The following is a 72,089-nucleotide window of genomic DNA, read 5'->3' as shown; positions in this document are numbered from 1 at the left end:
CCTGCCAGAGCTCGTTGTGAGATTTATCGGCAGTCATATCACTACTGCTATGTGCTGGAAAAAAAACTGGAAAGAAGTGAAGAAATGTTATTAAAATTGAAATTAATCAAAAAGCTAAGACAGAATTGAAAATCAACCAGATGCCGAAGCTGCTTCTCAGCTGGAAATGAATTAGTGAAAGGCCAGACTCCTGTGGGTGCGATGTCCTTGATGCCCTTGTGGCCAGCAAGCCAAAGCTTTGTGGAGTGTCTGCCTGGGACTGGCTGTCTCCCAGCAGGGTGAGAGGAAGTTCTGTGCACTTCAATTGCTGCAATGACTTGATCCTGCCAGAAACCCAGGGAGACATCCCAAGCCAGCGCTGCCTGATGCTGGCTGTGTGCTTTGCCGAGTCTCCTCACCCACTGCAATCTCTACTACTTTATCTCTAAAATGTCAGCAAGAGTTTGCCCTTTAGCTGAGTGCGTGCTGCGTGCAAGGCTGAACCACGTGCGAGTTAAGACAGCATCCATCCCCATAGGAGAAGATACAGCACGGTGCGTAAGTATCTCACGCAAGATGACTCTGACTTCAACTCATATATGGCATTTATTAATTCATGAATATTGATTGTACACTTAAGTCATATCATTTTTACAAAGCTGATATAGTTTTATTGACAAGGCATCAGTTCCAGTCAAACTTCTAATGTGCCTTTGACATCGTTGGCTTTCTAAAAGTTAATTTTGAGTTTTGGTATGGATCTATATAGGCTGAGTGCATCCCTCCTTGCCCATCAAATCCCTCCCCCTTTTCCCACCTCCCCCTCCTGTTTATTCCTTGTTCCCTTAGACAATTTTATTTCTACTTTCATTTAATATGTATATTCATGATTTTATGTGACCATTTAAATCCAGGAATCACAAATGAGAGAAAATATGGTATGAATGGCTTAATTTGCTTAACATGATTAACTACAGTCATACCCATTTTCCTAAAGATGACATGACTTCATTCTTTATGGTTATTATATATATATGAATAAATATATTATATATATGAATGAGATATATATACATATCTCACAGTTTCTTTATTCCTCTGTTGTTGGAGATCTTCTTTCCTCCTCTGCTTCTAGAACCATCTTCTCTGTCTTCCCAAAGAAAGGCTCTGCCCGTCCTCTCTTATAATCTACCTCCAAGAAAGCTCAAGAGAGATACAACTTCACATTTCTCTAACCAGGGCCTACCTGCCAAAGAAAAGACCTTGATTAACAGCCAGGGTTAGAAGATAAAAACCCCTAACTTTGGCTGAAGGCGATGTCTTTAAAAATTAATTAAGCTTAAACTGAAACCACAAACTAAATTTCTTTGCATTGGAATTCAATGGGAACTTGGGATAGAGGCAAGCAGAGGAGAGAGTGGGAGCGGGCAGGGAGATCAGAGAGAAAAGAAAGGTGGCAAGCCTCAAGGTAGAGCGGCTGACAAGCACAGAACAGGGGAGCACTTTAGAGTGTGAAGGAACTCGTCCTGACTGACCCACTGGGGTTGGAGCAGCTTCTGAGTGGAAACTGAGGGGCAAAGGTACGCTTCACACCAGTCATGGTGAGGCAAAACAAAAGGCATCTGTGGGATGAAGAGGAAGGCAGAGAGAGACACTGAAGGAATTTAGTGGCAGCAGGAAGAGCCACCGCTAAGCACAAACGGGCTCCTTAGCAATGGAGGATGCCTTGCGTGGTGTGTTTCACAGGACGTAGAGTAAGTGAGCCCATCTGTTATTGAGGCAGGGTTCTTTGAGCACTGTGTGGGACATACACTGAGCTGGACCAATTTTCTAATAGCCCTGGCAAAGCTGAAGACATTCCAAAGTGACACTTGTATCTTTCGATTGGCTACCAGACTACTAAAATATGATTCTCTGGAAATTGGAATTTCCCAAGAATCTCATGGTGTCAGCCAGAAGAGCTTGTCTACCAGAAAGAGATTTTACACACGGCTCTGCCAACCTGTCAGGCCTCTTCACAGAAGGGACTCCAGTCCTCCATTGTAGACAGACAGCTATGATGAAAGAGACCTACCACACCTTGACCAGGACTATTTAGTTACGCATGTCTCAGACCTTCTATTTAAACTAAACCATGTCAGGACATGGAGGATGGACTTGGGAATGTAGGGGACATCTTGGTACCTCTGCCGGACAGGGCCACAGTGACTGTTTTCTCTTCCTCATCATTACTTTTTACAACTTTAATTTAAATTGTCCCACTGAGACCTGGTGGCCAGGCCTAGCTTATTAGGGTTAGCAGGGTCCAGGCTCTGCTCTAAACAACTCCGGTAACATTTGACCTACCTACTTAAGGGTGGTCTCTGCTGCATATTGGCCCTTCAGTGATGAGTCTGCTCCACTCCTCCCTGCAGCTCGGCTCCCCAGTTTTGAGTTTCTATACTGGAAGGAAGAGGTCTGTGACCTCTCTGCTCTCCTGTCTTCATAAGGCTTTGTTGTGCTGAGATAATATTGATTTCTCCCTTCTAGCAATACAGAAAGAGCCTCAGAAACCTCTACTGAAGGTCCCCCAAGGTGGCACCAGTTGTCACCTTCACCTGTTTAGTTCACGCTCACCATCCATGTCCCTAAATTGGAGGGGCCCTCTTGTTAACTCCAGCATCCTCTCTCAACATGACCATGATCCTCATGATCCAGAAACCAGCTGGCCAGGAGCCTATGGATTTAAGGATGTTCACAACTCTCCTGCCAAGGATGCTGTCCTCTGACCCCTGTGTACCCAAACAACTGATTCCTGACTGGAATCCCTGCTTCCTTCAGACATTCCTGTGTGCTGGCAGAAGTCTCCATGCTGGTTGCAGGAACCCTTGGCTGTTGTCCTTAAGGCAACTTCTGACCTTTCTCTACAAGTAACTTCCCTGGGGGATTATTAAATAGAGAATCGCCAGGACTCCCCCAGGCTTGGAGGCTCTCAAAGCTCCAGCAGCTCTCCTGGTGGCCAGACTTCCTGTCAGAGTCCTGTAGGATTTCTGACACGGGGTCTCTGTTGACTTTGTCCCTCTATTCTTCCTTGGCTCATTCCTCTTCCTGTTGCTTTTCTCACCAGGGCCCTTTTGGCTCAGTGTTAATTTGAGCCATTGCTGGCCCTCTGCAAAGATGAGGGCAAGCATGAAGAAAACCTGAGGTCTTAGCTCCTCTCCTCTGTTTACTCTCTTCATGCCCAGCAGCTGGACATTGGAAAATACCATGCCAAGAACCTGACATGACTTCTAACACATCTCTTAGCTTCCTAAGAAACCCTCCTTGCCTATTGGCTTTGAGATGGCCGAATTCTTTCCCAGTTCTCCAAACACCTCACTTTTAGTGCTGATTAAATCTACTGAGCATGCTACATGCTGGCCACTGTACTTAGTACTTTGATTTCTCCTTAAGTGACTATCACTGTCCCGTAAGCTGAAAACTCTGTGTTTCCTGCATTTTACACAAGAGGAAACTAAGACACTGAGATATTAGAAAGTGACTGAATCATATTGACACAGCTTAGTCAACAGCTTAGGTGCTCTGGCATCTTTGGGTATCTTACATCTGTAAGTTGTTTCCTATACCGGAGAGGACTCCCTTAATCCCACCCACATGTGAGTAGATGGGACAGGCGGCTCCCCATCCCTAGCTTAGCACATGTGCTCTTTCTATAGTAGCATTGGAAGGCAGAGGCGTAGGTGGATGGATAGGAGGGTGGATGACAGGATAATGGGCAGAAAGGTAGATAGGTGAATGTACGGGAAGAGAGATAGGTAGATAATGAATGGATGAATGGTGGGGGGCAGGCAAAAGTATAGGAGAGAGGCAGGCAAGTGGAAGAAAGGGGTGGACTTCCTGTGATCAAGGGATGTTTGTGCAGACAAACATTTTGGACTTTCTCTAGGTCCTCACCCACAGAGGTAGCAGCAGCTGCAGTCCCTTCTGCAGTTACTTCCGCCTGGCTTTCTTTTTCCAGATGCTTCATGCTAACTCTGGAATTCAAAGTAACTTTGCCCAGGAAGCCTTCGTTTTCTTTAGGGGTGACCGTCATCTGATCTCTGTGGGGCCCTGTGTCCCGAACCTGACTCAACAGTGTCTGTCTGTCTGCAGGATGTGCTGTTTATGTCTGGAAGCCTGAGACACTCTGCTCCACAAAAGCAAGGAATTCTGCACCTCCCAATGCACTGGAGTAGAGTCAAGGCGAGGACTATTCGACCTGGCTTTTTAACCCAGGACAAGCTCATGAAAAAGGTGAGCTTGCAAGACAGGGACCAGCTTACCCATCATTCCTTAACTGCCTCTGTCTCCAAATCCTGCCTGTCATCCTTCAATCCACACAATGGTCTTCTCTCTCTCTCCTTCTCTCTCTCTCTCTTTCTCTCTCTCTCCCTCCCTCCCTCTCTCCTCTCTTCTCTGTCTCTTTGCCTCTCTGTTTGTTTCTCTTCCTCCCTCCCTCTCTCCCTCCTTCCCTCCCTCCCTCTCTCTCTCTTTTCCTGGATCCAGATGGCAAACTCCGACTTGCTGAATCATTCACGAATGCTTTCCATGACCATTAGAAAGAGTTCCTCCATCAAAGCAATGACAAGATCAGAGGCTAAGTCACCCAAAGAGCTCCATGCCAGTGACCCTTCCTGTGCTTGCCGTCTGGCAAGTGCACTCTGGGCTCCGTTTTCTTATACTAGTTTTATGTATTCACTGGTTAAGGTGATTTCAGAATCAAGCAAGGCAGAGAACAAGCCAAAGCCAAGCTCCTTTCCCATTGACTCTCAGATCTCCAAAAAAAAGTTCTTTCTGTTACCCTCAGACTCGGGGTTTGGGACACAAACATGGCAACTCTCTCACCAACCTTAGGTTCCTTAGCTCATGTCTTACTGCAGGGGCTGCAACTTGTCATAAGTGGCCTGATCCTGCACCTTACCTAGGTTTTTCTGTCCCTTTGCTATGGGCCAAGAGGCCCTGGCCATGAAAACAGGATTGAAGCATGACTTTTGGCTAACCCCCCTGTTTTTATTAACAAGTGCCTATTATTAACAAGAAGGTGAAGTTATCACAGGGAACTTTTCAAGATGGTGCCCAAAATCTTCATTTGACACAGGCATATAACAGAGGAAAGGAAGCACACCATTTAGCCTCCTTTGGTTTCTGAGCTTTTCAGTAAACTCAACATGCCCGGCACTAATCTTTCTTGTCTGGCTATGAGCTAGAATAACAGGTAAACACATTCCTAGCCAATGTGAAAATACATTAAGCTTCCATGCTCCGTGAACCATGAACACACCTGCAGATGACAGGTATGCCCCTGTTCCTGGCAAGCCCATGCTGGGCTCCAAGCTGGGCCCCAAGCTCCTTTGTTTTTTAAAGAAGAAAAGGATTATGTGGGAGAGGGAGGGCAGGTTCTCTTGGCAGGTTGAACCTTCTGTGGGCACCTTTGTGAAGACTGGAGAAATTTATACAGTCTTCCAAGCGGTCACAGTGACCCCCAGGCACATGGCTTGGCCAGTAGAGTATAGAAAGATGCTATCTCTATGTGTGGGTGAGAGTGAGGCATCCCTGGCCCTGGGGCCACACACCTTTGCCTGCCCCAGAGATAGATCAAGTTGTCTTGACTTTAGGAGTGGCTGCTGTCGTTTTGCTGGCCGTAGACTTTAAGAACAACAATCTTGTTGATGACTAGGCAGTGAAAGTGACTGGACTTAGCAGACTGGCCATTACTGGGCACTCCTTACCTGCTGGTTCAGAGGCATCTGTCATCATTACCCACTCAGCAAAAAGGAAGTGAATCTGGACCAACACAAACCGCAAACTTCTCTGAAATCTTCCCATTAGAGCAACCCTTGGATATGCAGATCATTCTTGATAAAAATGGAGGTAGAAACGTCCTGGAGAGGCCACTCCACGACTATAGGCAAAACTGCTTTGAGCTTATCCTAAAATATTCTTGATAGCAGAAAAGAGACTATTGGTTTGAAATTCCCTTTAGTAAACATGTTAAATGGCTTCTGAATGCTTCCTGAATCCTTACCTATTTCTGTCTTAATTATACTATAGATGAAAGGGAAATTTTCTGACAAGTCAAGCATCAAGGACCTCCCCCACCCTTCTGCTGGGTTTTCGGGGACACCACCCTGAAAAGGAGATTCACGGGCAGGAAGATATTTGAGCCAAACAGAGCATCACCTAAGAACAAGTAAAAGAAGCAAGACTCAGAGAGGTGGGAACCACAGCACCATTGTCATGGGAACCACAATGTGACAACTCCAGAACAAAGTATTCTTTCCTCCAGCATCAAAGCATAAGTCTTAGGTAAGTATTTATTGGTGCAGAGTGCCTGACCTTTAATCTAACTACCAAGACCAGGTCAAGAGTAATTGTGACTAGCCACAAATTAGATGACCCCACCTACCAATAAAAACAGTTATTGGAGCCAGCAGTATGGCTCAATGGCTACAAACACTTGCCACCAAGCCTGGACCTGAGTTCAATCCCTGGAATCCACATGGTGAGAAGAAAGAACCAACTCCCTTAAATTGTCCTCTGACTTTTAGACAGACTCTATGGTATGCACATACCTGCTCCCCAACACTAATTAAATAAATGCAAAAGAAATTAGAAACTTATTGGCTGGACCAAATCAGCAGATAACCATAAAGTTCTAACGCTGCTCTTAAAACTTTAATGAAATCCGAAAGGCTTAGCGAAAGTAGACGGGCTAGGAGGAAGTACCCAGAGAGCAGTTGTGCTTGCTTCCCCTGTAGGCACAAGAACAAATACAGCTTAAGGTCTTGGGGCAAGCAGGTACTGATACCCATCAGCACTGGCTCAAACCCCAGCCCTGAATGTGACCTGTGTCTGAACCCTTCTGGAGAATGAAGACTGTTCAGCAAACATATTCTTCCAGCGTGTCTAATGCGCTCGCCTCCCTGAGCTTCCTGAGCCAGCTGAGCCTGGGTCATCAGGACTATGCTTTCAAGAGCAGAAAGTATTTCTCAAGAAAGTCAGTTTTGTCCTAACTAGAACAGTGTGTTTGGAGGATGCAGGGGAAATCTTTGAGAATCGGGACTGTCTAGTAGCTGAGAACGGTTCATGTGTATCTTTCCCTCCTCAAAACAGAGCATGTCTTTGACACCTAAAGAATGAAGGGACAGAGAGTTCTGGGTCTTTGGCAGCAAGCCCGTCCATTCATACCCTTACTTCAGCTCTACACTGTTGTGGCCAGCTGGATGTGCCAAGACTCTCCAAACCCAAGATCGCTCACTCGCTTCTTCATCTGTAACATGTCTGCCCCCTCTTGGTGAGAACACACTCTTCCTCACTCCCATAAATCACCCTCAGAATCCAGTCCCCTTCCCAAGGCCAACTTCAAAACCCTCACTACACCAGCAATCTTCTTGAGACCTTTAATCTCCTCATGGAACAAATGTCGTGTTAATCCAATGATAAGTTTCACAACCTTTTTAAAGACATCATATCTAGAAGCTATCACGTATCGGGTACAGGAGGTAGAGACATGTGAAATAAAATTAACCAAGCCAGCTTGGTTACTATGGTCAATAGCTTAGATAGCATGTATTTCTCCATAACAGTTCCTCAGTCTTTAGCATTCATTTGCTTGTTTTAGCTTATGCCTCAGACAATTCCATTACCATCACCGGACTTTGGGCTACATGATCACCAAAGATCCATTCTCATTCAGTAGTCTTAGATGTTATAATTGCCTTGTTAGCGTTCAGTGATCACTTTTGTTCTTGATAATTGTCATCCAGAGATCCCGGGATGTCTCTCTAAGCTTCAGAGAATCGTGGGCAGAGGTTCGGAATTGGTGCACAATAGCATCCCTGCATCTGCTGACTACGGTGGTCAGTGTGATACCCAAGTCCTCTTACTCTTCTCTCCCCATCTGAGAAGCAGGGAGGCTGTTCCAGTGTTCACAAAGGCGCCTTCCAGAGCTCACGTCGTAGCTGACCCACAGTGACTCACTCACACACTCTCACAGGAACACACTGTGTTCTACAAGGACACGGCTGCCAAACCACCTGGCAGAGGAAAACAAACACTCAGCCACTCCCAGCCTCACCCCAGGGGGACATGCTGAGAGCCCCCGAAGGCTTGAGAGTCAGTTGCTGGCCATGATTTTCAGCATAAACACAAGAACCAGTTGAACAAATAACTGTAGAAGTGGGTAGCAGCCAGCCCTGCTTGATTGAAAATCACTCGCCTCCCTCCCTCTCTGGGAGGCTTTGTTCCCTAACTCCCCATTTCCTAGTCATGGCCACTATTGGGCAGATTGAATGAAGCACTATGCTGAGTCTTCTTCAGACTTGGCATACGTGTTAGGCAGGTACTCATTGCTGGAAGAAATCAATGGAAGACAATTCAGTCAAATGACTTAGGTTGCTTCAAGCAGCTATTAGATGAGCTATTTAGATCACCATCTTCACAGTCGAATATACACATCATGATTTCTGTCTCGGTTCATGCTTTATCCTAGTTTTAAATGTCAACTTGACACTGCCTAGGGTCTCAGTTGAGGGACTTTCCAGATCAGATTGGCCTGTGAGCTTGTCTGTGAGGAATGTCATTGATTGGTAACTTATTTAACAGGGCTCAGTCTCCTGTGGTCAACACCAAACCCAAGAAGGTAGCCCTGGACTAAGCTTGCTAACCACAAGCCTGCAAGCAAGCCAATCATAGCATTTCTCCGTGGTTTCTGATTTAGGTTTCTGCTTGAGTTCCTGTCTTGACTTCCCTCAATGGTGGACTATGACCTGGAAGTATATAAGCCAAATAAACTCTTCCTTTCTACAAAATTGCTTTTGGTCAGTATTTTATTACAGCAACCAAAATGAAACCAGGACAATGCTGCCATAGCAGATACTTTAGACTGGGAATTTACAAAGAACGTGAGTTGACTTTATACAGTCCTACAGACTAGAAGTCCAAGATCAAGAAACAGAAGATTTGGTGTTTGATATAGGCTCTTCTCGGCATCCTAGATGATGCCTTGTTCCCAAGTCCTCACATTGGAGAAAAATCAAATGGAAGTAGATCCTCTCTCTCTCTCTCTCCCTCTCTCTCTCTCTCTCTCTCTCTCTCTCTCTCTCTCTCTCTCACACACACACACACACACACACACACACACACACACACACACACAAATTCCTTTTACAATCTGAATCGATCCATGAGGTCGATTGCTCGTAAGGATGCCATCTCCTAACACCATTGTCTTGGGAGTTAAGCTCCAACACGTGAATTTTCAAGGCCAGCCCTCTCTCTATTCTTGTGACAGTGTGTCCACCAGTTCCTCTCAAGTACAAGGCTGCACCATGTGCTCATGGCAGCTAAGCAGCATGCTTCTCAAGACTCGGTTGCACTTGTCCTCAGGTCTGATGGTGACATAGTCCTTGTGGTCATGACAGGGTAACTTACTTAACCATTATAAGAATTAAGTGCAACGGTGTAAAGTTGAAAAGCAAACCAAGGGGTGAGAATACTCAATTCCTAGATGCCTTTACAACCAATGTTGATATGTAAGTGGTGTTGCTGGATGAAAAATACGGGAAGATAAATTGGCCTATACTGTCTAGGACCCTTGCTCTCTCTTTGAAGAAGCTAAAGTTAAATTACAGAGGAGAAATTTGGCTATAGCTTACATAAAGCAATGCAAATGTCAGCCAGAAAGATTCATACTAAAAGAGAGACCTGAACCCACAAAAAAACATCAGTTTATACTGTAGATTTTAAGTCAGAGTTCTGTATGTATGTTAGCTACTTGAAAAATAATAAATCTAAAAATATACCAAGTGGATATAGTGAAATGTATTCTATAGTCCAGGATTCACCTATTTTCTATTTTTTTCAGTCCATATTCAGATTTTAGCATTGCCTCCACAATCATTATTGTTGTTGTTGGTGGTGGTGTTGATATTAAGCATTATAAATGAACATAAAAGTAGAAGACAGAGAGGGAGCTGCTGTATCCTGTCTACATTTTGCCAGCCATAAACACATACTCTCTCTTCCTATATACCTATCTCTCTGTCTGTCTGTCCATCTGTCCATCCATCATCCATCCATCCATCCATCCATCCATCGTCCATCCATTTATCTGTCTGTCTATCTATCTATCTATCTATCTATCTATCTATCTCTATCTATCCATCCATCCATCCATCCATCCATCCATCCATCTATCTACCTATCTATCTTTCTCTGTGCGATACATTTTGAAGCAAATTCCAGACACTGTTATTTACCTCAATAGATGCTCTGGCAGCATGTCTATGTTTGCCCATAAGACAATGCTCTAATCATGGCTGCCATAATTAGCAACAACTCTTTAGTGTCATCTAACACCTTTGCAGATTGCCCCCCCAGATGTTTTTTCTACTGTTTTGTTCAAACTGTGGTACAAATAAACTATATACATTATGTACATTATATGCATTGCATTTGGTTGTTACGTCTCATACTGTTTGATATTTAGGATATGGTCTCATTTATTTATTTAAGACTTTATTTTTAATTACATACTTGTGTGGGGGTATGTTAGCGTGAGTGCAGGAACCAGAGGCTTAGGATGCCCCTGGGATTGGAGTTGCAGGCTGTTGTAGTTTACCCAGCATGGATACTTAGCGTTGAACTCAGGTCCTTTTCAAAAACAAGAAATGTTCTTAACTGTTGGTCCATCTCTCCAACCCATCCTTCACATTTTTATTTATGCTATCCATTTATTGAAACCCTCTTTTGTAAATAGAGATGTGGAGAGGTCTTGTTTTGGTTTGTTTTAGTTATACATATCTGGATGTGTGTCTGTGTGGGTGTGCATGCTGCGTGTATGCAGGTACTCAAGGAAGCCAGGAGAGGTGCTGGATCTCCTGGAGCTGGAGTTACAGGTGAATGGAACCTGCCTAGCATGGAAAGTAGGAGCAGACTTTCAGTCTCTGGAAGACGAGAAAGCCCTCAGAATTTTAAAACCATCAGAGACTTTAAAAAAAGAACAAAGATTTTATTTATTTTATGTATATGAGTATACTGTAGATTGTGAGCCACCATGTGGTTGCTAAGAATTGAACTCAGGACCTCAGGAAGAAGAGTCAGTGCTCTTACCTGCTGAGCTATCTCTCCAGCCCCCTGTCAGAGACTTTTAAAGAAGAGCAATTGACAAAATTTAGTGGTGTTAAACCCCCAAACATATCAAAGCACACACAAATCCTCCCACCTCCTCAGGAGTGCTCAGGGAGCTGGTGTGATCATGGCCCAGGAGACAACTCAGTTTTCCTTTGTGTACAGTGACATGAAGAGCAAAGAAAGAGAAAGATGGCGGGCTTGGATATCAGGACCATCGGCTCAAGCCACCAGAAAAATCAAACAATGAGATGCAGATACCATTCACACTTGGAGATTAAAATCAGAGGAAGATTGTGAAATGGCAGTGAGTCCGTGAAGACATCGGAACCCTGATGCATGACTATTGGGGTGCACTATGGCAATAAGCAAGATAGCCCCTCAAAATATTCAATAAGTGATCGCATAATTCAGGAACTCTACTTTTGGTTATATACAGGAGATGAGTGAAAATCATCTATTCTCATAAAAGCTTGTGTATTGGGGGGGGGTGCTGGAGAGATGTCTCAGTGGCTAAGAGCACTGACTGCTCTTCCAAAGGTCCTGAGTTCAAATCCCAGCAACCACATGGTGGCTCACAACCATATCTAATGAGATCTGACACCCTCCTCTGGCGAGTCTGAAGATAACTACAGTGTATTTACATATATCAATAGATAAATCTTTAAAAGAAAAAAAATTCTTAAAAAAAAAAACCTTGTGTATGAATGTCTGTAGTGAACATGGCCCGGATGTACGTGAGGAATTAGTCAATCAATAAGGTGCACACATAACAGAATATTTTGCCACTGTGGAAAAACGTGAGTATGTGCCGAAACATAAATTGAAAATATTATGTTAGGTGAAGGAAGCCAGTTAAAAAAGCAGGTATTGGCAGGGCATGGTGGCACATGCCTTTAATTCCAGCACTCCAGAGGCAGAGGGAGGTGGATCTCTGAGTTCAAGGCCTAAGCTAGACAAGGCTATATGTGACAACCTGTTTAACTAAAAAAAACCCAAAAAACAAAAACAAAAACAAAACCATATTATATTGTTCCATTTATATAAAATATTCGTTATTTATAAATAGATTAGTGATTTCTTAAGGAGAATTGGGGAAATTTAGGGGAAGACTGGGTAAGGAGTGTGGGAGGGATTTCTTTTGGGGTGTGCTGAAAATATTCAATTAGTGGTAGTAGTTAGACAGCTCTGTGACTATATTGTCATTGTGTTGATTTGAATCAGGTGAACTGTATGGGATATGAATTGTGTCTTAATAAAGGAAACTAAGTTAAATTTCATGTGGTCAAAAATGTCCAGTTGAGAAGTATTAATAAGAACGGACAACCTCAGCTCTCACAAAATGCGTGTGTAGGCACATACCCCCATACCCATGTCTCTACCTCCAAGCACACAGAGAGACATTCGAGGGTCTCTTATTAGCCTTTCGTCAGAGCATTCAGAGCACTCAGAATGGTCTTACCTGGAAGCATCTAGCTCCCCAGAGGGTGGGAAGGAGCCTCCTTTGCTACTGTTAGAAAACATGATTCAGATCAGTGCAGATGACCAAGACAGAGCACACGCCATCTTCCTGGTGATTCCCGAAGTTTTCTGGAATGGGTTAGTCCTGGGATGGGCTAAGAACTTGATGATCTCTTGACCCTGATTTTGCTATTGCTACAAAAGGGAACATGAAGGAGAATTCGCTTTCATTTGTGCCTATCCCCGAGTCCCCTCCAGGCCACTCACTTCCTCCCTGCCTTGTCCTTCCTGCCTCTGTCGAAGACAGTGAGACACCGAACCAGTTTCTTAACCTTCTGGGGAGTGGGAAGAGGAAGGGGAGGCTGCGACTGAGCAGAGCTGTGGTGTCAGACTCCGTGTCTCTGTAAGTAGGGGAAAACCAACCAGGAACCTGAAAACTGACTCTCTCGAGTCATCTGTGGAGATGGGACTATATCTCCAGAGGTTTCAGAATGGAGCTCTGCCATGCCTGGTGGATGTGGGTGGATGGCGAGCCGCATGCAGCCTGTGGTCAGAGTTGAGGAACAATATGATCTGGCCTTCCTTGCCTATTTTAGAAATCTTCAGGCTGTTCTGTTTGCTGCTCCTGTCAGAAGTGGGCATCTGCCCGAGCTGTGCATTTCCAATTACTCTCTGGCCGCAGGATCCTGTGGCCATCTTTCTCAGAAGCCTGTGGCCTCGTTGAAATAGCAGGTCTAGATGAAGTCTCATGTCAACACCAAAACCTTGTTTATGAGGGACAGAGAAGAGTGAGCACAGTTCCCATGGATGCTCCCTACCCTCAAGAGAGCATCCAAGTCTCTTCCAGCTCCTTAACCCACTCAGAGGGCAACTGTTCTCCCTGCCAGCTCCAAGGAAACAGATAAATAGAAAAGCAAGTATCATCAAGAAAAAGGGTGCTTCGGAGCACAGGCTTCTGGGAGAAGAATCCAGAGAAAACACTAAATGGTCATCTGGAGAGACTGCTCTAATCTCTGGCTGCTGCCATTGCCTGGGACATAGCCTTTAACTTGCTCTTTTTGGTTTCTAGTCCCGAGACACCACAAGCCAGCATCTTTCCTTAGCATGTCTGAGCCAGCCTTTCTGGCCTCTCCACCATCAGCATGTCTCTTCCATCTCCTCTGTCTGCCTTTTCCTTCCCACCAACATCCAAGCATTCAGCTGGGAAGATAGGAGACTGCATCCCTACTGTGTGGTATGGGCAAGCCTCTGGATGCCTCCGTTGCTTGATAGGTTGTTTCCTAGGAGTGACAGGCAGACTCACCATGAGGGTTATGGTGAAGCCTAATTAAGATGCACATATTATAGTCCAAAGCAATTCCATGCCAGTTTCCTCCCTTTTCTTCCTCCTCTCCCTTCATCCTTTCCACCATCTTTCCCTCTGGGACCAGCTCCATGTATAACCTGGTACTTGCTCTATGCTCATTTCAAGGTGCTGTGCACCATGTTTCTGAGCCCAGGGAATGGAGAGTCACAGCCAGGTTCCCCACCCTGCCCACCTCTGCAGCACTGTCTGTCACCACCTTATCCATCAAGAGTGGAAGCTCAGTCACACGGGCAGGGACGTGCGCTGAAGCAAAGACATAACTGTTGTCTATTGAGGGCTTCACCTTCCTGTTTCTGGGGAGAGGCCACTTTAGTCTCCCCTCTTTTCAACTTCTTTGACTTCCTGGTATAAGCAAGTGCGTGTCTGGTGACTGCTGCAAGGGCCCATTTGAATTTTCCCTAAAGATCCCAAGGAGGCAGGCATGAGAGGAGACAGGCGGCTTCAGTAAGCTTTAAAACTTCATGAGTAAGAACCCAGTGCCTCCCTCTGGTGCCCACACATCACAGCCCAACTCCAGACGTGTCATTCTGTTCTTGTGGGGAAGTGGAGTCCTCAAGAGACATGATTTCCACCTCCAAGTACCTAGGAGCTTCTCCGGAGGCCCTGCCCCTGCCAGAGAGCACTCGCCAGCTCTGAGCCAAGACATCTGCTGCTCATCACCAGAGCTCTCACTACATGGCAATCCTTGCCAACCGGTGCCAGTCAGCCCACCCTGCCCTAGCCCCTCTCCTGCAGCATGGGTCTCTGTAGTCAATGGAAGTCTCCGTTTCTGAACTTTTCTCTACATATAGGATCATTCTTTCGCAGGTAAAGGCTTCATACCGCTTTTCTTGTGCCATGTGACATCTTTAGAAATGCACAGAAGTGGGGAGCAGGAAGAGAGAGAGCAGGGAGGGAAGGAAAGAAGGGGAGGGGAGGGGAAGGGAGGGGAAGGGAGGAGAGAGAAGAAAAAGAAAAAGAGAGATTACACTTAGAAAACACTGTAACAAATCGCCGCCGCCCCCCACCCCCACCCCAGCTCCCAACTGGACATCCTGGAAGTTTTACAGTGTGCGAGCTACTAGCAAAGTATGAGGTCCAACCATTGCAGCAAACTTTCAATGTCACTAGAGCAGGACCTTCCAGAATAAAGGAACACCACTGAGAAAATTCTGCTCTAAGGGGTGCTGAAACCAGGCTGGGGGAGTTTACAATACTCTCCCCACACCAGCTTCCAGGAGGTGTGGATATAAATATACTAAATATACCCCCTAGACCGACCTGCACCCTGAGCTCATGGCTCTGGAAACCACTGTTCCAACCACTGGGCACAGGCAGCTAAAGGACAAGTCAGCTGCTGCTGCAGCCCCACATGGTACTGCCCGTGGTACTGCCCATCTGCCTAGGTTGTCAGGGGAAGGAGGCTGCCCTGGAATAAGGCACTCTCCTTCCCTTGCCTGAATCCTCACTCGAGTGATTTAGCAGTGTCAGGACCACCTTTTCTTGGAGTTAGTTTCCATTTTCTTTCTGAGGCAATCCAAGGATGGATTTTGCTTCTCAGATTGTTGTTGTTGGTGGTGGTGGTGGTGGTGTTCTGGCTCCTGGGAATCAGCTTAAGAGGGAAGAGGCTAAGGGGACAGGAGTACATTACATGTTTAAGACATATGAGAGCTGATAAGTCCCAGGCCTTCCTGGCCCTTCAGGTCTTGCTGGGTTCAACAAGCTCCTTTGTTTGTCCTTGTCTCACACTGCCTTGTCTGTAGCTCAGCTCTGCCTTTTCTCCCTGGTTCTCCTGAGTTGCCTTCCTTGTCTTAATGCCCATTTTCAAAATGGGTTCTTTGGAAGTCAGTTGTGCTGGATGGTGTCTTGCTAAGGCAAGCATGTGAAGGAACATTTCACTGAATCGGACACAGGTAAAAGACTAAGGCGGACTAGTGAAGGAACGTTATGCTGCAGCAGACACAGGTGAAAGGGCATTCTGCTTCTGAAAGGACACGTGATGAAGAATTCTTTGATAACAACACTCATGTATTGGTCCACCTTACAGTACATAGTTGAGCTCCATTTATCAGAACTCCACAGAGAGAAATGCACTAAAACACTTCTGGTAGGCTTGCTTATAGAGCTAGCTGTGCAACACTCGTTGGTCTTGAGTCTTTGCTGATCTTTGCTTCACTGATAGAGGCACAGCTGAGAACTTTTCCTGGTGTTCCTATTGGCCCGGGTCCCTCCTAATGACTTGTGCTGAGGCTGAGGTCTGGCTGTCTCTGCTAGGTAGAGCCACCACTGCTGATCCTTGTTTGCTATCCCGACTCTACCGAACAGGACTGCTGGTGTATCCATAAAGTGTTTGCGAGTGCACCAAGCTGGTGCTACTGAGCTGTGAACTGAACTGCCGATTTCCAGACAACACAGATGGGAGTTGCTCCAAAGAAACTTTCTAAACAGGTCCATTTCCCCATATCCTTTCTTTCCCACTACATCTGGTGGGTCAGGTGGGCTACAAGGGAAGTTAAAGCATTTAAGAACCATCATTTTTAAAAAGGTTTTGAAAAAAAATTAAAATTACAAGTTATTTCTCCAAAACTTAGCCCAGAAACCACTTTCTTCTGGAAATCTTCTCAAATCTCATGTCAAGCCAAGATCCACTCCTCCCTGCTCACGATACACCAGAGCAAATTCCGTGTGTACGTGCTTGGGTGTGTGTGTATGGTGTGTAATGTTACATTTCAGAACATTTTGCTAATAATTTGTGCCATTTCACCACTTAAAATTTTTTTTTGTAATTGTATGTGTATATGTCTGTGTGTATGTGCACATTAATGCAATTTCCCTTTGAGGCCAGAAGAAGGTGTAAGATGTCCTGGAACTGAAGTTATAGAGCTTTGTGGACCTCCATGTGGTTGCTGGGAACTGAACTCAGGTCTTAACTGCTGAGCCTTCCCTCCAACACCAGGCTTGCGGCTTTACCTATCCTGCAGCGGTTCTGGCTTTGTAAGTCTGTAGGCTTCAGAATCCCATGAACAGCTTGTTTTGCCTTCTGTGTTTTGTAATGGGCTGATGGGGGAGATTCAGGGGTGACTTTCAGTGAGTCCTGGGGTAGAATAAACAGGTGCCTTTGCAGACATCAGTGTGGCAGCAATTCTAAGGCTTCAAGACTTAAAGCCAACATGTCCAGGCTCTCTTAGAGGATCCCAGTCCAGAATTCCAGCTAAACAGTTGCTCAAGACCACAGCTGATCTAGAAGTATGAATGAATCAGTGTTTACCTTTTCCACCTTCAGACTAAAGAGAAGGAGGTAGGGAGCAAATCTGGTAGCTTCTATTGCCACCTAGCAACAGTAGCGCTCTGTGACTGATGGCATTGACAGCCCTGAACTTCCTGCCTCCATCTCCCTTTCAGCTTTCCTCCATTAGTCATATCTACAGACTAGTCCCAGGCTGTCTGTCAATCTTAACGTTACACAACGGCAGCTATTGTGGTTTTACACACCACACAAAAACACCAAGCCAAAGGCACACTTGTGAATCTTTTTCAAAAAGGAAGTTGTCCTTCTCAAAACTCTACAGAAGACTCTTCTTTAGCCTGAATGTTCAGGTCCACTTCTAGGCTTCAGGCTTAATGATCACCGACAAGCTGCTCTCCCAGAGTGGAATCCTCAGGGCCGAGTACTCCAGTGTGCCAGCCGCTATCATGCGCTTCCTCAGGCTTCCCACCAAGGCCTCTGGGTGTGTTGGCACATCAGACATCACTACCAGGCCAGCTGGCCTCGATTTCTAGTTGGGGACAGGTGAGCCCAACACACCTGTGAGAGAGTGAAAAACTGCCAGATAAATTTTTCACATTGTTATTTAATTGTTTAAATGTGAGAGGATGTGTTTGCTTTACTGAGTCACACTGCTGCCAATGGCTGGAGAAGTACTTAGAGAGGTCTGGACTTGTCACACCCTTCTCTCCCCTCCCCACACCTGTCTGCCTTGTGACTCAGCTTCTAAGGAGCTACCTGCCCCATGCTCTTGATAGTCACTCACAACTCCCACTTTAGCCAGATCTTGACTCTGGTGTCACCTGGAGTAGAATTGTCAGTCTTCAGGGAAACATATCAAGGGTAGGCTTTTCGAATCTTTAAGTACACAGCAGTAAATTTCGAAAAACAAAGTTTACCTCAAGAGAGGAGTGATAACTCCAGATGGGAGGCTAGTCCTGTTACAACAAAGCTATATTTTCTCTGTCAAGGGCCATTGGATGAGCTCAAAATGTCAACAAAACGTTCTCCATATAAAATTTAATATCACTGAGTTTCTTTGAGCCATAAGGGTTCCACCTGTCTCTCTATTGATCCACAAGGGCTCCACCTCTAGTGAATAAGATTAAGATTCCTCTAAAAGAGGCTTTATGACGCCTTGGGCTCACTTGCCCCGCCACTTCTGTCTTCTAAAGACTGGGCATCCTTTCTCTCTGGATGACACAACAGTGAGACGCCATCTTGGAAATGGAGAGCAGTCGTCACCAGACAACAAAATCTGTCAATGCCATGACCAAGACATGCCTCCATAGCTGTGAAGAAACACGTCTCTATTCTTTATTAATTGTGGGGTTACAGGTTTTCTGGTACAGCAGCGCAGCCTATGACATCATGTTCACAAAAGGAAGACCATCTATGCAAGGGAGAAAGTGCTTAGAACTAAACTCTCAAGTGCTTAGAACCCCAGGCGACTTTCTTTTCTTACCTATACGTTGACAATTTCTATCCCAATGTTTTTGATTTTAATTACTTAATTAATTTACTTTATATCCTGACTGGTTTCCCCCCTCAGCTTCTCCCAGTTCTCCCCGCCCATCCACCTCTTCCACTTCTCTTCCCTTTCTGTTCAGAAAAGGAGAGGCCTCCCATGGATATCAGTCAGCCTTGGTATATCAAATTGAAGTAAGACTAGCTGCATCCTCTCCTATTGCAGCTAGATGAGGCAATCCAGTAGGTTAGAAGGGTCCCAAAGGCAGGCAACAGGGTCAAAAAACAGCTTCTGCTCCCACTATTAGGAGTCCCATGAGAAGACCAAGCTACATAACTGTTACATGTGTGTGGAGAATCTAGGTCAGTCCCATGCATGCTCTCTGGTTGGCAATTCAGTCGCTGTGAGCTCCTATGGGCCTAGACGAGTTGATTCTGTAGGTTTCCTTGTCGTGTCCTTGATCCCCCTTTCCCCTTTCCTATAATCTTTCCTCCCCCTCTTCCACAGAATTCCCCAAGCTCTGCCTAATGTTTGGCTGTGAGTCTCTGCATCCATTTCCATCAGTTGCTGGATGAAGCCTCTATGATGACAGTTATGCAAAGCTCCTGTCGGCAAGTGAAGCAAAATAGCATTAACAGTACCAGGGGTGGACTTCCTCTCATGGCATGGGTCTCAAGCTGAACCAGTCATTAGTTGTCCATTCCCTCAATTTCTGCTCTATTTTTACCCCTGGACATCTTGTAAGCAGGATAAATTGTGGGTCTAAGGTTATGTTACTGGATTGGTATCCCAGTCCCTCCATTGGAAGTCTTGTCTGGTTACAGAAGATGGCTGATTCAGTCTCCATGTCCCCCACAGCCAGGAGTATTAGCTAGGGTCAGCCTCACAGATTCCTGGGAGTTTCCATTGCCCAAGGTTTCTAGCTCATTCCAGAGATGTACCCCCCCCCCATACCAACTTCAGTTGTCTCTCCCAGTATACCACAAGGACACTTGCTCAACTATGTTCATAGCAGCTTTATTCATAATAGCCAGAAACTGGAAACAACCTAGATGTCCCTCAACCAAAGAGTGAATAATGTGGTCATTTACATAATGGAATATTACTCAGCTATTAAAAACAATGACATCATAGAATTTTCAGGCAAACTGATGAAACTAGAAAAGATCACCCTGAGTGAGGTAACCCAGACCCAGAAAGACAAACTTGGTATATACTCACTTATAAGTAGATATTAGCTTTAAAAGTACAGAATAACCATGCTACAACCTATAATCCCAAAGTAGCTAAGTTAGCAGGATGCATGAATCTCACTGAGAAAGAGAAATAGAATAAGCATCATGGGTGAAATTGGGGGAGGAGACCAGTGGGGGGGGGGTAAGGATGAGAACAGGAGGGATCAGGTGAGGGGATGTCTTAAGGGTTCATTGCTATGGAAAGACAACATGACCATGGCAACTCTTATGAATAAAAACCTTTACTTTGGGGCTGGATTTCAGTTTCAGAGGTTTAGTCAGTTATCACGGTGGGAAGCATGGTAGTGTGCAGGCAGGCATGGTGCTGGAGGAGCCTAGAGTTCTTCATCTTGAACCACAAGCAGCAGAAGATGACTATGGGCCACACTGGGTGTAGCTTGAGCATAGGAGACTTCAAAGCCCACCCCACAGTGGCATACTTCCTACTACAAGGCCACACCTACTACAACAAGGCCACAAATTTCTAATAGTACCAATCTCTATGGGCCAAGCATTCAAACACATGAGTCTTTCCTGTAGGGGGAGGTGATGTTTCCCTGATAGGTTCTTGATTTGGTCAATAAAGAAGGTGGAAGCCAATTGCTGGGTGAAGGGTAAAAGATGGGACTTCCGGGTCCAAGAAGGGAGGAGGGAGGGGCTTTTGACCAGACTTTGGAATGAGAAACTTGAACAACCATATAAGATCTTGAGATAGCTAGAACTGGCAGCCTCTACCAGTGGTGGAGTCTGACTGATATAGACCATAAATTTAGGGCAGGACATTATGTGCCCAACAATTGTGTTATCTGACTAATTTTAAAATAATAAAGCTGTCTAGTGTTTTTCTGCTGAGGAACTAAGGTGGGCAGGAGAAAGAGAGAAGACAGAGTAGTTGATGGTGACTTGGCAAAGCCAGCCAGGAGGAAGAGGTAGCTGGTGGAGCACAGGTAGCAGCTCCTGGCTTTACCAGATTGGGGGTGCTTGCAAGTGATTTGGAGCTAAGCTAGGAGCACAGGCTGGTCAATGGAGAAAGAGTGTTTTTAAATATACACACAACACTTTCCTACTCAAACCAGCACAAGGGAAGATGGAGGGTGAAAGTATTTCAATGCTTACAAGTTACTATAAGTAATATATATTAAAATCCAAAGAATCAATCTCAAACTGTCTTGTATTATTCATATCCTGGGCTTGACTCACTTATACATTGCTTCCTGCTTCAGGAACTAGAGAAAGATTGTTCTACATCTGGGTACCTGGTGACAAGTGGCTCCCATTGTTGGGTCCAGTGACTCCTGAGGTTTGAAAGGTCTGCCCAGCAGGGCATTGGTGAATATAAGGCTGAGAAGCTAGCTCCTGGTGGAACAAAAGGATGAAGAATGGAGTGGTCATCCTGGTGGATAAGAAGGAACAGAGACGGGACAAGAGAGAAACCACAGGAAAGGGGGAAGAAAGTGTTTAAAATGCTGCCTGTGGCTCTGAAATGTTTGCTGCCTCCTGAGGGAATACTAACCCACAGATACCCTTTTAGCAACACTCTAATGTCTGAGAATAATTCTGAGCAAGTCTCTGTGTCTTACAGTGGAAACAACTGAACTATCAGTTCTTTTAACATTGTTTTCCCAGGTGTATTATTAACATCAAACACATGAAGCTCAAATCCAGACACATCTTAACGATCCATTTAACTGGTTTCTTCAGTCTAAACTATTGAGTGTATGTTTGGGGTGTGCCAAGTATACTTCTTAAGCACTGGAGTGTGATTTAACAATAAACAAAAGAGGCTAAAAAAACTCTGCTTTTTATTCATAATATCTAAGTTATAGAAGCAGCTGGTTGCCTATAATATGTTGAACTAAATCATACTTGGACTCTAAGTAGCCAGATCCTATTAACATGAAGAAATTGGGCCATATCCCCTTCAGCTATCTCTCTGTGAGAGAGAGTTAAGAAGACATGCTGTGTTGTGGCTCCAAAGAGGTTAATTCCTGATCTACCTACTACCTGGCTCCTCCGTGTTCTCTGAAACACATGATAAGCTATGTTGAACTGAATCATGTGCTGTGGGCCTCCCTTCTACCCTCTGAAAGGATACAAAAGTTAGATATCTTTCTTTGTCCTGAGGACTTTTCTGAAGATTCTCCTTGGGGGATCCCCACTTACACCCTTCCCCACATCACCCTGACTATGGCAACTATCACTTTTTTCCTTTAAGCTATCCCTCTTAACAAAGTTCCCTCCATGTTTTACTTTGAAATATTTTTTCTGTGTATGTATGTGAGAAAGAGTGTATGCATGTGCACGGTGTGCATTCAGGAGCCTGAAGAGGTCAAAAGAGGCATCGGGACTTGAGTTTTAACTCCATATGGGTGCTGGTAACTAAACCAAGGTTCTTTGATAGATAAGCAGCATTAATCTATTTTTATCCTCTACACTAATCTGGCAACCTCCCAGCCAATCTACACACACACACACACACACACACACACACTATGAAAGAGTTTATTTAGAGCTTACGGTTTCAGAGAATTCAAGTCTATGTCCATCATGGGGAAGAACATGGCAGCAGACAGGCAGAAGTGGCACTAGAGCAGTAGCCAAGAGCTCACACCTTAAGACACAAAGCAAGAGAGGGAGTGTATGAACTAGGAATTGTGTAGGATTTTGAAACCTCAAAGAGCACCTTCATCACTTCCCAGACAGTTCCACCAAGTGGGGACCAAGCATTCAAATGTGTGAGCCTATGAAGGCCATTCTCATTCAAACCACATAGGATTAATCCACTGGTAATGTCAAAGCTGCAGGGATTCAATCACTTTTCAAAGACCAACAGCTGCAACACAGCCTTTAACAGAGAGTCATTAGGAGACATTTCTTACTCAAACAATACCCCTCGTCTTCTAAAGGTGCTGAGTGAATGAAGTAAGAGGATCCCGTCCAAGGGCCTAGGGTAGTGTTGGCACTTAAGCACTCTATTTGCATGTCTGTAGGCATAAAGTTATTGTGCACTGTACAAAGATTATCCTTGTATTACTCAAATGCTGATTTCTCTGCCCCCGTATCTGGTTGCAATCCAGATATGGCATGGTAATACTTTATCTGAGTATCTCCTATCTCAATGTTGTGTAAACACTGCTCCCTGTTTATTCGCTGGTTTGTCAATAAAAGCTGATCAGCCAATGGTTTTAACTGCTGAGCAGAGGAAGAATAGGGTGGGATTTCCAATCCTAGTCAGGGGAGGAGGAGAGAAAGAGAAGCAAGGATTCTCCAGGAGGAGAGGGTCAAGGAGACATCATGGGAAACATACCTGGAGAGGAGAGAGACAGACCAGCATGAAAATGCAAATATCTCTGGAATTTTGGCTAGGAGGTTGCCAGATTAGTGTAGAGGATGAATATAGATTAATACTGCTCATCTATTGTGCCATGAAGTTTGATTAAATAAATCTTCTAGTCTTTGTCTCATTTATTTGGGAGCTAGTTGGGATAAAGAAAAAAATGATCACTCTTAAAATTGCAATAGCACATCTCTTTCCTTGGAATAGTAAGACATTGATAGGGTTTCAGTATGTAGCCCAGGCTTGCCTGGAAACTTACTACATAGCTCAAGCTGGCCTCAAACTCCCTTTTGCCTCTGCTTTCCAAGTACTGGAATTACAGGCCCGAGCCATCACCAATTCATCATTTTTTTTTATTAGATTAATTGATTCTACCAACATTGTTTGCTTTATTATTGTCACTTTGCCACACTACCGGACAAGGGACAAATAACGGGGTTCTGCTTTCCAAGGAAAACTGCCAGTCTCAAAATTAAGAGTAAATTTAAGTACACCAAAGTCTTAAACATTATTTTAACTTGCTGATTTTCTTTCTATAATTTTTTAGGTTTATTTATTTTTATTTTAAGTGTATGAGTGTGTTTACCTGCCTGTATTTATGTGTACCACATGTATTCCAGGTATCCTTGGAGGTCAGGAGAAGACAGAAGATTCCCTGGAACTGTAGGTACAGATGGTTGTAAGCAACTGTGTAGGCTCTGGGAACCAAACCTGCGTCCTTTGCAAGGCAACAAGTGTTCCTAACCACTGGGCCATATAACCAGTCTCTATATTTATTTTTACTTTATATGTATGAGTGCTTTGTCTGTAGGTAACTAGTCTCCATATTTATTTTTATTTTATGTATATGAGCGTTTTGTCTATAGGTTTGCAGGTGCACCAAGTGTCTGCCCATGGAGGTCAGACAAGGGCACTGGTTCCCCTCCATCTAGAGTGACAGATGGCTGTGAGCTGCAGTCTGGGTCCTGAGAATTGAACCTAGGTCCTCTGCAAAAGCATCAAGTGATCTTAACTGCTAAGTCATCTCTCTAGCCTTCTTTTCTTTTTTATTATTTAAAATAATGTGTAAGGGTAGATCCGTTTACTCTTCCCCTCCCTCCAGTGTAAGTGCTCTCAGTCACAGAGCCTCTCTCCACATGTTAAAGGGAAGGAAGCCGCGCTTCTCCTTTAAGGCCTCATCATGTCACCGCTGATATAACACACTGGTTTTTGATGCTCTCCTGATCATGGTTCCCATGTTTCCAATGCCCTCACACCTAATAAATCTCATTTCCAAAGGGGTAATTTATCTTCAGATCCTTTTTCAAACCTATTGCTGCTGATCTCTATCTCTGTCTCTCTTTTTTTTTTTATAATATGAAATCTAAAAGCAAGAACATTTTAAAAGGTGGCCACCTAAATATAGAGGCCACTAAATATAAATATAGTTAGTTATAACTAAATTATGTATATATATATATATATATATATATAGAGAGAGAGAGAGAGAGAGAGAGAGAGAGAGAGAGTAAAGAGGAGAGTCAGGCAACAGTGCACATGTGTATGGAAATACCACAGAGAGGAACCACTCATTTGTATAACTAACAATAAAAAAAAAATTCTTTCATGTGACATGGAAGCAGTATATGACATGTTAGTTCAAGAAGCAGATGGGAGAACTAATGAAAAAAATGAGTACAGAAAGGGAGTGCGTGCTAAGGATAAAGTGTGGACAGAAGGACTTTATAAATAGCATAGTTAGAGAAGCCTCCCTCAGAAAGGAACACGGGAACAGAGTTTCCAGAGGAAGTGGGGAACACACTGCTGTCTGGTGGAAGTGCTCTCCAGTCACAATAAGAAATTGCAAACACCTTTAGGCTGTATTATAGCAATGGCCCCACTGTGGCTGGATGGCAGTAGACAAGGGGAGGGAGGTGGGGCAGAGGAGTGAACTCTTTGTCTAAGACTGAGATGAACTGTGTTGATGTTGATAAGACTAGAGGTTCTGGGAGGCTCAATAAAGGTAGCGGGTGGGTGTCACGGGAGGGACCTTTTGACTCAAAGTGAAGTGTTGGCATTTGCTTTGGTCCTATCTTTAGAGGAGGTCAGAAAGGAGAGGGAAGGGCCAGACCTAGTGGGGTTAGATCACAGGGTCACAGACCTTTTTGGCATAAGGTGACTCATGTGGCTTTTTGACAATAGGCCATCTCCAAAGCCTCTGCCTGGATGAATCTTCTTAAACCACTCCCACCTTTCATGCATTGTGACCACTCACCATTGTCTGAAAAACACTGGAAAAGTCACATTGTTCTCCTCAGATACTCTTATCAGGTCTTTGGCAATTTTAGTTAAAATAGCAGAGGTCTCTTTGAAAAACAACCCACACGTTTTCCCAGAAATGAAGACTAATTTCCCCATATCCTTGGGAAGGACTAGGCCAGAGAAGAGAGGGAGGCGGCTAGGAAGGTCCAAGTCTAATGCTCTTGGCTAAAAGCTGACCTTGGATTGAGAGTTGGGAGGATCCTCAGAGGAATGACTAGGGACCCTTCTAGGCCACAAGTCACCAAAAGGAAGCATTATTAAATAATGGTTGATGGCCTTCTAGATTATCATCCCCCCAAACATCCAGACACATTGCTAGGTAGGAACATATCCTCTTGATAAATGTCTTGCACAGGCTACACAATCTCTATGAAGTCAAGAGCCAGCCTGCCTCCCCATCTCTACCCTCGCACCAGCTGAACTCTGCTAATCAAAAACCAGACAGCGTGGAAACGTTTATTGTCCCCCGTCTATTTTGCTGCAACAGAGTATTTTGAATATGAAATAATAGAAAAACGAAACTCAGAAGCATGCCAGGAATCAAGCTGTTGAGTGTCTGAGTCAACAAGTATCAGAGGCAGTGTCTGTCAACGACGTATGTACGGCAGCTCAAGGAGCTGAGCTGGGTGGTGACAGATTTTGTTGGAATTATTGGAATTTTTCAGGCCCTGTCACGTTGATCTACCTCACAAAGAGAGTCAGATAGAAAAGAATGTCAGAACTGTGATTGCTCAAAACCCAATCCCATTCTTTCTTCCTTGCCTGAATTAACTAGGTCTCCCATGCAAAGTCTGATGTCTTTAAAGTCCAATAATCTGCTTTTATAAGCTCTCCAGGAATGTAAACTCAGAAGGGGAGAATTTAGTGAGCTGTTTGCTGGACAGCTAGCCCATAGTTAGCTCACAATGAGAGATGACCATTACTGTAATCTTAGGAACAGGGAACAGGGAACATTTTTCTTAACCTATCATCCCATGACCTGGCAGATAAGAAAACCTAAGGAGCAGGGAAAAAAATTATTAATTTATTTTATGTATATTATATGAGTACACCGTAGCTGTCTTTAGACATACCAGAAGAAGGCATCAAACCCCATTACAGATTGTTGTGAACCACCATATGGTTGCTGGGAATTGAACTCAGGACCTCTGGAAGGGCAGTCAGTGCTCTTAACCACTGAGCCATCTCTCTAGCCCAGTCACAGTCTTCTAAAAGGAGCTCACTGGTCCATGATAAGTTCATGCAATGGTAAGCTTTATGTGTTTACTTAATTGGTTGCCCAGATATTTAGTCAAACATTATTCTGGGTATTTTTAAAATAAAGATGTTTTGGCTATGATGAAATTTTAAGTGATAGAAAGTAAGAGATTGTTATTCTCATCCAATCTGTTGAAGACCTAAACAGAAAAACAAAAACAAAAAAAAATCCCACCATTTCCCCATAGGAAAAAGCAGTTCATTCCCAACCGAAACATCCCTATCTTCAAAAGAAACAGAAAACAGAAAGGTTAAGAAAAGTTTCACCTATGGTCATTGGACAAAATCAGTGTATTAATGAAGTTGTTAACCAGTGGCTCCAAACCCCACTGAATGGAGGCTTCCAGAGAAGCAGTCTAGCGCTTGGAGGAGAAAAATAAAGGAGAGGCTCCTCTTCCCCAGAATCCACGAAAGCACCCTTCATCTGGGTAGAATTGTGTCAGCTTTCCCAGAGGCCAGTGGCTCTTCTAGGAGGAAGGTTTTCCATGTTGATTGCGAGTAAACAGAAAAGGAACAGTGGTTTCAACTGTCATGGCTCAGTTGTTGCAAGCAGGTCTGTCTGGTGACTCAGGGCTGCTTTGAGGCTTGTTATTTGGTGTTGGGGGATGTTTTCGTGCACTGTGCATTCAGATGCTGGCTTCTATGCCTGGACGGACATCTGGCTGTGGTCCAGATGATGGCACGGTCAAGCATCAATGGTCTCAATTCTCAATTGTTTTCCATCACCTCTGATTGGTTAATGAAAAGCTGGTCAGCCAATTAGCTGGGCACAAGGGAATAGGATAGGAATCCTGATCCCAGTCAGGGGTGGGAAGCAAAGAGACCAGGAAGAGAAGAAAAGAGAGAAGAAAGGTAGAGAGACCATGCGGATGGAGCAGGAAGATTCACCTTGAGGTCTCGATGAGACAGCAGCCATGAGGATACACATGGACCAGAGTGAGCCTGGGCAAGACCAGATGGCAAGTAATGGGACATTTGGCTGGGTATTAGCAGCCTAGTTGGGCTACAGTAGGTTCAGAACCTGCCCACCACCTTAGTGCTAGCAGCTTGGTAATAAAAATACCAGGTCTTTGTGTTAATTATTCAGGAGCTAAAACCAGCTAGAGCAGGCATAGAAACACCCTGCATATATTTGGGAGCAAAGGGGGCATAAGAACCACCCCCCCCCCTCAAGAAATACTTCTACAATTTGGTTTATAGATGCCATTTCCCTTATCAAGCTAGTCTCTTCAAAAATGGCCTTAGACAACTTTCACCAACCAAAGAGGTTTATTAGTGCCAACAAAAGATTGCAAAGCAATCCCAGATCTATCACCGAAGATGGAATTTCTTCTGAATATTATGTTTCCACAATGGCCAGCTTGCCTCTCAAAGTCCTGATGCCATATGAGATGAAAAGCCCATCCTATTGGAGAGGCAGGTCTCTGTAGGAGACTGAAATCAAGGCCAAGCAAAGCCATGCCAAGGGTAGGAGCTCATCAAAGCTCCATGGGCCAATGTAACAGCAATTAAGGTGGGTATGGCCTGGGATCAGCCACAGAAACATAAATTCACTATCCCAGTTTGTTGAGGGAAATATTAAAAAATGATCCCGCCAGCTCTCCGCAGGGCGAGACCACGCTCCCGCCCCCAGCAACTCTCTCCAGGTAGCCCCCCCGCTGTGCCCAGTCACTGTGTTCCCAGCTCTCGTTCGCTTGTCCCTGGCGCCGATAGTTCTTCCTCAACCATAAACCCATGTAGTCTGCGATCCCACAGTCCAGTAACTAAATGGAACCGCCAACCTCGCGGTTACATATCACAATACCCAGTAACCCGGTAAAACCAAAACTCTTAAAGCTTAATTAACCAATCAGATTTATGTGTCAATAATACCACAATTTACAAGATGCCAATTGATAATGATAAAAGCTTTATCTCAATTAATCTAACCTACAATACCACAACTGCTTGCGGCTGGTCAACACCACGCGGGTTCACATCCGCACTCACCTTCCTGCTCCCTTTCTCTTAGCTCCGCCTCCCGTTTCCCTGTCCAATCACAGGCCTCCACTGCACTAATGCACTTGGACAGAGAAAATCCTGCAACACCAGTTAAATTTTGTCTTTGCCTTTTCTGCTAATTTATTATGCTATTTTCAAGGTAGTCTTAGCTTTAAGGGGGAATGTAACTTCATTCCTGTTCTATAGAAAGCAAATAATACTATTCAAGATTAAATGAATATATCCACAGCCAAGTACTAAGCAAAGTATGTTCTCACTGTTTTAGTTTCCTTGAACACATTCACTTTTAACAAATACATCCGTTATCCATTGAATAGACTATAATGTCTCAGTATATTTTAGCCAAGGATTGCTCAACACTTTATCATTAAAAATAAACAGCACAAGATTAAAGGACAACAACCAAGTCTGGTGATACCAAGGGAGTTCTCTCTACCTGTCATCTCAGCTGTCCATACCCCCAAATCAGAAACTGCAGAGTAAAAAGGACTTTGTCTGAGGGTCTCAGGCTGCCTGGGTGAGGTGGTTTCAATAGTTCTGAACTACTCTCCTGAAGACAGAAAAACTGGGCTCTCCTGTGGGCTGTCGAGTGTTAAGAGGGCGTGCCCGCAAGACAGAATCCAAGGCCAAGAGAAGGCTGCATAAGCAGGATGGTAGTGCTCAGGAGAGGAGAGCCCACAGGACTTCTTGAGACTCAGGGTAAAAGTAACTGTTCCATTGTTTTGGTCATTTGAGATGTCTCTTGCCAAGGGTATGGGAGACAGGGGCAGAGAAAGCAAACCCTGGGCTGGAGAGGTGACTCAGTTAGGAAAATACTTAGCATTGTGAGCATGAGGCTGCAGCTCCAGATTCTACATAAAAGCCATTGTAGTGGTGCACAGCTGTAATCCCAGGGCAGGCAGGGCAGAAACAGGAGGAGCCCTGATGCTTGATGGCCAGCCAGCCTAACTGAAATAGCAAGTTGCAGGTTCAGTGAGACACCCTGTCTCCAAAACTAAGGCGAAGATCAATTGAGGAAGGCACTCACCACCAATCTGACTTCTATACACACATGCATATGTGTATACATACAATACAACATATATTCACACTGCACCACAAACACACACACACATAATGTGTACACATACCAATACAATGTATACCACACCACAAACACATACACACACACATGAATATACATGCCAATACAACATATATCCATTCACACCACACCACAAACTCACACACATGTGTGTACACATACCAATACAACATGTACTTATACCATACCACACAGAACACACACAATTGTTCCTTAAATAAAATAAGAAATAAGAGTTGATTAGCATTAATCCACTGAAAACTCCTCTGGGGTTAGGATAGGAGAGAGTTCCATCAAACCTCAGAGACTATCAGTCTACTGTTTCCTCAAACCCAGGGCTCAGTCACTGTTCTCGGGCTGCCTCAGAGGCTCAGACCACCTTGGCCAGTGGTGAGACAGCATTTGCTCATCTCCCTTCATGGGTCTGAGATGGTCATCCCTGAACCCTGGGTGGTCCTCACCTAAGGGAGCACCGAGTACACAGAGTCACCCTCCAGTGACCCTTGCTCACGGAGGAGGGTTGATGAGAAGAGTCCCTGAATCTGTCCTCCTTGGCTTAGGAATGTAGCTTATTCTTTCCAGATGTCTTTCCTAATAGCAACTGCTTGCTCTGCTCTAAGAGTGAAGTCTACATTCTCAGCACGCAGTAGACAACGGAGAGATAATCTAGAAACAAGTGGGGAAGCAGGGTATTTGGGGAATGAAATAAATTTTTGCTGGATGGGCTCAAGGTTGATAACATTATCATGATGACATATAACTTAAATTTAAAAAAAAAATAAAACTGTCTTCAGTTTCCAAGTACGAGCTATCTCATTATCGCATGCACAATCTAAAAGGCAAAAGACAAGCTGGCAAACAAAAATATTTTTGAATAAGGTTTGGGAAGGTTTCAGCATTCAAAGTTAACAAATCCTGCTTCCATGTTGCAGAACAGACCATGTGGATACCAAAGCCAAACCATATTAACACTTACAACGTCCCTCCAATAAGATCTGTAGGCAGAATTCCAACAAAACATGTATGTACCTTTCTGTTGAAGGCCGCAGAATGACAAAGGAAATTAAGTTGTAAATAAATAGAAAAATAAACTATGTTCATGGATTGGACACTGGACATAGTAAAGATCTCGATTCTTCTGAAGCTATTCTGTCCACTTAACACAGCTCCTGTCAACGTCCCAGCAAGAATGTTTGCAAACTTAGATAACAGCTCTGTTGAGTTTCTATGGAAAAGCAGCAGAATTATAGCAGTTGAAAAGGGTATTTTGAAAAGAAAATTAAAGTAGAAGAAATCATTATATCTATTTAAGATACATTGTATCACTATGATGAGGAGAATAATGGACATAGTGGAAGGACAGATAGATCTGTGGAACAGAAGAGGAAATACAAATAAATCTATCTACACTATAATTACAACATTTTACCCTATCCTCTCTCCAAACTCTAAAATTCATGGCCTCTTTTATATCAAATTGTTATTGTATGCACATATATACACATACACATACATATACACACATACATATCCCAAATATAACCTGCTCAGTCCACAAATTGCTAATCAAGTATATGCTCCCAGGGCTGAGCATTTGGTGTTGGTAACCAACTGCTGTGCTTCTAGCCAGAGAAGACTAATTCTCCCACTCTGAGCATTCTTTGGTTGTCTGTAGTGCTTTGTATAGATGAAAACTATTACAGAAAATCACAACCAATCAAAATACACAGTTGTAGAGTCCAGCCCCACTGTTGCCAGCTGCAAACTACCCCCACAGCTAAGGTTCAAGGAACATTGTGAAGGAAGAGCTGGAAAGATCCTAAGAGTCAGAAGATCAGGAAGTGAGCCATGAGATTGTATCTCCTAAAGATCAACATGCGTGAAGTCTCACCAACATGACTGCCCCAAATATGAGCTGAAGAAAGAGAAGAATAGACATGCCAAAATAGATGAGGGAAAGCCATGAGGCCTTAGTCCCATATGAAATTGACTGATTTTTGACAAAGAGCAAGACAAAGTCTACAGAAGAAGAACATTACAGAATGAGATGAATTTTGACCAGTGCCTGACATCTTACACAAAATTAACTCAAAATGGATCATAAATGTAAATATTAAATGTGATTATAAATGTTTAGAGAAAAAATATATGAAAAAAATACTTAAGATCATGAATACCAAAGAATTTTATAAAATAATAAACACTATTATTTTAACACTAAAATAATCAACAAAAGAAAAAAAGTTAATGGTTCTTTTTCAAAATTAAAATGACTATAAAGACCCTAGTTTAAAAAAAAAATGAAAAGACAAGACAAGGGTATATCTCTGTACTACAGAGCTCTACAGAGCTGCTCAAGACCCTGGATTCAATACACGCTCTGCAGTGTCTATGGAGATAGGGGAAGGAGGAGGGGGAGGAAACATACACACGAGAGAGAGAGAGAGAGAGAGAGAGAGAGAGAGAGCGAGAGAGAGAGAGAGAGAGAGAGAGAGAGATCACTACAGACTAATAAAAGAACATGACAGAGGACGCACAACAGGAACCCACGAAGACCTCTCAGGGACTAGACACTAGGTGGAAGAGGCTGTAGCCACAGAAGCGTAATACCAGGGTAGCTTTGTGGCACTGGAGAGTTCCGTCTTCATTTTGGTGGCTGTTATGTTACTTTGCACATGATAAAGCTGCTCAGAATCTATGAAGAGCTAACTGAATTTGAATGGGGCCTGAATGTTGTCACTGTTGGTTTCCTGGTTGTGAAGAGTTCCGTGATTAGACAAGTGTTGGCATTTGAAAAGTGGACACAGGGTACACAGGACCTGCCTGAGCTAGCTGTCCTTTACAAATTTTGCCTATCGATAATTCTTAATAAAATTATTTTTTAAAAGATTTATTTATTTTATGTACGTGAGTATACTGTTGATCTCTTCAGACACACTGAAACAGGGCATTGGATCCCTCCCATTCCAGATGGTTGTGAGCCACCGTGTGGTTGCTGAGAATTGAACTCAGGACCTCTGGAAGAGCAGGCAGTGCTCTTAACTATTGAGCCATCTCTCCAGCCCAATAAAATTATTTTAAAAAATTAAATTGTTACCTATGTAGTCACTCCAGCTGAGAACTACACATGGTAAAGCTGTATCTCTAGTCTTCTGCTCTAAACAGCAGATCTTCCAGGGTCTGGGGCTTGCACTTCTTTTGGTCTTTCATATTCTGACCACAGAGCAGCGTTTCATGTGTTTCTAAACAACAAGTCCTCTTGACATCCTTCAGCTTCCTCCTGTACCTAATCTGCCTGGTGTTCCCGTCAGTGTTCTACACTCTTTAGATCCAGAAGGCAACAGAGGCAAACTGACCATTCTGTACCTTCCAAGGACGTGACTTCTGAAAGACAAACTTACCTTCCTGTGCACCACTGCATCGCCGAAAATAGTACCCAGTCCATGGTAAAGACTCAGAAATTAACTATGGATTAACTTCCGGGAGAGGAAAGGAGAAAGAGAGGGAGGGAGGGAGGGAGGTAGGGAGGGAGGGAGGGAGGAAAGAGGGAGGAAGAAGGAGAGAGAGAGGGGGGAAGGGAGATGGGGAGAGGGGGAAGGAGAGAGAAAGAGAGGGAGAGAATATATTTCTTAAGAATATTAAACCCTTCCCTGAAAGAAAGGACACTGCACGCCCTCCTCCGCCACTCTCCTTTCTCAGAGTCCCTACACATGTGAGCATGGGCACTCTATGGTATTCTCAGTTCAGCCTTATTCAGAAGTATTTGCTCTACACTGGTCGTGTGCCAGCAGTGAGCCGAGATCAGAGATGGGTATGCCTGCTTCCTGCCACTGTTAAGCTCCTAGCCCAGTAGGAGGCAGGCAGAGAAGCAGTCATTCAAGGTAACTCAGACTGAGAAATTTCAGAAGGCTTCTCAAGTCCTTAGACGGGAAGGAAAGTGGACAGGCAGGCAGGCAGGCATGCATGCAGATGACCGCTACAGAGCACCAATGCCTTGCCAAACACCTATCGTCTCTCTGAGCCTTCCACCAGCCACACAGAGCAGTTTTCTTCTGTTCAACTCACCTGGACTCAGGAGAGTGTGAAGGATTAGATTGGGTGAGAGGAAAGGAAAGGTCTCCCAGGCCATGAGAACACAGGATCAGTTGAGACGACACACAAACCTAAGAGTTGAAGGGCCCGAAAGCAGGAGTTATTTGTATTGCCAGACTGGAAACTTGACCAAGGATGTACAGGTCTGGGAAAAGATAACAAATGCCAGACTATGCCAGTGTTCTTTGGATCGTCAACTCTAGTAGTCACAGTTATTCGCCAACATCTGTGAGCATCAGGTTCAAATTTTGATCAAAATCTGAGAATGATGCTGTAGGTGAAGGTAGTGCTCTACCCTCTAACATTGTGATGCATGCTGGTTCGCTTTAATGGCTGGTCCTTGTGTATCTTTGGCAGCAGCCTTCCCTGACCGCCAGAGTCCGTTGGGCCTGGCCACGTGGCTGGCTGCCCACACTCCCCAGCTCTTAAAACAATAGAGCTGGTTATAAAAACGCAGCTTCATTTCCCTTGGGAGATATAACTCTGAGCCCTAAGTCCTGGTCTGGCTCCCAGCGTCCCTGGCAGGATTTGCTCTTCTGCCCACAGAAGTGATTTATTCCGTCTTCTTTCCCTCCCCAGCTGTCATCCCTTCCATCCCTTCCAGTGTTCTGTGCTTGGTGCTTCACAGGTGTTTCCTGGGTGTGCCTATCAGATGATCTGATGTATACATCTGTTTCTGAGGTAACCCAAAGAGAGGAGGGAGAGAGAGAGAGAGAGAGAGAGAGAGAGAGAGAGAGAGAGAGAGAGAGAGAGAGAATATGAGACATGTATTGAGGATCTTCTGTAAGACTCAGTAAAACAGACGACAGCAGCTGTTCTGTTCACGTTCTGCACAGAGCAGAGGGGACAGGACTATTTGTCACCAAATATTCTTTTGTTCTTTGCACCATATTCAGAGGTTTTTCTATTTTGAATGCAAAGAACGTTAGGCTTAAAACGACTCCAAATCTGAGTTTCAAATCATTAAGAAATGAACTAGAACATTATGGTAACCTCATCTGATGAAATTCGTGTGAAATCTGAAAAGGCTAGATGCCACCAAGGTACTCATGGATGCTGCCCAGCGGGGGTTCTGTGTATGATCTGTGTTCTCACCTGATTTGACTCAAAACTCTGACTATTTAATGAGGGTGTCTGTCACTGGTTAGAAAGATCATTGTCCCGATGCCCATTGTCTTTAAAGTCAGCCCAGTGAGTGTCAGTGTGCACAAAGCCAGTCCCCTGAGTACCAAATGTGTGTTAGCATCCCCAGGGGGCCATCTTGCTCCTCACTGCAGGATGCTAGGCTAATGTCACATGAGCACCCAGCCTAAGTTTGAATTGCATTTGGGTTGACTTTTACATTGAACATAAGACGTGAGCACACTCACATGTTAGAGGTGCATCCGAGTTAGCATCTCAGTGCCCTCCTACAACTGAAACCCTGGATGTATTTGTAAAATCTTGGAACTTCCGCTCAAGATGAGTTTTTAAAGTAAAACAAACCTCTTCTTATTTATTTTTAGTTGACACATAGTGATTGTACATATCTATGGTGTATAATCTCACATTTTATTCAAATACATCTATACAATGTAGAATGGTCACTTCAAGATAACCGGAATATCCCTAAGCTCAATTTAGTGTGCATGTTGAAAGCATCTGAAATCCTCACTGCTAACTATTTTGAAGTACACAATTAATTTTTTTTGTTTGTTTGTTTTTTTGGTTTTCTGAGACAGGGTTTCTCTGTATAGCCCTGGCTGTCCTGGAACTCACTCTGTAGACCAGGCTGGCCTCGAACTCAGAAATCCGCACTGCCTCTGCCTCCCAAGTGCTGGGATTAAAGGCGTGTGCCACCACGCCCGGCCACAATTAATTTACAACCATGGTTACTCTGTAAACTTCTGCTGGTGACATATCCCTATGACTCTAACTCTCTCAACATCAAGCAATAGAAACACATTCAGGAACAAAGCAAACATATGACTGACATAAAATCACACCTGAGCCCACAAACACAAACGTCTATGCTCTTCAAAATACCTACATTGTTCTAAATGCAAGCAGTAAACGTGTGCTTAGGAACAGCTTTTCACTGGTGTCTTTGATAGATGCTGAATAGACTCTTTATCTGAAAATGAGTTATATTTCCAAACATTAGAGACCTCTCCTAGTTTGGTTTCTGTTGCTATGATGAAACGTTAACCAAAACCAACCTGGAGGAGGAAAGGATTTATTTTATATTACATCTGGCAGGTCACAATCTATCAGAACGAAACCAAAGCAAGAACCCAAGGCAGAAGCCTGGAGGCAGAAATCAGAGCAGAGACCATGGAGGAGTGCTGCTTACTAACTTTGTCCCCATGGCTTGTTCAGCTTGCTTTCTTATACAGCCCAGGACCACTTGCCCAGAGCTAGCACTGCCCCCATTAATCATTCATTAAGAAAATATCCCGCAGGGGTTGGAGAGATAGCTCAGCAGTTATGAGCACAGGCTGGTCTTCTGGAGGTCCTGGGTTCAGTTCCCACACCTAAACGGTGATTCACAACCATCCATAACTACAGTTCCAGGGGACCCAACACCCTCTTCTGACCTCTACAGGCACCAGGCACGTACCTGGTACACATATATACATGCAGACTAAACACTTAGACACATGAAATAAACACATCTCAAAAGAATTTGTGGTGGTTTGAATAAAAATGGTCCCCCATAGGCTCCTAGGGAGTGGCACTATTAGGAGGTGTACCCTTGTTGAGTAGGTGTGGCCTTGTTAGAGGAAGTGCATCAGTGAAGGAGGTGGACTTTGAGGTTTCAGAAGTTCAAGACAGGCCTAGTGGCTTTCTCTTCCTGCTGCCTGCAGATACAGATGTAGAACTCTCAGCTTCCTGTCCAGCACCATGTCTGCCTGCATGCCACCATGCTTCCCACCATGACAGTAATGGACTAAACCTCTAAACTGTAAGCCAGCCCCAAGCCAATGTTTTCTTTTATAAGAGTTGCGGTAGTTGTGGCATCTCTTCACAGCGATAAGATCCTAACTGAGATAGAATTCCTTAAAAAACAAACAAACTAAAACCCAGACATGCCCATAAGCCAATCTCTTGGAGGCAATTCCTCAACTGAGGTATTCTCTTCCCAGGTGACTCCAGTTTGTGTCAAGTTGACAGAAGCTAACCAATGAAGGAACTCAGATGAGAAAGAGTGACAAGCGTGGACTCACACATAGGCATGGACCAGCGCTGTGCCCAGTGAACGTGAGTGAGGCAGGCCACCTTGGGTGAACCTGAGACACGGGAAAAGTCTTACCTTGAAAACTTATCAGGGGTCATTGAGAGCTCAGGTGCCGAGGCCAAAGCCCAGGAGGAAGAGATGTAGGTCAAGGAGGAAGGGATGTAGGTCAAGGTTAGAAGCTGAGGAGCACGGGGTCCACTCTCAGGTCACACTTTGAGAGTCAGTCTTTGGAGTTGACGTTCTCAAATACCCTACGTGGCCCTAAGTAAAACTACTCATCATGAACTTCGAATGGTTCTCAACTGATTTACTTATCCCTGACAACAAGAAAGCGTGTGACAACAAGAATCCCATGAATAATTGGATGAAATTTCCCATATTGTACCCAAAGTTGTTTAAATGTCTATCCAGACAGAGTTAGTAGCCAGCATCTTTTGTTTGGTTCCAAGTATTATGTTATTAATTAATTAATTATTAATGCACCTTACTGATTACTCTCACATGGAATCTTTTCTGGGTGAAAGAAGGAGGAAGGAGAAAGGGTGGTACAAAGAAAGAACGCAGCTTATGATTAACCAGGCCTGACATGTGGATCCCATAGACTGACAGGTGGGTGCCTCTCCAATGTCTTAGGCTCTCTCCCCACTGCCTGTGATTGACAAACTGGCCTATGGATAATCCCTTCTGTTCTCTTCCCCTCTCTGTTCTAGTCCCATCCCAACCTCTTCTGAGTTTCTAGAGAGGAGTCTCAGCCTCCCTGTGTAGAACTTTTTGTGGAGCCAGCTCACCTGAGGCTCGCTGTTGGTTTTCTGGAAACCAGCTCTTGTTGCTGTTCCCTGAAGGATCTCACCTGAGCCTCCTGTCATGGTGATTACACACCTTGCTCTCTCCACTTCTTTCCCTACATTGGAACAGGACAGAACCACTAAGTTCCGAACAATGTCCTCTGTGAAGGAGAGGTTCCACCCTTCCCTTCCTAGGAGGAGCTTACCATCCGCACGCATAGTGCTGTGGCCCAACTGAGCTGGGGCTGACCGTAGTCCCTTCCCGTCTCCTCTTTGTGTCCTCATTTCCATGTGCTATAAGGACACAAAGTGTCATAGAGGAGAGAGTGTCAGAGGGAAGACAGCATTTTCTTAGAGGCATGAGCCATGCTGGGCTGATCTCAAACACATCCCTCACTACAGAGAAGCTGTATTCCCATCCTTACTCACTGTTTACACTCCATAGTCTAGTAAATTCCACAAAGGAAGGGAAACTCAAACCCTATTTTATCCATTTATACATTCCTGCAACCTAGTTCATACAACCACTGTGTTAATACTTGCTGAACGCATGCATGAGCTGTGAGGGTCTGATGGTGGCTCTTCCCAGTGCACACCCAAACAAGAGAAGGATCTTTCTCCTCAGGCTTCTCAGGCTAGGTCTCGGACCTTAGAGCTCAGAGCCATAGGCTTAGAGCCAACGCCATAGGCCCTGGTACATTCTGTCCCTGCTTGGCTGCCTGCCTTGTTGAGCAGTGCTCCACCTAAGGACTGGCTAGACATCACGGCTGGGTTGGGGGATGGCTGGAACCTACCCAGGACACGTTTGTCTCATTGGTGCTTGGACTGTAGGACTTTCATGAGTGGTGTCCAATTCAAGAAAAGCACAACCAATTACTCATCCAGCGAAGTGCTGTGCGACTGATGTTTAGAACAGCTGTTTACACAGAACCATTACTGATTTCCTGCCTCTGCAGTGGCTACACACTGGGAAACACACATCTGGCCAGCAAGGATGTGCTGGAGAAGCTCTAGGGTATGAGCTTGTGTCATTTTAATCCCATGGGAACACATCAGCAATCCAGTTATACCCTGGCGCCGGGAAAAGGGTGTGTGCCTATGAGGTGCAGGGTGTGGGTGACACTAAGATAGTCACAGAACTGGAGGTCACCAACTATATATCCAAGCCCCCCAAACCACAGACAATGCTGATGACATCAGCAGGACCCATGGCTTTATATAGTAATTTCCAATTGTGATGCCCTGTGTCATACCCGGCTTCATCTCACCGCCTAAACCTCTAAGAGACAGTAGAAAATCACAGCTTTTTCCACCAGAGCACTGGGAGGCTCCACCGGGTAAGTGACACACAGCAGCACAGAGATTGCCCATCTCAATGCCACTGACTTCTGCGCTGACAGCAGCGCCTCGTCCTGTGTGCTTCTCCTGCAGCTTCAGTTGGTTCCTAGAAATCCCAAAGGCCACGGTGTGTGCTGTGACTGAGTCTGGATGCTCTCGCAGAGAGACCGGCTTGCAGGAGTGAGTCACTCGCCTGGCAGGAGAGCCCTCCTGGCACCCATAACACAGGGAGTGCTTCTGCCTGCCAACCTTCAATCCCTGTTCTGTGTCCTCACAACCCTCCTTCCGTGATTCAGAAGCAAAAACAAAATGAATGGATGGCTCTTTTTGAAAAAAATGGCCATCAACTGGGTTCAGCATCAGAGGAAGCGATGGGTAAATGTGGATTTCAGTCAGGACTGCGGCTGTTGTGGACACGGTATTCATTCACACCTGCCAGTACATATATGATGCACTCACCAGTACATCTGAGAGGCTGTCAGGAGCTTTGTCAATATTCTTTCATTTGCACCTGCCCCTTGAGCAGATAAGAAGACTAGAGAGGTCAGGGATGGCTTGTGGTCTGACTGTATGTGAGTTCAGACAACTGTGAGCTGTGTCCTGCAAGCCAGTGCTCTGAAACTATGCAGCATTGCCCTGCTTAGCGATGGCAGCCTACAGCCCTTATAGACACATGAGGCGTTTCTGAACTCAACAGACCTCAGGACAAACCTGCCTTTGCTCATGATGTGCTCTGTCTCTGTTTCTGATTCTCTCTTCCCTCTGATGTCTACCCTCGATGTTCTCAGAGCCTTCTTTTCCTACACCTCCTTGTGAAGTTACACAGAAACTCAAACATCTCGTTTGATTATACAGAACAAGCCATGTATGGTAGCACTTTGAAATCCTATATCCCATCACTTGGTAGGGCCTGAGGCAGGAAGGGCACAACCTTAAAACCAGCCTGGGCTTCACTATGATGCACCAAAGAGAGAAAGAAATGAAGGAATTCCTGCTTTATTCTAAGCTGTGGTTGGGGAAATGGCTGTCAACAAGGTAGAAGTCCCTGACTTTCTGAGGAGGGCATTCGAGCAAGGAGGCAGACAAGACCATGACTATGTAAGGTAGTGTCAGGCTGGGAAGAAGATGAAGCAAGCAGGAGCTGGCCTTGAGAAGTAGGCTCAGGGAGGGCCTCCTTGAAGAAAGGCGCATGGGTAAAAACAAGGCCCAGTGGAGACAGAAGCTTGCCTCTCTGGAAGAACTTTACATCACAGTGATGGAAACGGGCGTGGCCTAGAGAAGCCAAATTTAGCAAAGAGGAGTGGGAGGATAGGAAGAAAGGTGGGGAGCCTGAGTAGGAAGTTCAACTAGTATCTATGGGGAATAATGATTAATAGCATCCGTGCCATCCAAAACCGGGAAGTACTTGTCTTGGTCTGCTGTTCTGTTGCAACAACATAGTCTCGGACAGTGTGGCTTGTTAACAACAGAACTTCATTTTTCACCGTTCTGAAAGTCGGGAAGTCTAAGAGTAAAGCACTAGTAGGTTCAGATCTACTAAGAACCAGTTGCAGGGTTCCAGATAGCATCTTGTTGCTGAATCTTCCAGAGTAGAAGCTGCAGCGTCTTCACACAGAGGGGAAAACAGAGAAGGCAAACCCTTACCCTCAAACCCTTTACAAAGGCCCAAATCCCATCCAAGTGGGGTTCTTAGCACTGTTGCATTTGAAGATTAATTCTCAACATAAATTTTAGAGGCTGGCCCACATTCAAACCACAACAATGCTCATGTGAGAATAAATTATCCGTTGTTAATCGGAAATTCTAATTTGACTCCAATAGCCCGTTTTAGTTGATAAACAGACTCATGTTTGATCCCCGGGCCAACACAGCTCATCCTCTTCCTTTGCATGTAAGCACTGATGTGAGACTGAACTGTCAGCACAGGGCTGGGGTGTAGCTCACGGGTAGAGAGGGCTTGCCTGAGTAAAATGCCAGGGTAGGGTGTGGAACGGTTGGAGCTGCTCAGTGAGGCGTAATGTGTAGAAATGGAACCAAGTGACCTCGTTCCCAGTGTTCTCCCAGAATTGGATTTTTTTCATTTCAAATCCAACAGAAAAGGAAGCAGAGCTGTCTGCGCCAGCTTACAGGGAGTCAGCGGCTTGCTGTTCCCCGCCCTTCCCAGGCCAGGGACATTGCTTCATCACACACTGGAAAAAAAAAAAAAAAAGAGGCAGGGAAGCAGCCCGTGCAGGGCCCAGCAATTGCCTTATAAGGACATTGGCTAGGCCAGCCAGGTGTGTCATCCCAGAGCTGAGAGGCCCCCTAGTGTGTCCTCCATGAGTCAAGGCCTTGGGAGGGTTAAGGGGTGAGGTGGCCTCAGAAGGCCCATGGCTGCAAGTGAGCAGTCTCACTTTCTCACTTTCTTTCCTGCTACTTGATCCCAGGAATCCACAATCTCATTCACCTTCACATTTGGGAAAGTGGAAAAGGATATTTTAATTAAAATAAAAAAAAAAATAGGTGCTTGTGTTAGCATTTCTTCTAGGCGCTGCCTCCACAGTTACCTGGCAACAGCCAGGAGTGCCTAACTCACTATAACAGGGGCTGCTTGCCCCCTCCTCTCTCTTGCTGTCTTGCCTTCTTGCTCTCACTTTGTCCTTCCCTCCTGCTCCCCCTCTCTCCTTACTCCCCTCCACCCCCTCTTTCTCATGACCGGCCTCTACCTCTCTGTCTCTGTCTCTGTCTCTCTCCCCCACCCCCCTTCTCTGTCTCTACTACCCTCTCAACTCCCCTCCCCAGGCCCTGAATAAACTATTCTATACTATACCTTTGTCATGTGGCTGGTCCCTCGGGAAAGGGATGCCTCAACATGGACCCACAGAGGCACCCCTTCCCCTACACCTGACTGCACACCCACCAAACATATTCCTTCTTTCTTTATTTTTATACAACACAACAGATTGTAAGTTGTTACTTCAGTAGCCAGAGTGTCTGCTCTGGGGTCTGCTGAAATAAAGAAAATGTAGACTTTGGAGAGCGCCCCATCGACAATGGACACACAGAGACCCTAGAAGCAAGGAAGCCGCATGTCGTGGCTCTGTGCTGGGAGGGATGCAGCCCACTAATCAGAAGGCTGTTTTCCAAGGGGAGGCGTGAGTATGAGGCTTTTAGAAGGATTTTTTAAAAAGAAGAAGCACAGAAAATACAGCAAAAGCCACAGAAATAGCACCGTAGATGCCAGGGACTTTGCAGAGAGCAGGGCCGCCCATGTTGAACCACCCCTCATCCCACCTAGACCCTTCCACATCTTCCAAGATGGCAGATACTCGCAGTTTGGCAGTTTGTGTGCTGGGGTAGATGGGGAGACGTAGGAGAGAATAATTAATGCGATTAGATAACATCTTTCTCCATAACCCCGCCCCCATTGCTGTTGGTCTGTAGGTGATTGGCGGAGGGTGATGTTCACCGGCTGTCTGTGCTTCCTTCAAGATTTCATTGGCTCTCAGCACTTCTGCTGGCCCGGTGGCTTGCTTACTGAGGTAACATGGATTTTCTTTTCCTGCCCTGTGAAGGGTTTATCTGGTGCCTCTGGAGTTCGTACCTCTTTCCTGGGAGCACAGTGCTTCACACCTCCAGCTTTTCCCACACAAGCAGCACAGAGTGCGTGATACACTGAATCCAAGGCGGGATGCTTCCCATGTCCCTGGAAGGGGACTGGAGAAAAAAGAAGTAAATTTGGGGGGTTCTCTAAAAATAAGTCAAGCTAAGCACACACAAGAAAGACTAAAGGGGGAACCGGAAATCAGCTGTTGTGTCCTGGTAGCATATTTAATGTAAGAGACAGTGAGTCAGAATTCCAAATTTGCATAACTTTGATCCAGTCATTACAAGAATTTGTTCTACAATCAGAGAAGTACCAAATTTATAAGGACAGTTGAGAGGTGTTCAGTGGAAGAGAGAAGATAGAAAAAAATGTCGATTACCCATACAAGGTTTTCCATTTGTAGTTGAAACAGAGTGTAATTTTCCCCTATGTTGGAGTAGGCTAAAATTATGTTGTAGTTTCTTTTTTTTTTCTTTTGGTTTTTTGAGACAAGGTTTCTCTGTATAGCCCTGGCTGTCCTGGAACTCACTTTGTAGACCAGGCTGGCCTCGAACTCAAAAATCTGCCTGCCTCTGACTCCTGAGTGCTGGGATTAAAGGCATGAGCCACTAGTAAAAAATGAAGTTTTAAAAAAAAAGCAATAAATCCCATGTTTTATGAGACCTTTCAGGCAAGAACTAAGCCACCAAGATGAGGTCTCTTACATCAAAAATATTGCTCCTAACAACACGGTCCCCACATACTAGCAGAGATAAGTCACTTAAATTGCCCTTTTGAGAAGAAAAGGGTTTTCCCAAATGACAATATTAACTAATATTGCTTTAGATGCCGGCATAACTGTAATACCTGTCTGTTACAAAATCTTCAAGATCTGATATAAAGTAAAATGAAATATAGAATTAGTAATAAGTTAACTTTATTCTGTGATAGACATTTGTGGTTTTTTGATACATATTCTTTTACTTTTTTCTTGGTAGAAGAAGGAAAGGAAAGAAGGGTGGGTAGGTAGAAGGGTAAAATGTTTTACAACCTGCCTTATTTATTAACATGGACACCCCTTTCTTGTAAAAATGCAAAGTCTATCTTCTGAATTGCTTGATTTCCATCTAGAAAGACTCTAGCAGGTTGACATCCCCACAGGAGTGTATTGAATGCCATTCCTCACATTCTGCAAACAGCCATCTTCCTGTTTCACACAGGATACGGAGCCTCTGCCCATTAGCCAACAGGCCTTTGTGTTGTTTCTTTGTGAGGCTGTGCAGTGTTGCCTTGAGTCAATTCCATCACCAAGGGATGCTCAGAAATTGATCTTCTTTATGGTGGTGTCTATGAGCAAATCACTTAGGAAGGGCATTGGTCCTCTGTAACTTGAAGGAATGCTTTCAGAACAGGCGACCTTAAAGAAACAGATGCTTCTGATGAAAAGCAGATGGCATAATAGTGTGATTTAAGAATGACACTGTCATAATGAGACTCTCCTCATCTGTATGCATTGCATGGAAGATGCAGGCAGAAGCACCTTCTGGAAACCCCAGAAGCTGATGTGTAAAGGAAGAGACACACCAAATAAATAAATAGACACATAAGCATCAGGGAGTGCAAAAGGACCACGAGCGTTACAAGCAAGGTCCAGAGAGGAACAGTTGGCCCTAACCAGGAAAAATAGGAAAGAAAGCCTCCATCTTTCTTTCCTTGGATACCTTCCGGGTTTATCTTAAGTCGTCTGGTTTGTTTGTAAGTTTGTTTTTGATTTTGAGAAGATTGCTCTGATTAATTGGTATCAGAATTATTAGTATTGGGATTTAGCCCGAGTGTTCTGAATTCAGGATGATGGAAGAGTAGGAGATGTGATTTTCATTTTAACAGTTTCAGCTCTTCTTTTTCTGGTTTCTTGAGTTCTACACCAGAGTCCTGCAGTCGGAGAGACCAGTGAATTGATGAGCAGAGCCTAACCTGGGAACTGGGCTATTAGTACATCTCTGAAGCATCTGACAGTCTACAGGTGAGGAAGAAGTAACATTTTATATGTGTCTCTTTACTACTGTACTGAGAATGGAATCAAAGGCAGAAGGTAAAGGGCCCACATAAGCGTTGCCATAGGCAGACAACACCGAGTTCTGAGGTCCCGGGGTGGCTGTGTTTGGAAAGACATTACAAAGGAGGGAAATATTCTTTGGGATAGGGGGAGGTGAGCATTAGTGACAACCATTCACCAAATAAGAGGTGTAGGAGGCAGGATTGGGGGATTTAGATGAGAAGCAGGGACTGGTAGAACTGTAACCAAAGATGCCCACACACACACACACACACACACACACACACACACACACATACACACACACACACACACATGACACAAAGCCAGAGCTTGCAAGTCAGCTCTTAGCTGGGCCTCAGGAATTGAGGGACAACTCGGGGACAACTATGGAGCATTGAAACCTTGGAAATGAATGCCATTGCCCTCGCAATGTTAGAATGAACTATGGGGCAGGCACAACGCTCTAGGAGAGTTTTCCCATTGGAGGAAAAGATGGAATAGAAGATCACACATCCTGGGACAGATGCCACCTTGCCACAGGCTCTGAGATGCCACAGTGGTGAGTCAAAACCAAGCAAAAACTCTGTCCTCTGCTCCACATATAAAGGGCTCTCTGCTGCACTTGCTCAGGGTAGCAGGAGCTCAGGTCTCTGCTGACAGTTTCTGCTCACAGCCAGTCCTTTGCCATGACAACCACAGCTTCAGCCTGGACAGCCTCTCCATGCCCGGATTCCCTCAGGGACTCTACACAATCCACCTCACCATTGCCTCCCTGAGCGCTACTCCCCCCCCCCCCCCATACACACACATTTCACACACATCCATGTGGGACAAAGGTTGCACCACACAGACTGTGTGGGAGGCGCTAACACATCCTCTAAGTGTTCATGCTTTGGTTGAGATACGACATATCTGCCAGCTGCCCACAGTTTCCTGGCTCAATGTTGGGCACATTGGGACTGGACTGGGAGTCATATGGCAATGACTTGCCCACTGAGAAACATGTCCAGCCCTTGCCTAAGAAAGTGACTCCCAGCACATATTATGGAAGGTTTGCTCTCCCTTTAAGATGATACATTTTCCACTAAGCAAAACCCATTCAGCTGCTTTATCCGTCTGGCCTGAATCACACTTGGGAAAATAATTATTCACTCTCTTGTGCCACCAAACATGTCCCCAACTAGAGTCTAAGCTCCCTGAAGACTGGGAAACCATAGTACTTACAAATGCCCTGAGTACCCAGGAATGGGCTGCATCCCTGAGGGCCTCCTAAGGAGATAAAGTGGATCAGATGAGGGAGCGCAGAGAGCTTCCTCATTGGAGGAGCAGAACATCACATGCAACCTCTTAGGAATGGGGAAATGGGAACCCGCGGAGGCTCAGCAGTGTGTGCAGTCACACAGCCCACTGGTGACAAGGGCAGGCCCTGATGCATAAAGAGGAAGAGGAGTGGTCAGAGCACCAGCCTCCGCCCACCTCTTTCACTTACCAGCCCTGTGACCTTCTGTTTCGATAAAATGGAGATACTCCATGGGCTGTCCATAGCATGGTCATAGCACAAGACCCAGAACAGAATGGGTGCTCACACATATTAGAAGGAAGAACGTGCTGTACCATTTCACTGATGGATTCGACACCTCCAACAATTTAATACAAGTTCCCTGGATAATCTGACCTGTATCCTAGATGCAGTCAGGGGTTGGGGGCTTTGGTTCCCTAACATAGAACATCCTTTCCAAGTAAGACTCATGTGGTTTTGAACATCACATAGGCAGCACTAAAACAGACACAGTCAGTGCAGACACAGTTCTGTTCAGTTCTGCTTACATGACACCATGAAACCAGGGGTGAACGAAGTGGTCCACAGCCTGTGAAGGCAGAGAGAGAGAAAGTCACAGTAACAAGCACTGCCCTACTCTCGGCATCATTTAAATGAGATACAGCACACCCCAATCTCATCCGTGTTTATTGCCTACTGTAAATCCAATATCTGATTGGTGCTGTCAGTGTCTAACTATCTGTCCTAGCTACACGACCTCCGTGCTTAACCTCTCTCTTCCACATTTAGGTGACTGCCAGCCCTCACCTGCTAAGTAGAGATGATAACAGTGGTTTAGACTAACCATCATTAACTGTATGAATTAAAAGCAACCATCCCCATAAAACAGGGACTAGTGTGGAGTAAGCATTGTATGAATATCATTAGTTCTGAATTACAAATCTCTGTGTGTGTGTGTATCTGTGTGTGTGTGTGTGTGTGTGTGTCTGTGTGTGTATGTCTCTGTGTGTATGGATTCACATGCATGTATGTACAGAAGAGAAAGTTGATGTCAACCTGCCTCGGCGTCTCTTCATTCTATTTTTTAAATGAAGTCACTCAGTGAAGCCAGAGCTCAGGGATTTGAGTAGTCAAGCTGAGCAGCAGCCCCAGGAATCTGCCTGTCTTTGCCTCTCCACTGCTGTCATTGTAGGCACACCCACCATCCTTGGCTTTCTGCACAGCTTCTGGGGATTGAACTCAGGACTTCATGCTTGCAGCGCAAGCACCTCACTAACTGAGCAGAGTTTTCACTTTACAGGAAAAGTCTGATAACCTGCTGTGACTTAGTGGAACTCACTCTGAATTCAATTAAAAAAGAAAAAATAGGGTTAAGTTCAGCCTATCACTTGCACGTAGAAAATGGCCTGGAAGGAAACATATCTGTTTATGCAGTGATATGCCAGAACACGACTATGAACAGAGTGTTTTCTTATTTTGCATATTTCGTACTTCCATCAAAATGTCTAGCCCAGATACATCATTTGAGATGCCTGGTTTTGTGAGCTACCCACATGATACACATTTTATCTTCTGCTTTGCCAAGACAGAAACAAGGGAATGGGCTCCAGCTTCTCCTGGGACAACTTCAAAGCCACCCTCTTGGCTTTGAGCAGACCTGCTGCCTCATCTGAGACAGGTCCTGCCCACCTGGCACTGCTGTCCTGCCTCCTAAGCCCCCACACCTACCTTGGATCCAAGTTGTAATCTTAATTGCATCCTACTACTGAAGCCTCCATCTTCTTGCTGATGTCCCCTCTGTGTGTCTTTGCCTCGTTGTCCCTGTCCCCATGCCAGGCTTCTCCTTTCTCCAGGACCCAGCAGCTGGAATCTACTTCCTTCACTGCTATATCACAATGTCAGGGGTGGGGTCCCCTTAAAGAATGATCATCCCCAAAGCCCTTCAGGGAGATAGGATTTGAATCAGAAAAGGATATGGGGGAGACTGGAGCTTCATCATTATCCCTGAAACTGTGTTTGTCTCTTCTGCAACATGGACCCTGAAGATTTGGGGAAGTGAGTATGTATGGCTAGACATGGATGCTGTTTGTGCTTCCCTTGGGGGGAGGGGGTGGAGGGGACTTGTGGCTATACTGTAAGGACTGACTTCTCAGGCTCACCATAACCATTCTGTCCATTCTGTATGGGAGCAGGGCTCCCTATTGGCTCCATCTTAAAAGCAAATGCAAATCAACCTTCTCCTACCACCCCACCGTGTGGCCCAGCCCCCATAGTTCCAGCCACTGGAACTCGTGAAGCTGCTGGTCTTCTCCATGATGTCCTGCTTTTCTTAAACCTCGGCGTTGTAGCTCTTTATTCTCTTAATACCCTTGTGATTTTCGTCGTGTGTAAGAAGCCATAGAGCATGGATATTCACAGTCAAGTATGGTGGTGCATGCCTGCAATCCCAGCCTAGAGGAAGGTTGAAGCAGGAGGATTGGGAGATGGAGGGTAGCCTCATCATTTGCACAGCAAATCCTGTCTTAAAAATAAAATAAACACAAAAGAATGAATGCTTAAAGCGTGAAATCCATCAAGGAACAGATCTTCTTCCCCTAACTGCCCATGCTGGGATCTCAGGCAACAGGCTTCCCATAAGGGATACTGATTTCCAGGCAGGCAAGGATTTAAAAATAGTTACAAAAGAGATGCTACTATGATTACATCACACCAGTAGTTTAGTCCTGTCCCTCACACATACCAGGCACTCAGAAAGTTGAGGAAGTATTATTGATTGTCTAAACATTACAGAGTGCTTGCTCAAAAGCTTTCCACTGGAACACAAGCCGAGAGAAGCTTCAGAAATACCTCGTTTGATTCATAGAGTCTGGGGGTCAGAATTCCAGCTGGAGACAGATGACACGATGCAGTCACACACACACACACAATTAATAGCACACAATTGATTGATTGATTGATTGACTGATTAAATTAAAAACTAAGGAAAACTTGCTAAAAGACTATTTGTTAATGTCTGTACAGTGCTAGGGAGCACCAGGTATCTTAGCGTTTTACTGCTGTGAACGACACCATGACCAATGCAAGTTTTATAAGGACAACATTTAATTGGGGCTGGTTTAAAGGTTCAGAGAGGTTCAGTCTATTATCATCAAGGTGTGATCATGGCAATGTCCAGGCAGGCATGGCACAGGCAGAGCTGAGAGTTCTACATCTTCATCTGAAGGCAGCTAGTGGAAGACTGACTCCCAGACAGCTAGGATGAGGGTCTTAAGCCCACTCCCACAGTGACACAGCTACTCCAACAAGGTCACACTTCCAAATATTGCTAATCCCTGGGCCAAGCATATACAAACTATCACACCGGGGTTGGCAATAGGTTGTAAACCTGCAGGTGCAAAGGGGCAGAAGCATTTACCTGAACCCAAGAGAAACTGTGCCACAGTAATCCAGCATCAGGCTTTGCATGTCCATCTTGGGCTGGTCAGTGACTGCCTTGCTACCCTTCCGTTCCCTGGGATGCAGAGAGTGCTTCAAGCTCTGGGGCAAGGGCCCTTGTACAGGCCTCAGGTCAGCTCTTCAGATAGCGAGCTGGATAAAGGTAGAGGATGACTGGACATGGAGGCATCCTAGCACAGGATATCTCCACGTGGGAGTGAGCCTCTCTTTGCCTACAGGCATCCAGCTTTGTTTACACGCCAGAGATGAGAGTCACAGAAACCAGGCAGTGTTTCTTCGGGTTCGCTGGCCTTGAAGAAAGGAATCAGATAACTCACACTTGTTCTCCCGTGCTGGTTTTATTCTACAGCCTGCTACTTTGTTGACATGCAACTATGCCTACAGGCAAGAAGTTCTTTCCTGTGTGTCACGTCAGTGATCCCACTACAAAAGAAGTAAACTGTATCTTAACCATTTCTCTACAAAGCATAAAAATAACTGATGCAAGCGTGAAATCACAGCTACAGCATTTTCACCTCTTTAACTGCTCAGAATGCGACTTTCCATCTTCACCTCTGATCACTCTTTCCATTCCTAGAAGTGTCTGTCAGAGAGAGCCTGCTGCTCTCATGAGCCTCGCTAACAGCCCGATTTGAGTATCTTCCTCCAGCAGGCCTGGAAGATTTATTGCTTTCTTAGAAGGCAGCTGTTATCATTTCCTGACTTTGTTCTAGAACCCACCCAGCATCTCCTGATTCATCCACTATCAGTGGATGTGGTTTGCTCACGCTGGTGTGGAGGATGGCTATGGCCTATTAACATGCTCTAGCTGTCTTAAAGTTGGTGTTCTAAGCCTTTCTCCATGCCTGCTAGTAGTTCCTGATAATGAGAGCCAAAACATAGTCCACAGGAACAAGGAGGATGTGGGTGGCAAGGACCCAGAATTATGTTACTGTCATTGCATGACCAAATACCAGACAAGGGAAACTTAAGAAAAGAAGGTTTGCTTTGGCTTACAGTTTGAGGGTAGAGCCTGTCATGGCAGGGAAAGCATAGCAGGAGAAAGGTGAGGCAGCTGATCATGCTGCATCCGTGGGCAGGACATGGAGAGCAATGAGCACTCAACTCACCATCACCTCCTCCTCCTCTTCCTCTTCCTCCTCTTCCTCCTCCTTCTCCTCCTTCTCCTCCTCCTGGTACTACTGCTTCCTCTTCTTCTCTCCTGCTTCTTCTCCTGCTTCTCCTGCTCCTCCTGCTCCTCCTCCTTCTTCTCCCTCCTCCTTCTCCTCCTCCTCTTCTTCTTCCTCTTCCTTCTCCTCAGACAGACAGGTAGATATGGAGAGAGAGAAAGAGAGAACTTAAATGTGGGTTCTAAGAAGGCTTCAAGTTCAGAGTTTTGTGGTCCATCAAAATGATGCCTTCCTTCACCAAGCCACCTTGCTCTTCATTTGTTGTTTTCTTGTCCAAGTTCAATGCTCCAACAATATGTCTGGACCCTCGGGGACTGTCATGATCAAGAGCCCCCTTCTCCACAGTTAATTCGCTGTGTGTGCTGTGTTTCTTGGTCAAAGAGCCTTCCCTTTCTGATTTTAAGATCCGAAGCCACTTTGAGGGGTTCTGGGTATTTCAGAGACTTATTTGAATAAACTCTAGTTGTGATATAAAAAATCATTGCCCCAGAGCCACTGTCTACCATCACTGGTCTCCACGGTACAGTGGTTTAAGCTCTGTGGGCAAGCATGGCCTAGATGGATCCAGTTAGAGACTGCTCTGCTATCAAGTGTATAAACTGCTTTTATATATAAACTCACTTCCCCCTTTCCATACTCCTTCCTACCCTTATGAGTCCTGGGCAACCTTGAGCTAAAAGTCCCAGGTGAGAGCAGTGCCTTTGGCCACTCACCTTTACCCTCCAAATCTAGTGGTTCAATATCCTCCCTTACCACAAACTGATTGGTTGTGGACATTCTGTTCTCTCTGGCAGGGACAGACCAAGCAAAGCACTGGGTGAAGGTGTATTGTCTACAACATCCCTTTTTGTCCATTTTTAGGTTTTGGGGTTTTTTTTTCTTAAGAAAATTTAGATTCCTGTGAATTGGCCTCAGGGCAGTAAAAAGGACAAGACAATAACAAAAATGTGATTTGAAACGAATCCCATTCTTTATTCAGCCATACACATGTCATTACAGAGAATAAACTGAGACAGGAATGCTTAAACATTTACTTAATACTTCTAAATAGAAGCTTTCCATTTTCCTTCCTGGCTCCTTCACTCTGGTCAGTTTGTCTTTCTACCCCAGGAAAAGCTCCCCTAGCCCTGGCCTCCACGGTGACCTCCCTCCACTTGTCCATTCTCCATGTCCCTCAAGATCTTACTATAGAGTGTGACTCAGCATCTCACTCAGCAGTCTTTTCCCTCTTGTGAAGGGGAAGAAGTTGCAAAGTTAAAGAGCTTTCTTTAAAGAGCTGAGAGAATGAAGACACAAAGACACAGAAATAAACAATCCACAGCTTTGTTTACTTTCTTGTTTATCACACCAACAAAAGTTCTCAAGGAGAGAAGAATTGATTTTGGCTTTCAGTTTGAGGGGATACAGTCCATCATGGTGGTGAAGTCATAGTGGCAATAGTGTGACACCACAGGGACAGGAGTGTGAGGCAGTGACACCACAGGGACAGGAGTGTGAGGCAGTGTCATCACGGGAACAGGAGTGTGAGGCAGTGACACCACAGGGACAGGAGTGTGAGGCAGTGTCATCACGGGGACAGGAGTATGAGGTAGTGACATCACAGGGACAGGAGTGTGAGGCAGTGACATCATGGGGACAGGAGTGTGAGACGGTGACACCACAGGGACAGGAGTATGAGGCAGTGTCATCACAGGGACAGGAGTGGGAGGTGGTGACATCACAGGGACAGGAGTGTGAGGCGGTGACATCACAGGGACAGGAGTGGGAGGTAGTGACATCACAGGGGCAGGAGTGTGAGGCAGTGACATCATGGGGACAGGAGTGTGAGGCAGTGACATCACAGGGACAGGAGTGTGAGGTGATGACATCACAGGGACAGGAGTGTGAGGTGGTGACATCACAGGGACAGGAGTGTGAGGCAGTGACATCACAGGGACAAGAGTGGGAGGTAACAGAGAAAGATGAGTGCTGCTGTTCACCTCTCTTTATTCAGTCTGCGATCCCCACCCAGCTCATGGGACAGAGCTGTCTTACAGTCAGGGTGGGTCTCCCTCCCTAAGTCCTTTCAGAAACAACCTCTGAGACACACCTGAGGTGTCTCTCCACAGCATCCTAAACCTTGTCAAGATGACCATGACAATTAATCACTACACCGGCTCTTAGACACTTTTTAAGATTTAAAGCTATAATGAGCCTTATTATTCTCTTACAGTCACTACTAGCAACACAGTTTTAATTCATCTTAGTTGTAAAGCATCACAGCAACCATCGCCACTCAGAGGGCTGGAGAGATGGCACAGCCCATAAAGGACTTGCTGCTGGTCCAGAGGACCCAGGTTCAGCTCACAGCACCCACACAAGCATATGTAACTCCAGTTTCAGACGATCTGGCACCCTCACCAGGCCTCTGTGGATAGACACTAGGCTCACATGGTTTACAGGCACATGCAGGCAAAACGCCCATACAAATATTCGTTTAAAAGCGTCACTCAGCCTGGCAATAGCCTGATAGCCAGTAAAAACTCTCCGTTGGAAAGGTCTGAAACAGGGCTGTGATACCTCGGAGCTGGTAGGATTTATCAGGCAGAGCAGGGAAGGCTGTGTTTTTATGGCCTGTCGGGAGTGCTCAGACCTATATATCCATTCATTTCTTCAGTCAGTTGACAAGCGCTGTGAATCTACCAGAACAGGACTAATGCAGAAGAGAAAGAGGAGAGGAAGCCTCAGCCTCCGGTTTCAAGGAGCCCTCCTCCAGGTGGGGAGACACTCACGTGATTACTCCAGCTATGACGCACACTTTGGTATCCCCGGTAGTACAGTTGCTGGGAGTGGGGACCCAGGGACACAACAACTCTGAAATGAGTTGTGGAAAGTGCACTTGTAGAGGGCTTCCCAGAGGAAGCTTCATTGGCTCTGGGTCCCAGATGGAAAGCAGATCCTAGCCCAGCCAACAATGTCTGCAATCGCAGTGCTTGGGTGGACGAGGCAGGGGGTAGGAGGGGATCCTGAGTTTGAGGCCATCTTAGGCTAGTTACAGAATTGAGGTCAGCCTCAACCATGACACAAGATCCGGTCCCGAAACCAACTAAAGAAAGAACAAAGGAAAGGCGTAGGGGGACCGACAGATCTGCATTGTTGGGTCTGCTGAGCAAGCTCAACCTTGCAGAGACATCATTTTGAAGTTCCTAAAACAGAGGATATGATTGGCCTACCCTGGATCAAGTGTTCACACGGGTCCAATCGAGTGCAGTTTTGGGGAACTGGGGGGGGGGGGGATAGTGGCTACAGTCTCCTCTCAAAGTGGCGCTAAACCGACCAGCTGCCTTGACCATGTACTGATTTTGTGATTCCAGGTTCTCAGAATTTGTGTTTTATTTCAAATTCCCTTCTCCAGGGACAAAACGCAGGCCTGAGTGGTCCTTTTAAGCCTGTCCCTGTTGGAAAGAGCACGGGAGTGACTTGGTCACATGGTTCAGTCCCCAGGCCCACTCCTCTCGCCTCCCTCCTCCACGGAGCCACACTGCCCAAGTGTGCCTCAGAGGCAGTTGAGCAAATCCAGATGGTAGAAAGCCCCATTCCCAGGAGGGCCCGACAGCTGCTGAAGGATATTGCCTTGGAGGGAGCCTTGTTTTGTCATCAGTGAGTAACTGGAGGCGGACTGTGGTTCAGGTTTCCATCCAAATGTGGGGGAAGAAGGGAAGGGGGAGGGGAGCTGACTAGAGAAATGCAGATGCTGGAGAAGTAGCCATGTGTTGTGCCCTGCCACATAGTTACCTTGTTGTTAGACAGGCCCTCCCACGCACGCAGACCATCTCCCTAAATGGACATTTCTTCACCCACCGCTTTAACTTGTGATAGAAGGAACTTAGCTCGGCCACAAGAGATTTGTTTCCCGCTCCAAAGTCACACTCCTCTCTGGGTGTGGGGCATGGGTCTTAACATAACTCCATCTAACCACAAGGACTTGAGGATGGGGGAGGCAATATTCCTTCCTCGCCAAGTTTTCTCTCCTTATCTCTCCTTCACATATCCCACCCCGGCCCACAGCTTCTGCAATGTTCTGTCCCTCACCCTCCCTGTAATTTATGGACGTGCTTTGCCTGGAAGAGCCAAAAAGCTAAGGAGGTTATATTGTCGTGCCAAGACACAGGACTTACTTGAGCCTCAAGAAGACCCCAAGCCCTGGTTCTGACAACCTCTACTCTTGTAACCTCAGTCAAATGACTGCCTTTTCTTCCAGGTTCTCTTCCTACTCTCCCATGGCTCTGTCTGTGCCTGTATCTCCGAGCATAACCTTTAATCAGATCTGCTAACCATGTCCCAAGCTGCGCTATTATCAAACTAGACACATAGCCAATATCCTCCAAATATTAAAATCTAACATCGGACTGTGAAATTAGAACAATTATACCAAACTGTAAATACCAAGTGAGGCATTTCACACGATTTGTAAAATAAAGAGTAAAAAGATTACTATAGTGTACTATAAAGGGTAAAAAGAATAAAAAATAAATAAATAAAATTTCAAAGTTGCAATCATGCTATTATAGTTTTGTTGCTTTTTAGAAATATGTGGTTCTGTTAAATGGAAAGGTTTGGAGTAAAGGGTTTTGTGGGGGGGAACTCAGCAGGGTTTCACAAATCACCAGACCTAGTCTGCTTCTCCTCATGGCGCTTTTTCTCCTTGTTTTATGCTTGATAGGTTTGTTGCCGGGGATAAGGGCTTTAAATCAGGGCTGCTCAATTTCTACACCACTGGCACTTTGGCAAGCGAATACCCAGAAGCACTTATGCATATGTACTAGTGACATTTGGAAGCCGGAGAAGCCTTTGTTTGGGGAGGAACATAGTAAAACACCCAGCAGTGTCCCTTGCCCTCTGCCCATCAGCTGCCAATAGCACCCTCCCCTGGGACGGAACAGCTGGAACGTCCGACATACTTTTTTCTCTTGCATCCTTGTTCTGAACGTTCTTGGTAATTTAACTGTATGGGCCTGGGTCCCTTAAGCGTTGCACTCAGTCCTGTCCAGAGATGGGTTTTGCTGACTTGGGTTTGAAGTACATGCTCTGTGAATGCTCTGTCATTGACCTGCAGCCTCAGCCCATGAGGTGACAGGTTAGCTACTACAAGACAATAATGGGGCATTGTGGGGTGCTCTGCATGTAGGTGTTGTATTTCCATCTAGTTAAAGTATCTTTCTTAATTATCTATCTATCTATGGTAAGAACTTTCAAAATCCTCTCCTCTAGTTTTTTTTGTTTGTTTGTTTTGTTTTGTTTTGTTTTAATGGATGGATCATTATTAAATATAGTCACCCTATTGTACAATAAATAACACACCAGAATTCCGTGGTCCCCTCCCACCTTCATGCCCACTGACTGGCTTTCCCCACCCTTTCCCCCCACTGACCCAGGCCTCTGGCTGTCACCATTCCACTGTCAACTTCTGTGAGATAGTTCTGTGTGTGAGAGTCTGGTTTGGTTTTTTCTATGATTTCACATATGATAGAGAACATGTGGGATTTGTCTTTCTGTAACAGATTATTTAGCTCAGTGTTCTCCAATTCCATCTATATTTATTGCAGATACCACTATTTTATCCTTTCTGTGGCTGAAGGATGTCCCGCGGTGTATATATATGTACCATGTTTTTTTGTTATCCATTCATTAGCTACTGGACACTTTTGGCTGCTTCCTTTTCTTCTTGCTATGATGCAGTAAACATAGAAGATGTCTATTCAACACACTGCCTAGTTTCCTTCAGATGTATAAAGAGAACAGTGGAGTTGCTGGGGAATACAGTAATTTTATTTTTATTTGCCTATTTCTCAGGATCTGTAATATCATTTTCATCTCTGTATTAATTTACACACACACACGGTTTTGTGCAGTTTGCGAGGATTCCCATGTCACCACCTCCTGCCAGCACCAACTTTCCTGTGTCTTTTGGGTGGTTATCATTCTTGCTTGGGAGGGACAATACCTCATTGTGGTTTTGATTTCTGAGGTTTGGTGATGTTGGACATTTTTTAATGGCCCGTGTGTCATTTGTACGTCTCCTTTGGGGCAGTGCCTATGCAGGTCTCCAGCCTGCCTTTCAGCTGCGTGATTTGACTCACGTCACTGTCGTTGGAGTTCCTGTCCCTTGTGAATGCTGGCCTCTTGTCACAGGCATAGTCTGCAAAAGTCTCCCATTCTGTCTGCTCTCTCTACTCAGATTCTGGTCTACTTCGTTGAGAAAAAGGTTTATAGGTTAACATGGTCTGGTTTGTTCTACTTCTGCTTCATGTGTTTTGAGGAATCGTTACACCTTGCTCGTTCTGGGAAAACTTTCCCCGAGATTTTCTTCTGGCAGCTTCAGAATTTGCATTTAAGTTCTCAATCCATTTGACCATAACTCATTTTTTTCTATCTTTTTTCTTGTTTTTGAGACAGACCATACTCCGTGGTTCAGAGTGGGCTCAGATTCACAGTCTGCCTCCCTCAGCCTTCTGAGGAGCTGAGACTATAGACTTGTCAGCTACACACACACACACACACACACGCTGAGACTATAGACTTGTCAGCTATACACACACACACACACACACACACCCACACACACACACACACAACCACACACACACAACCACACACACACACACACACACACACACACTTCCCCCCTTTTGTCTTTTATTGAAAATAAATTTTTTTATTGGTTATTTTATTTATTTATATCTTAAATGTTGTCTCCCTTCTCGGTTTCCCCTCCGAACACCCCCATCCCCCCCATGCCTTCCCCCCTCCCTGTTTCTATGAGGGTGTTCCCTCACCCACCCACCCACTCTCACCTCACTGCCCTGGCATTCCCGTACGCTGGGGCATGGAGCCTCCACAGAACCAAGGGCCTCTCCTTCCATTGATACCAGATAAAGCAATCCTCTGCTACACATGCAGCTGGAGCCATGGATCCCTCCATGTACACTCTTATCAGCTACTTTTTAAAGTGAATATTCTGCATATACCCAGGAGTAGTTTACATGGGATTCGCCTGAGAAAGAACTTTCGGTGGGTGTTTAATGTGTCCGGCATGTTTCAAATGGGCCCCTTCATACAGCAACTAACACCACCACCCCTCCACGAGTGCTGTTGGGGTTTGATCTACACCATCTCACCCTCCCCATTCCCTGCTTAGGAGTTCTTGGGAGTAAGCATCCTCCTGCCACCCTACAGATGAGTGTACAGAAACCCAGATGTTGTGTCAATCAAGAGCGCGTGATTGTTAGGTAGTGAACCTGAAATTCAGTTCAAAGCTGAGCGGAGCAGACACTGGATTCCAACATCCAAAACAGAAACTCTGAAGTCCCATGAGCCTGAATACAGTAGAGAGGTTCTTGCCTGATCCCTAAAACTTTGGGATTAAGAAAAGATTCCTTCCACTCTCATGGACAAATATGAAAAGAGCAAACCACAAAAGATTTCAGATTGCAAAATCGGTATCTATTTTGATTAAAATCATTTGTAGCTGAATTATCAGGATTTATCATGAGCAATAGAAAATAGAGATAACGGGACTTTTGTGACTAATCATGTGTGAACTGAGAAATTCTTAAAAAAAAAAAAAAAAAAAAACATAGTTCAGCCATTGGCATTTCCCAGGGGGTTCATCATCAAATCATGGGTAGAACCTGGCTCCCTCTTCAAGCCACCGCCAAGGCTGTGCACAGGCACTGTCCCCTTTCCCATAACATCAGTGATGACACAGGAGAGTGAGCATGTTGGGCCGTGGGGACCACTTGTAATACTTCAGGGAGTGGACAGTCAGACACTGGAGCGCATCTCCAAGGTCTGGCCTGCATCCAGGGACTTTAGAATCTTGTGGTTTGCCTCAAACTCTGGCAAGAGGAAAAGTCCCAGTGCCTAATTTAGCTGCTCCCTCAAAAGTAAACCAAAGTGAGTCATATGGGGATGGAGAAAAACTACCAGTGCCAGAGGATCACTATGAAGACTCAAAGCTGAAGATGTGGGCACTCCAAGCACCTGAGTGGCCACTGTTTCCATTGTAATGAGTCACTCCAGGATGTGCCTAGAGTGTGCACGTTCACGCTCACGTGTGATGGAGTGCCTTGAGTGTGCTTCTGCCTCCTCCAGGGTCAGCTTGCCAGCTACTGTTCAACATCATCCTAGAAGACTAGAAATATATACAGTGATATGATTAAGGGGCAGGCCTGATTCTGTTTAAAGTTACACAAATGCCTGAGTTTGGACTTGGGTTGGTAATGTGGATCAGCTGGGAGACTGAATTAGGCCCCCAGCATTGCATAAACCAAGAGTGGCAGCACAGGCCTGTTACCACAGCACTCCAGAGGTAGAGGCAAACACTGTAAATTTAGGATTTTTTTTTTAAACTGTGCTATGTGATATGCTGCCTCAAGAGAAAGGGAGGGGAGGGGAGGAAAGTGAGGGAAAGGAAATGGAGAGGGGGGAGGGAATGGAAGGAAACTGGGAGGAGAGGGAAGGGAAGGGGAGGGAAGGGGAGGAGAGAGGACTAAAAGAGAGACTTTTTCCCACTAACACCAATACTGGTAGGTAACATTATTTATCTTAAGATAAGCTCTGTCTGCATGTGATGAAGATTACACTCGAGTAGTAGAGTACCATCCCTGTCCCGATTATATCCAACTTTAGCCAGTTCCTATTTCAGTTCTTCTGTTAGTAGCAGAATAATGCTAAGCAATGTGGCGTGACACTTTTACCAACAACCTTTTGACAGTATATTCTGACTCTTATCTCATCGAGGTGCATACTAACTCACCGAGGGGTGTCCTAACCCATCTCTCACCACTTTCTTCTTCATTGTTTCAGGCTGGGTCCCTTGCTCTGTACGTTAGAAGCAGGAAGCTCATTGTTCTCTCTCTCTCTCTCTCTCTCTCTCTCTCTCTCTCTCTCTCACACACACACACACACACACACACACACACACACCCCTCTTGCACGTGTACGCACACCAAGCACCTCTCATCTCTAAGTGCTAAATGAACACTAAGCACAAAAATAGTCTATGCTCTCAAATATTTGTTGAATGAATGAAAGAAGAAAGAGGGACAGTCTCTCACATAGAGAGAGAGAGAGGGCGAGGGGGTGGGGGAGAGGAAGAGGGAGAGGGAAGAGGGGGAGGGGGAGGGGGAGGGAGAGGGAGAGAGAGAGAGAGAGAGAGAGAGAGATATTCTACTATTTTATTTCAAACTTATCAGTGATATTTTAGGGTCCTTATCTTTAGATGACATACTAGTGTTGTGTGGTTTGAATCTGACACACTCTCCACAACCTCACCCTCAGCTGGTGATGATTTTTTAGGAGACAGGGCGTACGAGAGGAAGATGGCGGGAATGAGGCTTTGAAGGTTATGCCTGGTCCTAGCTCCTTGCTCCATCTCTGCTTCCTTGCTGCCAGGAGATGAGTGTCCTTGCCAGGATGCTCACTGTCCTGACTCTCTGCCTTGCCTCCGGCCCAGAGCAAGGGATCCAGTCTTAGACTGAAAAGCTCAGAAACAATGAGCCATGCATGCAGCGTGGTCCGTAAGAAACTCAGGAAGTAAAAAGACACAAGCAAGCTGAAGGGAGGGAGTAGTAACTAAAGGTGACTACAGTAACATCAGAGAAAACAGATTTCAGAACATGGAAATATAACCAGAGATAAGAGGAGTTTGTAACAATAATAAGAGGGTTGAATTAACAAAAGAAAAAAGAACCCTAACCTTTATATTGCTGGTAATGTTCCTTCAAAATAAAAGGAAATAATAAAATAAAATGCAAGAATGTGCAGAATTGCAAGGAGATATTAACAAATACAGATGTAAAACTAGATAGTTTGACCTCTTCTCGGTGGTTAAAAAATAAAATCTCGGGCTGGAGAGATGGCTCAGTGGTTAAGAGCACTGACTGTTCTTCCAAAGGTCCTGAGTTCAAATTTCAGCAACCACATGGTGGCTCACAACCGTCAGCGATGAGATCTGATGCCCTCTTCTGGTGCATCTGAAGACAGCTACAGTGTACTTAAATATAATAATAAATAAATCTTTAAAAAAATAATAAAATAAAATAAAGTCTCCTCAGAAAGAAAATCACTAGAGATTTTTACTTGGAGAATGATCATTCAGGGTGACCTAGCTGACATTTGGAGGACAGTCACCAGCACAGAGGCAGAAATAGCAGCATCTTTGCAAATGCATGTAGAACAAACTGTGGCTGGCAACGCAGCGTCAACACATTTAAATGCATCTAAGTATATCCCCTGGATGAAATGAAATCATGTGAACGTTGATAACAAAGATTACTGGAAAATTCATAAAAGCTTAGAAGCCAAAGCTTACTCCACTTTCAAGTAACCCATAGTTAATAAGGGAAAGCACAAGGAGAAATATGTATTTCTGAAATGAGCAAAAGTTAAGGTATAGCATTCACACCAAACTGTAAGCTAAATATGCATTAAATGACTGACTAAATAAATAAATGAAGAAGAGAGAATTGTAGATGAATTCTAAATTGTTGGTTTAGATATTCTGCCCTCCTGGAGGTGAGGCATACCTGCTGACTCATCAACAGTGGGGACTGCACATCTGGAATTCCTTCCATCATTGATGATGGGACAGAGGAACAGTGAACAACTGTGACATGTGACCAAAGCCCACACCAGCAGTGACAGGTCTTGAGGCTCTATTTGTGACACGCTGAGTTTGATGCCTTACCTCTGTGTTCTTCCTGAAACCCTATAATCCCAGCTTAGTCATGAGGCAAAGCATTAGATAACCCCAGTTGAGAAGCAGTTGACAGAAATACCTGGTCCGTTCTCCTCAAAGCTGTATCACTTATCCAAACAGGCAAAGCCTGAAAGGCTCTAGAGACATTAGAAAAACTCGGGAAATCTGAATAAAGTATGGATTTCAGTAAAGTTTTTTTTTTTTAATTATGGTAGAAAAAAATAAAAGCAATGAAACTGAAAGCAGATTCATTAAAAAGAGCAGTAAAACAGATCAACTTCCAGTCAGACTGAAGCTAAGAAGAGAGATGACACAATGTGCAGTTGTCATGGATGCGCAAGTAGCATCCCTAGCAATCCCACAGCGAAAGCCAGCAGGATGGCCGGTTTTAACCTCAGTGGTTAAAGGCATGTGTCGCTAAGCCTGATGACATGAGTTCAGTCCTAGGAACACATATGATGGGAGGAAAGTTGTCCTCTGCCTACCACATGCATGCTGTGGTGTGTGTGTACACACTGTGGGCATGTGCGCACGCGCACACACACACACACACACAGGCATACACAAGCACACATACAAAGATATAATTAAAATACTAAAAAAATAAAAGATACTACTACAACCAATATTATGTCAAGACCTTTGAAGTTTTTCAGTTAAATGGACAAATATTTTGATAAAACACCTGATCTTACCCAAAAAGCCACGAAGCAATGGACAAATATTTTTTGAAAAATATAATATCGAAGCCCGTTAAAAATATACCATTTGGGGTGGTTCAGAAGTGGCGGCTCCCATGTTATTAGAAGTGGTGACTAGTTGACTCTTTGCTTCTAGACTGCCGCAGGCTGGCCTGTGTTTCCATTGCTGGCTGCCTCAATCAGTAATTTAGTTGCATCGCCAGTCTCTAATTCTAGATGTTGACTTTCCTGAATGATTTGGGGCTAGAAATTCTTTAGGCCTGTTAATGTACTCTTGTCTCTTCATTTCTGATATATGCTACATTCTCAGAGGAGACTTGGGTTTTCAGCCTGTCGTGATTTTTTAAAAATATTTTTAGGTAATGACTACCTGGCCCGTGACACCTTTCCCTGGATCCGCCTTGCCCTGGTAGAGCAGAGCAGTTTCCAATGCTTTGTACTTCAGCTCTATAATTCTGTTTTCTGAACTGGCCATGGATTTGAAATTGGGCTTACAGAGACATGAATGATCCAGCTGTCTGTGGCCTGGGCGTAGGACACTGAGGCATGGCCAGGCAGCACTGTGGAAGGACAGGCTGCAGAGCCATTAGGATAGGGAGTGTTTGCACAGGCTCGTGTGCTTGAACACTTGGTCTCCAGCTGAAGGTGTGCAGCTTCTTACAGCTTAGTGGATCAGGGAACACTGAGCGAGAACCATAGGGAGATGGAGGCTATAGCCCTCAAGGCCTGCAGACAAAGTCTGCCAGTCAGCTACATATTCATAAAGTTCCAAAATGCAGCACCTTCAGGAGCTGACTACAGAGTGAGCTGCCCCAGCCACCATGTTGCCCTCACCGTGATTGACTGTATCCCTTGAATTCATGAGCCCCAACAAATCTCTCCTGTCAGGCATTTGGTCACAACACCAAGAAAAGCAGCAAATATTGTAGTCAGTCCTGAGAGAAGCAGCCTCAGGAAACGATTGATCCTCTCCGGTCTCCAGGTGAGCCTCTGTCCAGTCTTGAGTGGCACCATGATGACATTTTAATGGCCTCTGTATACAGAAATGGTCCCATGACATTACATTGCCCATGGGTGCTATAACCACCATGGTGGTTTCTGTCCGTACACTCCTTGATGTTTGCAGCACAATAGAATTGCCCAACAATGCACTTCGCAGATGTGTCCCTGTCCTTCAGTAACAAGCCATTCTGCATCTTTTTCTACCGAGGCTGTTTTGACTGACATTCTGTCCCAAGCTACCCCTAGAGATCTGATTTTGATAGTTACACAACAGCCAATGCCATTCAGACCTGGTATTCACAAACAAGTTTAGTACAGCCATTTCCATTTTCAAAGGCAAATGGTGACAGTGACTTCTGCTTTTCCTTAAAGTGACAAGGCTGGTGAAAGAGGAAACCACTGGCCAGCGATGGCTGACCTGGCTTCCCAGCATGGGGCAGGAAGGATGCTGTTATCTTCTCATTATAAGGGTGCTACAACTTGGAAACAAGATGGGAACTCTTCTTTCTCCCATCTAAATTGTTCAGGGTGTTGGCTTTTCCTTTGGAGATGAGAAGACAGTGTTATTAGTCTTTCCCCAATACATACAAACATTCAGGTATTGTTCAACCATCTTTCTCTTCCGGGCTATATGACCCCACTGCTCTCTTCTCCTCTATTCACAATGTCAGTTCTTGCTAGATTATCACCCTGCTTGCTGTCCCCCATGCAGGTCGGTCAACTCCAATACAGGGAGAAGTAGATAAACCCTTCTTCTCTACGGCCCCAGACTTTCCTTGGTTTCTTTTCTTTCCGTTCTCAGTTCCTATCTCTGTTTTGTAACTGCCTCCCCTCTGCTCTGCTCTCTTCCTGTACCCCACATACAATGGCTGACGAAGGCTCCCCCCTCACTAGTATATCTTCCTGAGGTCAAACTGTGGCCAGAAAGCTTTCCTTCACTTGAGTAAAATGCACCTTCAGCTCTGTGGTCACACACTCACTCTGTGCTCCCTTAGCTGATGCGGCCATCCCACCCCCACCCCCACCCACACCCCCACACCCACCCCAACACCCCACCCCCAGTCATTTTGCTACTTCTTTTTGTTTGTTTGTTTGGGGTTTTTTGTTTTTGTTTTGTTTTGTTGTTTTTCGAGACAGGGTTTCTCTGTGTAGCCCTGGCTGTCCTGGAACTCACTCTGTAGACCAGGCTGGCCTCGAACTCAGAAATCTGCCTGCCTCTGCCTCCCAAGTGTTGGGATTAAAGGCGTGCGCCACCACTGCCCGGCACTTTGCTACTTCTGATGTGGGATTTGAGGGAACTTTTACCACCACCACCACCACCACCCCCACCCCCCCCACCCCCACCCCCCACCCCCACCCCCGTGAGTATAGAAATAGAAGAGACTAGAATAGAAGTCTCATGCAAAAGTCTAGTTGGAAGGAAAAGAAGGTTGATTGTGAAAAGGTCAGCTCAGGAACTTTGGGAAGGTCATGGAACACTTGCCCCTCTGGAAGGGAGAGGCTAATTAACATTCCTCAGACCACGGGGGGGGGGGGGGGGGGGGGGGGGGAAACGAGGACCAGCAGGTGGGGACACATTCCACAGGACAGACCCTTGGCCCACCTTCAGACAAGGGACGTCCTTGTTACCTCATTCCCTAAAGACCAATCAGTTTTAAAGGTGCACTGTTCTGCCAACCATATTGTGCCTAGTTGCTGATGCTCTATTCTGCCCCTGGAAACCATTTTAAAACTCACCGAATGGGCACCAGGAGTTGCTGCCTCTCCTTTGGGTCTGGGACGACCCCAGTGCACTGGAACAATAAATTCCTCTTGCTTTTTGCATCCACCCCAGCTCCACGTGCTTCACTCAGGGGTCCCCGGTAAGTTAAGGCTCCCTGGAGTCTTACAATTGCAAAGAGCTAGGCTACCCACCAACAAAGGAAAATAAATGAACATTGTAAATATTTGCTTGTTTTATGCATATGTGTATGAGCCTGCGAATGTATATATATGTACACTATGGACATGCAGGAGCCCCTGGAGGTCAGAAGAGCCATCGAGTGGTCTGGAACTGGAGTTACAAATGTTTGTGACCCTGGTCCTCTACAGAAGCAGAAAATGCTCTTAATTGATGAACCATCTCTCCAGCCCCCTCAATACACATTTTGTTAGGTTGGTGGTGTGGTCCAAACTATGACAAATTTTGTTAGTGAGAGAACAGCACTTTGAGAGAAATCTCTTCCCCTTTTACCTTTGAGATTGCCGGATATTATTTTGCACCTGATGACATGTTTTTCTTGTGCAATAAAGGGGAAAGGCACGGACATTCTGAACACCAGGTGTAAGGGTGTGGGGGTGGGAACCCTTGCTGAGTAGCAGGATTCATGAAGTGAAGACTTGAGAATCTGTTGTCTCTTGTCCCTCACAAAGGTACGGTATTGTTACATTTGCATTAATGTGACCAAATATCTGACAGAAACAACTTCAAAGGAGTAAGATTTATTCTGCCTCAGAGTTCAGAAGAGTTTCAAGCTGGTCATGGTAGGAAGGGCCTGGTGGTGGGAGGAACGTGGGATAGCATCTCGTGATTATAGACCAGAAAGCAGAGAGATCTGGACAAGGGCAGGTACAATTACCCTAGTCATCTGCTTCCGACCCCACCTCCTAAAACCTCCACATTGCTACCAATACCACATCAGGCAGGGAGCCAGGTGATCAGAACGTGTGTCTATGTGGGGGCATTGCAGATTCAGTTTATAACAACCCTATTTCTGCTTCACTTCCCGTCACTCCATCAGACTTGCTGATTGCCAGACACTAACATCTTGAATTTACACATGTCCTCCTTCCACGTGCCCCGGGCTCAAGCTTCATGTCCTTTCTCATCGGGTCAGACCTTCAGTCTCGGGTTCTCTCCAGGCCTAGCTTGCCAGACCATCTTTATGAGTCTCAGTCACAAGGGACTCCTCTGCTGTCTGGTCACTTGGTCCCGCCTTTGTTTTGTTAGAGAATTTCTCAAGGCCCTCAGTGCAGGCCTTGCATAAAGACTTGCCTTCCTCACTTAGGAACAGAACCAGGCCCCACCCACACCTCCGGGGCAGCTCCAGGTCTCTTTTGCTGCAGGGCATGCCAGGTGTCTAAATCTGTAAATACTGCTTCAAACAAGTTTGGGGGAAAAAAGACTCGCCTGGGGCTAAGCTATAAGTCTACAGCCGTTTCTGGTCATGTGACGACTGTTTCAGCAGATCCTTGAGGTCAAGTGACTCAGCAAATATTTTCAGGCCAAATGATAGGAAATGAGGGATTGAAAAGCAGCAGCTATTAACTCTGATGGAAAACACATGTGCCTGCAGCCGGTGGGTGGGAGCTGGGGAGAGTTCCTGCCGCTCACAGCAAGAGTCTGCAGCCCTGTACTCCAGCCCAAGATGCCCACACGGCCTCCTCAGCTTTGAGCCTCTCACCAAAGAACTCTGTCTCAGAACGTCCCAGATAATTAAAACTCAGTCCTCTAGGCAGCCACGGCTTTTAAAGCTAGAAACTGGTGATTTTGTTTTTGTTGTTGGTTTGGGTTGGGTTGGGTTTTTTTTGTTGTTGTTGTTTGGGTTTTTTTTTTTTTTTTTTTTTTTGGCTTTTTGTTTTTTGTTTTTTGTTATTCAAGATTTCACATATCTGAAGCAAGCCTCAGACTCACTATGTAGTGAACAATACACTTGAGCTTCTGGTCCTGCTATTAATCCTGAGATTTGCAAGAAAAAAAATGGCTCCACCATTTTTGAGCCAAATTTGAAGCAAGCTTTAATTAAATACTGCCAGTGGCTGCGCTTTGATCAGAATAACTCCCTGGAGTTCCCAGCTGAGTGGTGACAAAACAACAAGACTTGTGTTGTAGGGACTACTTAAGGACACGCCCATCTGGCCACTGTATTTTCCCATGTGGCGCTGTTATTTTCTAAGAACTACAACTCCCAGCATTCCAGGACGTTACCTGGTCCTTGGGTGGGTGGGGCTTACAGGTAAACCTTGGGTGTTACTCTGCCTCTACCTCCTCAGTGCTAGGATTATCATCCTGCACAATCATCCTGTTTGTTCAATGCTGGGAATCGAACCGGGGCTTTGTGTTAGCTGGGTAAGCACTCTGCCAAGTGAACTCATGCCCAGCCCCTATAATCTTATTTTGATCTAACAATTTCCAGAAGGCATGACACAAGTGCTTCTGCTTTCTTAAGCTGTCCGTAATACGATGGGACTTCTCGATAGATCTGGGCAGACTCATCAGGTACATACATTTCGTTGTTGCTTCTACAGAACTGCCCATCCCTCTGGCTCCTTCTGGAGGCCCAGGATTCTGTCCCAGGACCTAACTCATAGTTGCTGAGAAAAAGAACCCATGATCCAAGCAAGTCGAACTGGTGAGTGAAGGCCTCGCTCTGCAGGATCAGCGTAGGCCTGGGGTCCCTAAGACCACCCATAATGCACCTATTCTTTAAGCCATTTCGAGCAACATTAATAAGGGTGAGAAACTTCTGTGAATAAAAATGAAGTCTAGCAGGATGTGGTGGTCCATGCCCTTAATCATAGGACTGTTTCATTGGGAAACAGTAGCCAAAGGCTCATGAGTTCAAAGACAGCATGGGCCACATAGCAATTTCCAGACCAATCTGTGTTACACAGTGAGACATAATTTCCAATATTTAAAAAAAATATCTTTTCGGAGGGATGGCTCGACAGTTAAGACCATTGGCTGCTCTTCCAGAAGACCCAGGTTCAATTCCCAGCACCCACATAGCAGCTCACAACCACTTGTAAGTCCAGTTCCAGGATCTCACACACTTTCTTCTGTCCTCCATGGCCACTAGGCAGGCACCTGGTGCACGTATATCCATTGCAAGCAAAAACACCCAGCCACATAAAATAAAGATACATCTTCTAAATATGTATCTTTTAAAATGGCGTTCTCTATATTCAAAACAAGCACGGCGGCAGAGATTTGTTGAACATTTTCTAAACTATGTGTATATGGTAAGGCAAACTAAAGAACTTAATGTTCAGATTAAAAACGTTAAAAGAAACCATCCCCTGCATTATTATCAGCTGAATGTGACGCCAAGCCCAGGGTGGATGCAGGTGGGGGTCAGGGAGCTTTGGTTGCAGTCATGCCCCAATATTTACCTACAGAAGACACCACGAAAAGGGACCATCTCACAGAGACCTGAGCTAGCGGCCCATTGTGTTTCTAGTTTCTTTCAGTGGGCGTCCAGTTCTTTTGTTTAACCAGTATCTGAGGCAGGATTTGTCCAGCCTCCAGGACCCCTCCTGAATGTCCCTGGTTTCTGGCCTAAGAAGAGTACGGATGCCCAATGAATTGACTTGCTCCTCCGAAAACTTCCGTGGCTGGGAGCCTGGACTCAGTGGCAGTCTGGCCACGGGGATGGCAGCTGTTGTATTTGGAGGAGAATGTTTCTACATCATATTAACTGCTGCTTTGAGAGTTCAAGGTGAATTTCTAAGGAAAAAGGAAAGACTATCTTGCTTCTTGCTTCATGCATCGCCGAAAGCCAGGGTGACCAGACACTCAATGCTTTAGTGGAAATGAAGCAATGTAAGAAAGCCGATCACACTGATGGAAAGTCGATTACACTGATGGAAAGCTGATAGCAAACCCAGGGCTGTTCTCTTTCCTGGTGCCTGCTGAATTCTCTTGAACCCCTTCAGTCGCTCCCCTACGTCAGGCAGCAGCCATCAAGGGCTAGGTGCAGAGCCTTTGCCTTCTGCTGCCCCTGAGCCTGTCTATAGACCAGTCCCCCCAGAAGGTTCCCCCAGTTCCAAGTCAGACAAAAGGTATTTGGTAGACTCACTCTTCAGCCCCGAGTTAGATGACTCCTTTAGGAATTACAAACTGGATGGTTTGAGGCAGCCAAGGGGAAAAAAAGACTAACTTGCTTCTCTTGACTTAAAAAAAAAATCCAAGGAAAATCATAAGGCATTTTTAAAGGACATTGGGGCTCACGTTTCTGTTCACCCATTGTTTCTTTTTCTTCTTAAATTTTATATAATTATTTGGACATAAGACTATCTTTAAACAGTAAGGTCAAGATATTTTTCTCTCCACAAAACCTAGGCTGTTTTCTTCCGTGGGAAACTCTCAGCAGCGTTGTGGAGAGAATGGTCTCCTTGCTTAGGTGTCCCAAGGCTACTTTGGCCTTCTCTGTCAGGATGCTTCCCTTTGGAAATCAGCCACTATGTTGTGTTTAAGCCGCGGAGATGCCAACTTGCTGAAAAACTAAGGCTCTCTCCAGCACATCAGACACCTATCTTCGAAGTGGGTCTGTCAGCTGCTTGCCAGACTCCAGATAGTTTACAACACTACCAAAAGCGATTGTATTCCCCATGGGACATCTTCTAGCCAAAAACTGCTCTCAGAATCCTGACTCATAGAAACCAGGGAGATAAATAAGCAAGTAGTGTTGTTTTAAGCCACCAGGCTTTAGATTAACCGGTTGAGGAGTCTGCAGTCCTCGGTCTGCCCCTTCGTGGTTAAGAGGTGGCTACTGCAGTGCCTGAGTATCATTTAGGTAAACAGAATATACAGTGTCAAGGCAGAATTCAATGGGTTTCATAACAGATATCAAACTACTGGAATCTTCTGACTCTGTATCCAGATGTGGGGTTAAACAGCTTGGAGCCACGGCACTGGTTACATTCACATTCTTTATTTTATATTCTATATTTTATATTTACATTCATATTCTCCAGCAAGGGCAGGGCCTACTGTAAGGTCTTGAGATGAGCTCTGTGTCTTTAGCACCATCTAGATCACTAAGGAAAGCCCATTTATATCAACCCTGGTGCTGATTTCAAAGCTACTAATTTCATCAGTGCCAACCCATTTTTTAGGTCTGCCCACCATCAAAGGCTCTGCTGTTGACCCGTGGAGGTTTTTAAAAGAGGCCCTTCTGAAGTATGAGCTTCCTAGAACACTGCTCCCCACCCCCCACCAAGGGTGTGAATTTCTACTGAGTAAACCTGACTGAGCCTGAGATATAATGCAATTGGCAAAACGCATATGAGGCCACTCTGTCAGTGCCTGGATGAGAGACTTTACAGACTGTTGTAATGAAAGAACCTAGTGGGGAAACCCCCACTCAATTCCCGATTCGGTGTGCACCCAAGAATCACGAACAGACGACCATCTTGATGTAAAAGCATGAGGTAGTTTAATGATGGAGCTCCAGACCAACACGTATCTCCCGCAGGAGACAGAGGTGTCGACCACATGGTGGAGCCATAATGGCAGAGCTCCTGGTTGAACTGTATCTCACGCAGGAGGCAGTGGATTCAACACTGAGGCTTGGAAGCTAGGGGTTTTTATAGAAAAGGGGTGGGGCTGGGGGGGGAGGAATTGGCGCAGTTTCACATGATTGGTCCATTTAAACATTAGCAGGCTGTCAGAAGGGCGGGAGATGGGGAGGTGCCGGGCTCATTGTCTTTATCTTTATTGCTAAGCAGCCTCAGGAATGTCTTAACGAAGGGCCTGCCCAGGCATGTCCTGGCCTGTTCTGCTATGTTCTCAGCCCCAGATTTCAAAGCTCACAAACAACTCTTTGGGCTATTTGACATAAATTACATGGCACAGGTCTCAAGTTTTATTTCCTTTCAGTAACACCCGACCTGTCTCTCTGATCTCAGGTTCATTTGCATTTCCCCTTCCAAGCACCAAACAAGCCTCACTACTAACTTTCACTCCTGAGGAACTCTGCCCACTCTAACTGAGAGAAGGGCTTCCTTTATGATACTGCCACCAGCTGAGCTGTAGCTACCAGAGGCTGTTAGACCTTCTGCAGTGTCTTCCCAGTCCCCAGAGAAGGCAGCTACCTTTGTAGGAACATCAATCCAAACCTATCTATACTCAATGAAAACTAGGCCTTATTTCCTTGTCTTATAATTTGCTATTAGAGTCGGTAATTAACTGTCGTGGTTGAGGCTAGGGTTTGGTCTATTAGAGCTCGTGAGATCAAGCCCAGACAAAGTCACGTTATTCTTTCATGACTGCCTTCTGGTTTTCAGAAGGGAGGTGTAGAAAAGTTAACTTTACCAAGTTCTTATTGTGGTGTTTTGAATAGTAATGACCCCTGAGGGCTCATAGATTTGAATACTTGGTTACCAGAGAGTGACACCATTCGAAAGGATTAGTAGGTGTGGCCTTATTGGGAGAATATGTCAGTGGCAGTGGGCTCTGAGATTTCAAAAAGCCCATTCCAAGCACAGAGTCTTGCTTCCTGCTGCCTGAGGAGCCAGTGTAGAACTCTCAGCTACTTCTCCAGCAACATGTCTGAGTGCCATGGCGCACCCTGCCACGATAATGAACGAAACTCTGAAACTGTGAGCAAGCCCAAGTTAAGCGCTTTCCTTTATGAGAGTTTGCTGTGGTCCTCGTCTCCTCACGGAAACAGAACACTGACCAAGACACCTATGCTCTCCTTACTCTCCATCTGGAAGTGGCTAGGGAAATACCCTATTCTTCCAATGGCCGACGTCTGCCAAACACACACTTGGGCCCTGTTAAAGGGGATGGGGGAGGCTCATAAAGTGACCCAGGTCATACCAGAGAATGTGGGACCTAGGAAAGAGCCTGTGTTCTAACCTCATGAATGCCAATTGTGCTTCTTAACCTTTCTAGGCCTCTGTTTCCTCACCCCCAAAACAAAGGTTGTGAGGCCCCCTCCTAGCAGGACAGGAAAGAGCTCCAAGGCTACTTGGAGCTGTTATTTCTGAACAAAACAGATATTGCTACACAACGTGTGGGTGACTTCCCTATTTCCTTC

General features: G+C 45.2%; 4 long non-coding RNA genes across 9 annotated transcripts in view; 3 read left to right on the top strand and 1 right to left on the bottom strand.

Moving 5' to 3' along the window:
• A730020M07Rik (RIKEN cDNA A730020M07 gene) overlaps nt 1–8,807 on the top strand; it is an 11,518-nt gene extending 2,711 nt beyond the window's left edge. The window contains exons 1-4 of one of the 3 annotated variants that reach the window (NR_036456.1): nt 258–537; nt 4,111–4,251; nt 6,049–6,303; nt 7,111–8,807. This is a non-coding gene — a long non-coding RNA (RIKEN cDNA A730020M07 gene). Of the gene's footprint in view, nt 1–257; nt 538–4,110; nt 4,252–6,048; nt 6,618–7,110 lie in introns of those variants that run through there. The other 2 variants (NR_036457.1, NR_036458.1) reach the window with 2 other exon arrangements.
• A 28,296-nt stretch (nt 8,808–37,103) lies between these two features.
• Nucleotides 37,104–63,233, top strand: Gm33485. Of its 2 annotated transcripts, none has more exons than XR_001783961.1 (4): nt 37,104–37,213; nt 42,737–42,834; nt 44,796–44,901; nt 63,172–63,233. It is a non-coding gene; the product is annotated as a predicted gene, 33485 (long non-coding RNA). The 2 variants fall into 2 exon arrangements; XR_001783960.1 differs by lacking the exon at nt 63,172–63,233 and adding an exon at nt 47,802–47,886.
• Nucleotides 48,608–50,821, bottom strand: Gm33708. 2 transcript variants are annotated; one of them, XR_376024.3, is made up of 3 exons: nt 50,782–50,821; nt 49,632–50,095; nt 48,608–48,737 (listed from the first exon to the last, which is right to left on the bottom strand). It is a non-coding gene; the product is annotated as a predicted gene, 33708 (long non-coding RNA). The 2 variants fall into 2 exon arrangements; XR_867603.2 differs by having other exon boundaries at nt 48,608–48,733.
• Nucleotides 63,234–67,578: 4,345 nt separating the features above from the next.
• Nucleotides 67,579–72,089, top strand: part of Gm33547 — a 12,012-nt gene continuing 7,501 nt past the window's right edge. For both annotated transcript variants that reach the window (XR_867600.1, XR_867599.1), the window contains exon 1: nt 67,579–67,676. This is a non-coding gene — a long non-coding RNA (predicted gene, 33547). The remainder of the gene's footprint in view (nt 67,677–72,089) is intronic.

The sequence above is a fragment of the Mus musculus genome, chromosome 3, assembly GCF_000001635.26.
Source record: "Mus musculus strain C57BL/6J chromosome 3, GRCm38.p6 C57BL/6J".
NCBI classification, from domain to species: Eukaryota; Metazoa; Chordata; class Mammalia; order Rodentia; family Muridae; genus Mus; species Mus musculus.
This window is presented reverse-complemented; position numbering and strand designations above follow the sequence as displayed.